Here is a 72089-nt window from a genome sequence, read left to right as displayed (position 1 = left end):
ATCCCAATGGAAACAAACCCAATTAGTTATCTTGTAAGTAGGCTGTTCAGGTTTTTTTCTTGGTAACGCCGCCGCCACGTAGCGCTCTGTATGAAAATCACTGGCTGTGCTGTGTGCAGTCTGTGGCTGGTTTGCATTGTTGTCTGCCATTGTAGTGTTGGGGAGCGGCAGCTGGATGCTAACAGCGCGTAGCGTTGCGCAGTTGGAGGCGAGCCGCCAGCAGTGGTGAACGTGGGGAGAGAGATGGCTGAGTTTCCATATGAAACGTCCCCTTAGAAAAATTATACAAGACTGTGCTTAAACTGACACACAATATTTTTAGCGCAACGCAATCTGACTTTCAAAAATCCCTACAAAAGAATGGCCCAGACTAACATTAACCTATACGTTTCATATATCACTTACCTCACAAAAATCTTGGTTATTCGAACTACTGCAATACAGCGAGCACAACTACTGCCAGCTAAATAAAAGATTCAAACTACTGAAGTCACTAACTACTGATAGGCATAGTTAGCAAATGAAAGATTTTAATAGAGAACAAACAATGTATTTACCATAATAGTCATTATATATATATATATATATATATATATATATATATATATATATATATATGTTCATGACACCAATTCTTACAAACGCTACGCGCTGTTAGCATCCAGCTGCCGCTGCCCAACACTACAATGGCAGACAACAATGCAAACCAGCCACAGACTGCACACTGCACAGCCAGTGATTTTCATACAGAGCGCTACGTGGCGGCAGCGTTACCAATAAAAAAACCTAAACAGCCTACTTAGAACCTATAACTATAATATTAGTTAAATCTTCTATAAGAACCTGGAACAGAATTTAGTCATAAGAAAGAGAACTAAAGGTCACACAACCAATCAAAGTGTAGACTTAGGACAGCATGGGCGGAGGAAAGGAACTATTTCCGGTATTCAGAAACTCAGCAGTGACATGAATATTACACCTGCCATTGATGAATACGATAATAAGATCTCCAATACAGCTCACACAAAGGACTTTTAACATACAGGAAGCACAAGGAAATATTGGTCGCAGTAAAGGTACGCACACTTATGAACAAGTTAATAACTTATCTCTTGATACATTAGAACGGGAGGACTCTTAGGGTGATTGGACTGTAGTGCCTGATTCCAAATTATTTCAAAACAATGCCGAAGTAACTAAATTTCTGTCCCGCTACTGCCGAACGATATGGCGTGGCATAGTCCGACGTTTTGCGACTCGACTGAACACAGGGCCATGAAAACTCTAGCGCGGGTACAACTCGTCATCGTTGTCGTTGAATTCCGTGCGGCCGGCCAGTAAATACCAAACAGGGAAGGAAGTGCATGGAGAAAGTTGATAATCCGATGCGAAACCACTAGTCTGGGCTATGACTAACACAATTGTGAGGCGGATACCTGGCATACAAACCACAGATCAGTACTTTGAAATAACTAGATTAAAGATAGCATACAGGGAACGTATGTAACAAACAAGAATTCACTAGACAAAAGCTGATCGTAGGATTCAGCACTTTCGCCCACCCTCACCCCTGACTTGTAACCTATCACAAATTCAAACTGAAACTTGAGAAGCAATATGTGCTTCAACGTGAACACACGACAACTATATTAGAGTTAATAGCAAGGCCTACATCGGCGCTAAGGCGAACGGAATAAAACATGAAATATAACGCGAGGTGAGACTACCCGACGTAGTATAGTGCAAATTACCAATCATTTAAAAATTTAAAACCAATTTTAAATGACGACATTTGATTATTATCTTGGGTTACTGCAGTGCCACACGAATGCCAGAATTTAAGAACTTCGGGTAATGGAATGCATACAGCACATGATCTGTTATATTACATGTTACTTCCGATAGTTGTCCAGAACTGGAGAGACCACAGTCAAATGTTGTAAGCTTCTGAGCAGCAGAAACAGATTACAAATACATCACCTGCTACCCGGTACGCAAAATAGCCTGCAACGTACTACATGAAGACTTTAGGAAAAACACTTCCACAAACAAATTCGTAAAATATAACACGTAAATGGCAGCACGTGACAAGTAGAAATTTTATAGCATGACAAGTCATTTGACGTCTCTGCTCAGGAAAACGGTAACGGACGAATCACTTCCAGTACCCGTCGCAACAACTAACAGTCTGCTGAAAATGTTGTCATTATGTTAGAGACCAAGTCCACTGCAATTGTAAGGAGGTGGAAACATATGACAGTAGAAACAGAAGCAATCACCATCACCTAAACGAGTGACCTCGGCTCCATATGTGGGAACCTTATTGAAATCAATTGCAGTCCTTCAGTGACCTAAGGTGCCAGCCTCAAAAGCTACCCTGCTGGACTCATGACGAACAGGCACCTCCCTTTCCTCTCTCTCTCTGTCTCTCCCTCGCTCTTTCTCTTTCAACTTCGGCGCGATCCGCTTCCTATTCGTGCCTATTGCCAATCCTCTTCTCATCGCGACGGAGTCTAACTCTGAGCTCAACCCTCCCCCTCCTCCCCCCCCCCCCCATCGCCTCCAGAGTGCCTAAAATCCGTTTACCACGCCCTCGTAGACAAACCACGCACTTAGATGAAGAATGTATAACCAGAGATACGTAGTAGCTCATTGGCGTTTACCGGTAACAGTAACGAACTGTTAGTGCAGATGGTTTTTGTCTTGCAATCGTCCCCATCTGTTGACTCAGGGACCGGGACGTGGCTGTACGATTCGTTACAGACATGCGGATAAGATGCCTGCCATCTCGACTGCTAGTGATACGAGGCCGTTGGGATCCAGCACGACGATCCATATTACTCTCTTGAACCTACCGATTCCATATTCTGCTAACAGTCATTGCATCTCGACTAACGCGAGCAGCAATGTCGCGACACGATAATCACAATTGAGTTAGGCTACAATCCGACCTGTATCAAAGTCGGGAATGTGATGGTAGGCATTTCTCCTCCTTACACGAGACATCATAACAACGTTTCACCAGGCAACGCCGGTCAACTGTTGTTTGTGCATCAGAAATCGGTTGGAATCTTTCCTCGTGTCAGCACGCTGTAGGTGTCGCCACCGGCGCCAGCCTTATGTGAATGCTCTGAAAAGCTGATCATTTGCATATTACAGTATATTCGTCCTGTCGGTGAAATTTCGCGTTAGTAACACGTCATCTTCGTGATGTAGCAATTTAAATGGCCAGTAGCGTATTTTAAAGATTTATCTTATTTTCTATTCTGCCCATTTTCTTTTAATTAAGTTCTGATTAGGGGCTTCAGTTTCTTTATGCTACATGTCTTAAAGTCTACTAAACTTTGAAAGTTTAAAATATTTTTCCAAAATTGTATTGTGTTAAAAGTTTTTGGAGTTTTCTTAACTGGCCCATTTGTGTGTATTGTGATGAGTTTTGATTTCAAATTAAAAAGAAGACTGTTTCAGAAGTTACTAAGTCTTGATGTATAAATTAATTTTACCGGGTATGCTTCCGCCACCAGAGTCAGTTGACAAAAATGTTTCTGCGTATCGTATAACATCATAATGTAAAAAACTATACTCGACATACCAACGATTCAGCCACTGTTACAATGGCGTTCTTCTCGATCTACTCAATTGTTTTTGCTAACTCATTGAAAATATTTACTGCCTGTCACGTGTACTTATTACCTTGGTGCACGGAGTGGATTGTGAGAAAATAAGAAAGACTGTTAACTGTTCTTGCATCTATGGGCTCAGTGATCATCACAGCCCTGCTATGACACCAAAGTTTACATGCCATTGTTTTCCATACTATTATATTATGCCGCAGTACGTTAAAGTTAGAGTAGGTGTTACTTAGTTTCCTTGTTTATAGCAAATAGCTTTAGAAGCAGATTGAAAGTAACTGTGTAAACGAATATTTTATTTGATAGCAGTATCATATAAATTAATTAAATTTCAATCTAGCGAATTGTAATGATACGCGATTTAAATAAATGTGGGTGGAAAGTTTAATGCGCATTCTATACATGCATAAACCGGGCTCCCTTAAAATTTCATCAACTGTTGATTTAGAGCGTTATTGGTCCGTGTTTTATATTTATCATTATTAATATTGCAAGAGTATATTTTATTGATTTTCCATGTACTGAATTCACACAATACACATTTCAAAATATATGCTTCGTCGACGTTTGTTACTGTTTATGACTTCCATAAAGGTAGGAGTTAGTGACATCTTCGAAGCTCAAAAATCGTATTCCTCAATTAATTACCAATTCACTATCTCTGTAAGCATGTTGGTTTACATTTTACCTTCCAAAATCTCGCTCTGCATGTCTTATCCTCTTCCACAATTTCAGACGCAATCAGCTAAAATGTGTGCCAGAATCGTTGGTCTGGTTATAAAACTGGATGGGGAAACAACACAAAAATATTCATTCCTGGAATTTTTCATTGACTTAGGAACATAAACAACGCCTTTGCCTTCAGTGGTTCATTTTATATCCGTGCAATTATTTCATATTCGGTTATTTCGTTAGCAAGGGATTGTCGGATTTTTCTATTAGTAAGCACAAGAGGGTATCAGAGCCTGTTAAGAAACGACCTATCAGAGCGTTTCTCGCAGTGTGACGTACCTTTTACGTCACTGAGACGTCACAGCAATCGCAGACGTTTCAGTGATCACTGTTCAGTTTTTACCTGAGACATCCTACGTATCAGTGAAGATGAAAGAGAATATGGTGCTCGTTTATTATGAGTAATTCTCAATCAGATAATTTAGAGGTTGATGAATGATTAAGTCAATTGAAGCTATAATAAGGCGTTGAAAAATTACTTCTCTTGTTTAGCATTTCATCTAAATCATTCTAGAGATATTCCTATTAAACATATAAAATAAAATAATAAAAAATGAAGTAGCTATTGAAGGTGATGACACGCAGATGCCTTTGGAGAAGCCCAGGATGGAAAGTTGGGTGCATTCCATGAAATCGTTGGTAAATAAGAAATATCTGAGCATTTAATTTCTGTTTACTGCTATTCCAAACACAAAGATACCAAAATCATAATCGCAAGTGAATACGCACTACGCAATAAATTTCGCACTTCATGAATTTTACAGCAACGTATGGGAAGTATATCGGATAAGAAAAAGGAAGGACTTACCATAGCTCAAGCACACGAACATTCACACTAAAAATCCACACGAAATAAAAATAGAATGTAAAAGAATTTTTTCATTCACCAAAGGTACACGCATTGGGCGAGACAGTAATTAGTTCTACCGGTCAGTCTCGTGGTCAGTGATTACATAGAAATGACCAGCTGCAAGGACACGATAAATGCAGAAACATTTGGAACAAAAGTAATTTGACTCGTGCTGTAGAATTTAGATTGAACCATGAACATTATACACCAACAATGAAACGATTCAGTATTGAAAAAAGTCCCACTTCAGTAAACGTGTGTAAGAGACACTGATCTCTCGATAAATACTACCCGAGAAGATGAATTAAGTATTCACAGCTAGCTGGTAATTATGATTTTAAAAGCTGATATTGATCTCGTGAAAGATATTCATATTAAAGGAAATCACACAAAAATGGAAGAGTATTACAGAGAGCTGGAGGAAGAGAAGCTGAATGACCAGAACCGATGATTCGGTACACCACATGACTGTGTGTGCGATCACAATCTCGCGCGTTACAAGCAACACGAAATTCCTGAAAACTAAATGAAACCGAACAACAACAAAAGTAGCTAGCAGGAACATATATAAAGCACACAACCTATTTAGACATAAGAGACATAAACTAACTGAATTTAGATATAGGTTGGCTAAAATTCCCATCGCTAAATTGCGGTAGGGCAAAGAAAAGAAACGGAATACTCGTGATCATAAACATCATATCATTCCCAGGCTGAAATGAATTAAACTGTACGATACGCAATGGTTACATACGAGAGAAACACAGTAGAGACTCAAGCTACACATATTTCAAATTCCTAACTAACATTACAAGAGATGACCTGAAGGAACATCTTCACTTAACGAAGCCCCAGGGTACAGTGCTGTTCCTACATTACTGGACTGGGGTTCACGTGTAGCACCGCAAACCGACAGAGAAACGATGCGTCAGCTGGCTGTACCACCCTGTCCAATTGCTGCTGACGAGGGGTCACTATTGTCTCTTTGACCCAGCATTGCTCCACCCAAACTATAGACAAAGTTAGGTAAACTGCTACTAACCATTCAAAGAACCCTTGCCCGTAAACCAAACCAGTTTGAAGCATCACACAGAGACACTCATGCACTCTCTCTAGCACACGAGAAAGGAATAGGAAAAGAAACACAGAAGTACAGCTAGGATACATAATAAACACTGTTGCATTAGTAAATTCAGTTAATGAGCATCTAGATGCATCAAACGTAAACCATGAATTGAAAAGTCACAAGTCCTGAACACTGAAGTGACGCTGTGGCTAACCAATGGGGTACTCTGCTGTTCATCTTTCTCCCCAATTCAGAGCACAGATACGCCGGCGATCTGAGGTGCCAAGAAAAATTGGGAAACGAAAGTCAGCTCACCAGACTCAATTGGGACGAATCACAGGGAGACGTGTCCTACCCACCATCACATTGGTAAAAATCACACTACTGGCCATTAAAATTGCTACACCACGAAGAAGACGTGCTGCAGACGCCAAGTTTAACCGACAGGAAGAAGATGCTGTGATATGCCAGTAATTAGCTTTTCAGAGCGTTCACACAAAGTTGTCACCGGTGGCGACACCTACAACGTGCTGACATGAGGAAAGCTTCCAACAGATTTCTCATACACAAGCACCAGTTGATCAACGTTGCCTGGTGAAACGTTGTTGTCATGCCTCGTGTAAGGAGGAGAAATGCGTACCATCACGTTTCCGTCTTTGATACAGGTAGGATTTTAGCCTACCACGACTGCGGTTTATCGTATCTCAACAATGCTACTCGTGTTGGTAGAGATCCAATGACTGTTGGCAGAATGTGGAATCGGTGGTTCAGGAGGGTAATACAAGAACGCCGTGCTTGATCCAGCAGTCGAGATGGATGGCATCTTATCTGCATGGCTGTAACGAATCGTGCAGCCACGTCTCGACCCATGAGTCGACAGATTGGGACGTTTGCAAGACAACAAACATCTGCACGAACAGTTCGACGACGTTTGTAGCAGCATGGACTATCAGCTCGGAGACCATGGCTGCGGTTACCGTTGACGCTGCATCACAGACAGCAGCACCAGCGATGGTGTACTCAACGACGAACCTGGATGCACGAATTGCAAAATGTTATTTCCTCGAATGAATCCAGATTCTGTTTACAGCATCATGATGGTCGCATCCTTCTTGGGTGACATCGCGGTGAACGCACATTGGAAGCGTGTATTCGTCATCGCTCTACTGGCGTATCACCCGGTTTGATGGTATAGGGTGCCATTGGTTACACGTCTCGCTCACCTCTTGTTGGCACTGACTGTACTTTGAACGGTGGACGTTACATTTCAGATGTGGTACGACCCGTCGCTCTACCTTTCATTCGATCCATGCGAAACCCTACATTTCAGCAGGATAATGCACGAGCGCATGTTGCAGGTCCTGTACGGGCCTTACTGGATACAGAAAATGTGCGATTGCTGCCCTGGCCAGCACATTCTCCAGATCTCTCACCAACTGAAAACGTCTATTCAATGATTGCTGAGCAACTGGCTCATCACAATACGCCAGTCACTACTCTTGACGAACTGTGGTTCCGTGTTGAAGCTGCATGGGCAGCTGTACCTGTACACGCCATCCAAGCTCTGTTTGACTCAATGCCCAGGCCTATCAAGGCCGTTATTACGGCCAGAGGTGGTTGTTTTGGGTACTGAATTCTCACGGTCTATGCACCCAAATAACGTGAAACTGTAATCACATGTCACTTCTAGTATAATATATTGGTACAATGAATACCCGTTTACCATCTGAATTTCTTCTTGGTGTAGCAATTTTAATGGCCAGTAGTGTAAAAATTATTAATTGTAAAGTACTATTTTAAAATTAAAATCATCCAGGAAAATGTTTGTGCCCTATGAATAACACGATCTCACTTCCATTTCTCTCTCGTCTCGAAAACACTCAGAAAATCGTCAAGTAAATATTAACATTTTTAAATTAATAACTTATTCCGTGAATAAAATATAAAACGCTTCAATCCAACTAGAAAATTCTGAATTGTAGCGATAAAATATTATTATTGTCTTTACCTCGTGGGTGGCACCTTTCAGCAAGTGCCACGTGTCGTCAAAGACGAGGTAACCCAAATCGTAAAGCTCGTAGAGATCTGCTCTTTTGTTGCTTGTTTCTGAAATTGTCGTTGTCTATTCTTCCGAAAGTGAGACACGAGCAGTTTTGCGATGGAACACGAAGCTAGTTCATGAAACTTGTGGATGGCGGCTGATAATGGTGTAATGCGACCGGGGTCTTTTCATACACCTGGTTCTGTAATGGCACGTGACTGCTCGCAGTCACCCTTTCTGCCCTTGTTGCTCGTTACGCCCTAAACGACGCCGGTGATCAGTGGAGGCGTCAGGGCGCACAGCGGTTGCCACGGGAACGGCTTAGTCGACCAGCACGCGCGCTACACGTCCCCTAATGAACAGCCACACTATGCTGTGGTATCAGCTACACGCAGAGGAGGCGCGTCCGTCCTGTAGTACCGTGCAGAAGATAACAGGCGCCGGCAGAGGGCCAGGCTGTGTGGTCCTACAGCATACTGTCCTAATAGAGGTAAACGCGACAATGTAAAATGAGTTGCCCTTTGACAAACGGCGACGTTTCCATAAAAAACCTTCGTACAGTTTAGATGCAGGGTGCACTATTATTGAACTATATGATATAAAATCGTCGTAACTTCAGGACGGTTTGCGTTAGGACGTTCAAACTGCTCGGTTGGCCGCGGGGTATGATGGGGATTAATATGAGCTGTATTGTTTGCTTTAGTGACGAAACCGATTTTCATTTCGATGAGTTCGTCAGTAAGCAAAATTGGCGCATTTGGAGGACAGAGAATCCGCATTTCGCGATCGAGAAGTCTCTTCACTCTGAAGAGATGACTTTGTGGTATGCAGTGTCGAGTCACGAAATAATCGGTGCGATATTCCTTGATAGCACGGGGACTCCCGAACGGTACGTGAAGCTTTTGGAAGATGATTTCATATCCATTATCCAAAGTGACTCTGATTTCGGCAAGACACATGACGAAGCTCGACCCCATCGCAGCAGGAGAGTGTTTTATGTCCTGGAGGAGCAATTTTGGGACCGCATTGTGTCTCTGCGGTACCACCGAACGAGGTGGCGCAGTGGTTAGCACACTGGACTCCCATTCGGGAAGACGACTGTTCAATCCTGTATCCGGCCATCCTGATTTAGGTTTTCCGTGATTTCCCTAAACCGCTTCAGGCAAATGCCGGCATGGTTCGTTTGTAAGGGCACGGCCGATTTCCTTCCCAATCCTTCCCTAACCCGAGCTTGCTCTCCGTCTCTAATGACCTCGTTGTTGACGGGACGTTAAACACTAACCACCACCACCACCACCATCAGCGGTACCCAGAGGCCACTGGCACGGGCCTCGGTTGGCCGCCATATTCTCTGAATCTGAACACATGCGACTCCTTTTTGTGGGGCTATATGAAAGACAAGGTGTACAGCAATAACGCCGAAGCCATTTCTGAGCTGAAATCAACCATTCAGGAGGCCATCGACAGCATCGATGTTCTGACACTTCAGCGGAACATGCAGAATTTCATCGATCTTCTGCGCCAAATCACCGCCAATGGTGGCAGGCTTGTCGAACACGTCATAACCTAAGTACGAATCACTACAGTGACAATTACATGTTGAATAAAGTGCGTGCTAGCCGTAGTTTGTAACTAATTTACGTTCTTTTCATATAGTTCATTAATTATGACCTTGTATATCCACATATAAAAACGTCTAAAAGTTACTTAAAAGTTAGTCGTTTTTGTCAACACCTTACATTCCTAACTCTGATGAACAATGAGGATGGAACCGTTAGAAGTTGGTCAAAACCAATGACCTTACCAAGCTTCAAAAATGTACACAGAAAAGACTTACATTGTTGTAGAGAATTTGTTTATTCAGTACTAGCAACAAAAGTTTTAGTAACATCATGAAGATCAAATTTCACTGCCGTTATAAGAACATGTTGACAGGAAGAATGATAGAGTTCCTGGTTTCGGAAACGAATACTGAATGAGAAATGGCAATTATAGAAAACGTCGTAGGATTATGTGTATGAACTCTCTAGCATATGTGAATAAAGAATGCCATGTGAAAGAAATAATGAAAAAAAATCTGTTACGTTATTCGAAAAGGTATAGCTAAAATTGAAACAGATTTTCTGTCCCATCACCCTTCTTTTCAGTGCTAAGCATTATTTAGTATTTATGTACCTAGGATGCGTTTTCTAGAGTTTAAATAATTCATTTCCCACTTCATCGAGGCTATTTCCTTAACATGAATATTATTGTAAATGTGAAGAACACACTCAGAAATGAAATATGAATAAATGTACACTGATGAGAAAAAACAAAGGCCTTAACCAACATAAAGAGAATAGTAGAAACAGATCAGCAATGTTCATTGGCTTTAGCGATCTTCAGTTTCCACAAAATTCACCTTCATGTTGCAAACGAACGAACATTCCTACTACATCATATAAGCTGATGATGCACATTTTCAGTTGCAGTCAAAGCAGTGGTTTCCACAGTCGTACCTATGCAATCTATACAGTTAATACCATCTAATGTAAATATCCTAAAAGTCTTGTGAAGACGCAATTAATTTTACTTTACTTTTAAGGGTGTTTAGTGGTCAGTTTTTTTGTTTCTTATCTCATTCGTAACGTTCGTCTAGATGTATGTGGTGCATTTTTAACCACAGCACTTTCACCGACACTAAATATATTCACATTTTTATTTCGTGTAGTTTAATTGCCATTTCTTTGTGCTTAAAATTAAAGTGAAGCTCTTTTAGTCTTAATAAGAGTTTTGCTACAGTTGCAGAGGATGTTATTGATCTACATAACATGTATAAAACTGTCTGTTTCCTTTCAGATTTTGTACTGTAACATCTCTTGTTTCTGATACTTCTGTGGAAGAGTACATACTTCCTATATCAGTAGAGAGGTTTTGCTGTGTCTGGAATGTTTATTTACTTTATTTGATTGACTGTTTGGTACATCGTATGCGTCTGCCTCCTACTTTGTAGTATTCAGACAGTAATAACAATGATGTAGTGAGTATCTTCCTGAAGGTTACCATTGGTCTAACTGAGATGTTTGGCATTAGGGTATTTTGTTTGTTATTAGAGGGCATGTCACTACTTGCCATTAATTGTCTTCTTTCTATATCATCCAGCAAACTGTGTGTCATCTTCTCATACACTTTTTCACCTTTTCCTGAAATTTACTTTTTAGTAAAATGAAGTCTTCTGTTCAAAAATTACACCGTGTTTTTTCTGTCTTAAGAAACAGTGTCACTATTGCTCTGAGGTTCTATGTGAGCATACTGAATGTTGCATATTCTGTGCTGCTTTTGCCTCTGTACATTCGTTTCTTTTTGCTGTATCTTCATCTTCCACCAACTTCAGCTAACTGTGGACCATATAAAACTAATGCTTTGTGTTATTGTTCTTTTGAAAAAGGTTATTCATCTTATCTTCCCATTACTTTCCTATTCTTTCACTCTGGTGCTGTTCTTGTTCCTGGGTAAAAGTTCCACAGTATTTTCTTGAAACTCATTAATATTTTTCTTTTTTTTTTTTACTTTGGCTCTGAATCTTTCTGTCTTTTCAATATCTTCTTGATGTATGTTCATGCGCCCCACATATTTTTTAAAGCTTCTCATCCACTGTTCTTGGTTCTTTTTGTTATTTCAGGTCTGTTGTATTATGAATTTAGCTTCTATTAGTTTTCTAATTAGCCTTAGCCCATTTTTCAAACTACTCTTTACACTACCTGAACACACTCTGCTTCGATAGTAAAATTTTGCATGTAAGCTTCAGTTCTTCTTCCAACAGCTCTCTTTCTTTATTGTTTATTTATGTGCCTGCAAGGCCTACACATTTTTTAGTAAAACTTGTGCTTACGCTTTTTTGAAGTATTTGATTTTGTCTGGAATGTTGCAATGAGTGTACTTGAATAATACTTTCTATGCAATTTTTCTATTCGTTTTATGGTAATTGTATGACCGGATGTGGGAAAAAGTGTGCTGGAGTAAATAGCTTTGATTTCATATTTTAGCAACATATTTTGAACAGTACTTATAGCTTTTTTTTCATTGTGTGAACTTGTGATATTGTGTTCATTTGTGACTGTATCTCAAACAATGTTGTATTGATCTCAGAATGACGTTGTAGACTTTATATTGATGGTTCACCTGTTAAGCTGAGGATATCTTCCATGTATCCAACCCAATATAATGTGCATTTGTAGTGCACACCAGGTGAGGGCATACCAACTATGGGCATCTTTACAGAGCATTTAGAGAGATTATTAAGTTCTCCAGTGTAGTGATATATTTTTTTAAATTTTTTACAATGTGGAAGCTCTTTGGATGATCTGTACGATCACCAGCTAGTACTGGCTGAGTGCACAAGTAATCACCTTGCAGAAATATACAAATGACCATTTAGGGCCTATGTCGTTACAGTAATCGGGAAGGAAGATTAACCCAGTTAGCCAGTATCACTGTAATGAGAGCTCCTAACACTAGTGGACGCGAATGGTGGAAGCCAGTATCCAGCATGTGGTTCTTCCGCAACCTTTACTGTTGGTTATAAACATCGAGTCTCACTGTCAGGATGTTTGGAGAACAAATAGCCTTCACTGAGGAGGAGACCTGGCTTGGTGTGTGAGCAGCATGAGTATGCATTAAATTCTCCTACTATGCCTACCATTCCTGGGATTATGGGAAGAGTCATGCTCGAAACGTTACCTAACATTTTTAATGAATATAGAATGTTTGTTAATGCTCAAAATGACTTCAAGAGATACAACTCTACTGTAACATGTCTCATTTGTTCCTTGAAGCAAGCTTTGAACGCTGAAGACTTAGATGAATTACACTATAGGCTGTTTGTAAACATATCTAAAGCCACTGATGTGTTCAAACACGATTTTCTGCTGAGGAAGTTATTCAAATACGTCGTCGGCGAAGTTTCGTACAACTGGTTTAGATCACATCTTTCTAGCAACTAACAGATCTCAGAAAAATATAATGAAAAAAGAGCTATTTTTGCTGATACAGGAAAGTTATGAGTACTTTATTGCTCTCTGTTATTCTTGAATTTTGTGAGTGATATACTATTACACTAGTTAGTAGGACAGCCAGTGTTGTTTTCAAATAATACTTGCAATTTTATTACTGGACACAACAACACTGATTTTCAGCACATGATCTCAGTGACAACAGAAGAACAGAAAGGTGATATTGAGATTCCATAGTGGTAAATGAGAATAGTGGATGTACTTAACAGATAATGAATATATATATAATATAGAACTTTTCGTAGAGAAATTTGTAGCAAGACACCGCATCAGAAACGTGTGCTGTAGAAAGTGAACGTGGTTTGAATGAATTACCTTGAGGAATAAGGAATACAATACTGTTATATACAATTTTTAACGAAACAGTTGCAGAATTCGCTGGATAGTAATAGGTTTTATAGTAATGGGGAAGGCCGGCCGCGATGGCCGTGCTGTTCTAGGCGCTGCAGTCCGGAAACAGTCGCAGGTTCGAATCCTACGTCGGGCATGGATGTGTGTGACGTCCTTAGGTTAGTTAGGTTTAAGTAGTTCTAAGTTCTAAGGGACTGATGACCTCAGCAATCAAGTCCCATAGTGCTCAGAGCCATTTGAACCATTTTTGAATAGAGAAATTATTCGCACTTCCAGGCACATTGTTCAAAGGTAAATGTGGTATGTTTCTCTACGCATTTCAATAAAGAATGTTTCTGCTTCTGCTTCCCTGTTATGATTGTTTCTGGTAGTTAGCCACCAAGAAACTAAACCTATTGTAGTGAGATTGGTAAAGAAGAGCAATAAAAATGACTGAATTACTGAATGAAATTACTTCCATGATTGTGTGTGTGTGAGTGTGTGTGTGTGTGTGTGTGAGAGAGAGAGAGAGAGAGAGAGAGAGAGAGAGAGAGAGAGACAGACAGACAGACAGAGAGAGTGTGTGTGTGTGAGAGAGAGAGAGAGAGAGAGAGAGAGAGAGAGAGAGAGAAAGAGAAAGAGAGAGAGAGAGAGAGAGAGAGAGAAGAGTGGGAGGAGAGAGAGAGAGAGGGGGGGAGGGGAAGGGACAGAGAGACTTTAGAAGTAACATGATCGAGAAGATAATATTATCATTGTATCTGTACATGACTGCCAGCGGCCTAGACATGGTGGTAACACCGGTTCCCATCTGATCACCCAAGTTAAGCGCTGTCGGATTGGGCAAGCAAGTTATCAGAGCTTGAATAAATATTATTATTACTACTACAATCATTATTATTAATACACAACATTCAGGAACTGTAATTAGACGGGTTGGGCGACCTGCGCCACAATATTAAGATAGATAGACAGTTATTCAGCGACCACAGGCCCTGCAGACCTCGCGCTGATTCCACAAAGCACCTCCACTCCTTCCTGTTTTGTGTCCGGTTCCACCAGGTGTCTTCAGTTCCCAGGGCTGCTAGGTCCTACGCCACGTCGTCCATCGATCGCTGTCTTGGTCGTCCAAAGGGGCGTTTGTGTTTGATTTCCCAGCTAGTGCCATCTCCGCCTGTCTTCCATCTGGCATACAGGCTACATGGCCCAATAGTTGGTTGTCGCAACAGAAGGTAGATTTCCTCGATTTCCTCCTCCTCCATTCTCCGTTATCTAAAACTGATCAGAAGGTAGACTTCCTCGTTTTTCCTTCTCCTCCACTCTCCGTTATCTAAAACTGGTCCCCATACCTTCCTCATTATTGATATTTGAAACATTAATAGTTTTTCCTTTCTCGCTTACTCATGTCCATGTTTCTGAACCGTACATTACTGCTGGGCATATCACTGTGTTGTAGATTTTCATCTTAGTGTTCACTGAGATCCATTTAGAACCAAGCGTCTCTCTGTGGGAATGCATTTTGTTCCCACTGCTATTCTTTCCTTGATGTCCATTTCTATGTTCTTGTCCGGGTAAACCAAGATCAAAAGTATTTGAACTGGTCTACTTTCTTGAACCTTATGCCATCTATCTCAACAAATTCTACCTGCTCTTGTCTTCTTCCTAATTGCACAATATTAAAATAACACAAAATAAACAGAATATCGAAAAAGGAAGTTTTTTTCTCACATGAGACAATACACGGAAATAATCAGGTCTGGCAAAAGATTCCTGAAAACATTGCGACGCAGTTGTTTTAAATTTAGGATTAAAATGTATGTAAAGAAAAACTGTACGTTATTCCAGAACAATCACTGATGATGACTTACAAACCAAACGGAAAACGTGCAGTGGAGGTTAAGTACTGATATTTCAGCAGGAAAAGGTGTTTTGTTTATTATTATTATTATTAGTCGTAAAGCTCCCATGTGGAAGACGCTAAGTAAAGCTGGTTCACTTTCCGTTCTTCTTGGTCTTCTGGTTCTTTTTATTTGCCCACCAGTTTTTCATTGTTTGCGAAAATTTAGTTCTTCTTTCTTCGCTCCATTTTGTTCCGGTTCTCGGTGCTTTTGTCTATGGTTTAACCTCCCACTTTTCAACTTTTATTCTAAAATTGTTCCTTGCAGCTATTTCTTCTTTCGTAATTTTTGCTAATTCCAAATCTTTTTTAACTTTTTGGATCCATTCTCCTCCATTAACAAGAGAATCTACGTATTTTACAATTCTTTTTGTTAATCTGTGTTCAGCAAGTATCATCATGTGGCCATAGAATTTAAGGCGTCTTTTCCTCATGTCAATCTCTATGTTCGAATATTCTTCAATTTTTGATGTTTTCTGTAATCTATATCCATTCTCGGTCCATCTTGGTCCCAAAATTTTTCTAATTATTATTCTTTCTTTAGATTTTCTAGATCAGTTTTCCTGTTTAGTGCCAAGGTTTCGCTGGCATATATCATTGATGGTTTAATGACTGTATTGTAATGCCTAATTTTTGCATTTAAGATAAACATTTTTTATTATAGAGGTTTTGCACTAATCCTAAACCTTTACGAGCTTTTTGTATTCTTTCTTGTTGTGCAAATTTTTCCGAGATAATTTCTCCAAGATATTTGAAGTATGGTACTCTGTTGATTTCTCCGTATTTTGTTTGTAATTTGGAAATTTCTAAATTAGTTGTTGTAAACACTGTCTTTTCAAATGATATCTGTAGGCCGACTTTTTCTGCACATTCCTTTAGAATTTCTACCTGTTTTATAGCCATCTCACTAGAATCTGCCATTATTGCGAGATCGTCTGCAAAGGCTAATTAGGGGATTCTTAGGTTATGTTTCTTGGTTCCTAATGAAATTGGTTTCCAGCACTTTTCTTCTTCAAGTTTCTTCTCTCATTCTTCCATGACTATCCAGAACTACATTGAACAACAAAGGCGACAACCCATCACCCTGTCTAACCCCAGTTTTTATTTCAAATGGTCTTGAAAGTTTTCCCATAAATTTCACTTTGTATTTTGTATTTGTTAAAGTCTGTTGAAAGATTTTCTGTATTTTCCGATCCAACCCTTTTTCCTCAAGAATCCTAAATAGTGTGGGTCTGTGGATTGAGTCATATACCTTCTTGAAGTCGACAAAGACATACACTGTAGGCTTGACTCGCATCTTCCTTATCATTGTGATTAATTTTAGGTTTAAAATTTGCTCTGGGCATGATCTGTTTGGCCTGAACCCAGCTTGGAAATCTGAGATTTTGGATTCTAGCATTTCTTGTGCTCTTTCAAGAATACAAGCCGATAAAATCTTATATGTGACAGGAAGTAGATAAATTCCTCTGTAATTATTTACATCATGTTTATCCCCTTTTTTGTGTAATGGATGTATTAAGGCACACTTCCAATCTTCTGGGATTTCTTCGGTGACCCATATATTTTGAATAATTCCTACTAGCTCCTTTCTTGAATTAGGCCCTAGATTTTTGAGAAATTCAGCTACAATTCCATCCTCCACGGAGGATTTGTACTTTTTTATTTTCTTTATGTGTTTGATAATTTCTTCTTCTGTTGGCGGTGAGGAATCTTTTTGCTGCGGGGCTTTGGTGTTGGATATTGGGAGGGTTTCTGTTGGTTCTGGACAGTTTAGCAGTTTTTCAAAATATTCGGCTAATACTTCACAGTTTTCTTCATCGCTTAGTGCTAAATTCCCATCTGGTTTTCGGAAGCAAACATTTTGAGGGTTATAACCTTTAATTTGGTTTGCGAAAGTTTTGTAGAATCCATGTGTATTATAGTTTTTAAAATCTGTGTCTATTGATTCTAATTGTTGGATTACATATTTTCTCTTCTCTTGTCTGATAATTTTATTCGAAACCTTTCGTGTTTCTAGAAAGTTCTGGTGATTCCCCTCATTCTTATTTGAGCTATATTTCTCTAAGGCTTTTTTGCGTAATTCAACGGCATTTTCACATTTTATATTCCACCACGGATGTTTGGGTTTCTTCTGTAACGGTATTTTTTCTTTGGCTATTTCTGTAATTTTTGTCTTGAATTTTTCCCAGTTGTTTGCAGGAGAATTTTCCCATGTTTCTATTGTTTCTGATTCTGTTAGCTTCTGTAGATTAAATTTTGGTACTACCGGTGGTGTTTGCGGTGTTTTTCGTCTTGGGGTGAATTGTACTCGAACCCTGGTGAGGTAGTGATCAGAGTCGATATTTGTGCCTTTCTTAACTTGGATATCTCTGATCTCTTTTTGGAAGTCATAAGAGATGGCTACATGGTCGATCTGAAATTCTCCAAGTTGGTTTATAGGGGATCTCCAGGTTTTTTGTTTGCTAGGTTTCTTGTTGAAGGAGGTTGAGCTGATTTTCATGTTGAACTGTTGGCAGAGTTGGATTAGTCTCATACCGTTTTTATTGGTCCATCTGTGTGCTGGATGTAAGCCAACTGTCTTCCTAAATTTTTTTTCTTTGCCAATCTGTGCATTGAAATCTCCAAGAAGTACTTTGACGTCGTTTCTTGGTATTTTAGAGAGTTCAAGTTCTAATCGTTCCCAGAATTTGTCTACAGCTTCTCGGTTCTTCTTATTTTCAATGTTGCACGGTACATGGACATTAATTAGGGTGCAGTTTTTATTCTTATTTTTAAACCTAAGAAGCATTAGTCTGTTGTTAATGGTTCTTACAGACTTCATAGATTTAACGGCGGATTTTTCAACAATAAAGGCCATACCAAGCATGTTCGCCCCTCTACCAATTTTCCTATTAGTTCCACTTTTGAAGATTCTGAAGCCATTGTAATCAGTGGTTTGATCATCGGGGAACCTTGTCTCTTGTACTGCTAGGATTTGGATTTTCAGTTTCTTTAATCCTTCTGTTACAATATGTAATTTTCCTGGTTGTATCAGTGTCTGTATGTTTATTGTTCCAATGTAATTTTTCTTCTTGTTTTTGTTTTTGGGAAGTTTTCCAGAGTGCTCCGACTCACTCATAAATCGTGTAGGCCCGGTCTCTCCAGAATCCGAATGACTGGTTGCCACCTTTTTACTAGGTGGGTGGATTTTACAACCTGGGGTAATTTTGTTATTACATGCAAGAACCATGATTTTACTTGTAATTCATAGTTGGTCTGGCATGTGCCAGTTGATAGGATCAAGGTTGTGGAGCCTTGAAACATGAGTCAGCCGCCACTAACATGTGGAACAGACGTGCCCTTTGGTACTAGTTTTGGTCCACCCCGGGTATTTTATTTCCCCGGTACCCACCATATCTAGTGAGCATCCCCCTATCCGCCACCTGGGGAGGCGCCCGGTAGGAGACTAGTAACTCCCGCGGGAAAGGTGTTTTGTATATATATGATTACATAGTTGCTGCATGAGGCGGCCGCTCCAGCAAAGTTAGCTTTAATACATTGCTGTGACAGTAAACGTGTTACCACTATATCCTTCCAGCATGCGCTCTTTGTTATTGAACATAGAGTCACCGGGCACGACTCCCACATCCCAAGGACTCACACGGGTATCCACAACATATATCGGCAGTCGCGGTGTGCTCTTTGCATTCCTTAATGGCCACTCTCCTTGAGTGGTACTCCAGCTCCACAGCGACTTTAAATGTAGGCAGTCGCATATCTTCAGCCAGAGATGCAAAGCTTGTGAGTGCTTCTACAACCCCAGTCTGTTTCGTGTTATTTGCTTTCAGTTACTTGTAATTGTAGACGCTCGTTTTCGATCGAAACTAATATGTTTGTGAACACATCATATCAGGAGTCATTTCCCATCATTATATATTCTAAATGACAAAGCAGAGACTCGTTCTTTATCCTTTCCCACACTGCATAGTTAGAACACAGTTTATGATCACGCAAGGGCAATAACGCAGAGAGCGGTGAAACAAGCAGGCAGTACCTACCGTTCACGATGGGAGCGTTCATGAAGCGAACGCTAGCCAAAACAAAGTCTAGAGCGTAGCAAAAATCGTGGTTAGCGTACACATAAAGCTTAGGGAGCAATAAAAGAAAAACCGTAATACAGGGAAAGTGAAACACTCTACTTCAACGAACTAGCGACGCTGATTGGCAAATGCTGGTTCGCGGTATCTACAGGCACGTATGTGTCAGTGGTCGGGCTCAAGTGACGTGTCTGCCGCTGCGGCGATGTCCCTCCTAGGAACAAGCCATAGCCAATGTATGAGGCACGAGTGTTTCCGACGTGTACTCCATGTCGACGATGGGTGAGGAATCCGAATCACTGTAGATACTACATTCTTCATGCTCTGTAACAATTTTTATTTATTCACTAAACGATTTTCGACTTCTTGAACAACCATCAGTTAACATGTGACTGTTTCCACCATACATAAAATAAATGGGGGGCTGGCAGACAGATTTACGACACCGAAGACATGCCGATATTATGAGTGAGATGCTGATCTTATATACAAGAAACGGTTACATTTAAAAATATGAAATTTTATAATTCTTTGGCTTTCTATAACATGCTAAATTGGTGCGCAATTTAGCTACAGAGAAAATTAGGAATGACTGGTGCAGTTATAGTTAAGCTGATAATCTCTATATTTGTCTCATCTTTTTTTCGTTTTCCGTCGTTCTTGATTGGCTTCAAAATTCGTGGAATTCTTAGTCCTTGTGTCCAACTGAATATCGAGTTTGAAATTATGTGGCACCGTTTTTCTCCTCTACCACCTATTATTTACAAATCTGCACACTGAGATTCTTCTTTCGCTTTTTTTTCTCATACTGCAGCTTGCCAAAAGGACTCTTTCAAATGTGTGTCATTTTTTTGTTATGAGTTTCGAACTTAGAATAATAGATTATGAGATGAATTGTGCATGTAGTTAAGGCGAAATGCACATCGTTGAGGATGAAATGATGATGAATATGACATTAGTACCAGTCCACAAGTGGAGAAAATCTCCGACCTGGCAGAGATTCGAACCCAGACCCGTCGCCTGGTATTCTGCCATGATGTCTACTCAGCTAAGGAGAAGGACTGATAACGGAGGAAATAAATGAACAGTGTCATTAAAAGAGACTATCACAGAGGTAAAAATAAAGGTAAAATAAAGGTTACGGGATACATCGAATTATATGAAGCGATATACAGGGAATTAGATTGTGAAACTAAAAACTAAAAGTAGCAGACTGTCAAGTGGACTCTGCGGACTCCATGTCGACGATGGGTGAGGAATCCGAATCACTGTAGATACTAAATTCTTCATGCTCTGTAACAATTTTTATTTATTCACTAAACGATTTTCGACTTCTTGAACAACCATCAGTTAACATGTGACTGTTTCCACCATACATAAAATAAATGGGGGGTTGGCAGACAGATTTACGACACCGAAGACATGCCGGTATTATGAGTGAGATGCTGATCTTATATACAAGAAACGGTTACATTTAAAAATATGAAATTTTATAATTCTTTTGCTTTCTATAACATGCTAAATTGGTGCGCAATTTAGCTACAGAGAAAATGAGGAATGACTGGTGCAGTTATAGTTAAGCTCATAATCTCTATATTTGTCTCATCTTTTTTTCGTTTTCAGTCGTTCTTGATTGGCTTCAAAATTCGTGGAATTCTTAGTCCGTGTGTCCAACTGAATATCGAGTTTGAAATTATGTGGCACCGTTTTTCTCCTCTACCACCTATTATTTACAAATCTGCACACTGAGATTCTTCTTTCGCTTTTTTTCTCATACTGCAGCTTGCCAAAAGGACTCTTTCAAATGTGTGTCATTTTTTTGTTATGAGTTTCGAACTTAGAAGAATAATAGATTATGAGATGAATTGTGCATGTAGTTAAGGTGAAATGCACATCGTTGAGGATGAAATGATGATGAATATGACATTAGTGCCAGTCCACAAGTGGAGAAAATCTCCGACCTGGCAGAGATTCGAACCCAGACCCGTCGCCTGGTATTCTGCCATGATGTCTACTGAGCTAAGGAGAAGGACTGATAACGGAGGAAATAAATGAATAGTGTCATTAAAAGAGACTATCATAGAGGTAAAAATAAAGGTAAAATAAAGGTTACGGGATACATCGAATTATATGAAGCGATATACAGGGAATTAGATTGTGAAACTAAAAACTAATAGTAGCAGACTGTCAAGTGGACTCTGCGGACAGTTAACATCTCTCCCTTGACTACCGCAACCAGTTTTCCCCTCAGCTCTCTAGTACTGTAGCAGGACAGCAGTTCGGTCTAGTCCTAGCTGCCGAGCGGTCTAGGGCGCTGCAGTCATGGACAGCGCGGCTGGTCCCGGCGGAGGTTCGAGTCCTCCCTCGGGCATGGGTGTTTGTGGGTTTGTCCTTAGGGTAATTTAGGTTAAGTAGTGTGTAAGCTTAGGGATTGATGACCTTTCCAGTTAAGTCCCATACGATTTCACACACATTTGAAAATTTTTGAACAGTCCCAGTTTACCATTTCTGAAGTAGCTGGTAACATTTCAGAAGAAGTTACTCGCCCTCCCATAATACTTGAGGGATTAGAGCGGGCCGGCGTGACACGAGGTTGTTTGTTTTGGTTTGAGACTGCATGCCCTTGTCTGTGCACCACTCTGAAGTTTGAAGGAAGGTTGATGGGTGTGCCTGTGGACGGCTGTACTGACACGATTATTACGTCCGCTTTATTTATTGGGACCTATGTCATTTCTCATACTGATTAACACATATCTGATGGTGATCTAAAAGGTAATAAGAGTGATTTCCAAGATGAGACCACCTACAGCAGGCTCAAATTTGCCTATCTTGGTACTTATTTGCATGTTACGTATTTCTATTCTTGGTCATGGTGAGATGCGGAAAGGACGAGGTGAAAATTGGTGGCCTCCACAAGCCTCTGGCACCTTATGAAGCGGTATTCCACTTCAGAAAGATGGGCCGCGAATAGCTGGGGCCGGGCACCATGTCCTCTCCCTACAGACAGGCAGTTTACAACTTACGTATTGTCGTAATGGGGTTGCAGCCAGGTGGCCACTCCAAGTTTTACACACCCTGTGGCCGACATGACGTGTAGCTAAAAGCCCGAATAATCAACTGTGACGAGAGGGCGGCCAGTACAGAATAGATTCCAATTTGACAAGCTAAGGTGTTCACCCAAAGCACCTTCCGAGAAGACAAGAGAGACAGCTTTACCCGTAGGAAGTTACGATGCTCTATTCTGTTAGAAACTGTTAACAGTGTTGGAACTGAGTCAGCCAGAGACAACTCCACGTGGAGTCAGGGCAGAAGTAGAGAGAAGTAATTCATTGGCCAATCTTAAAAATAAATGTGACAGAGTAGGAGATAGACCCAGAAGTTCCTCAGAACTGTACACCCGAGGAGACAGTAGACTCGAGAATTAAATATTTCCTGGGTGGTGAAGTTGAAAGGTAACTATAGTGGGGACTGTTTAAATAATTGATAATGTAGGCAAAAGTTACGGTAGTAACACTATTTATTTTCCCAAGACAAAAAAAACACACATAAAATATGCTAAACAAGCTATTGATGGAATACCGTAAACAACTAACAGGTGGTTTAAGACTACAATGGACAAGGATCCTGGGTGGCAGAAGTGAGTGAAGTACCATGGCTCTTAAAATGTGGATATTGCAATCTGATTTTACCTGACGCTGCGCAGACTTTCATTGATCAAATGTACTGTGGTTTCTCTACATAGGTCTGCTGAGAGCAAGTGGTGATTTGAGCTCTCTACGCCCTGACACTGTACGGTACCCTGTTACTTCGTGCGGCTGCTGGCGAGATGTGTGTGGCGGAGGTGAAACTTGCAGGCCGCACCTGGGAATCGATCGCGGCCACGAAAGAAATACCAAAATACCACGGTCTACAGGTGAGGCAGACGGATTGCTAAACAGGTGAGAGAGTAACTTGTCCTCTCTAAAAGTTAACAGTTTTGCCGGCTTCTGATTTTCGAACTATGTATTGTGCAGATGTTGCAGGGAGCTGATAGCAAATTTTAGAGCATATCTCTTTGGTCTTCTCTTCAGAGTTGTCTACTCTGTCTTGCCGACTTAGGAGTGGGATGACAAACACTATTGGGACAGCTTCATCTTCTGGGATGGATGCGCAGTGGAAGATATGCTGATTTTCCATTTGGAGGTTGCAGGATTCAATGGCTCATGTGTAACTTTGACCAGCTCACCATTCCACACGCAGCGTTTGATTCTCCAACTCATGAAGGACAGTGAGAACCTGCAGAACTGGCGATCTGGGAATCCGAGTTGTTAATTGTTTGTAGGAATGTGGTTTTAACTTGATACATTTTGATAGAGAGCTGAGGGCTCATCAATGGTCGATCAGTTCATACTACCTGCTTACAGCTTTTGTGCTCCTTTCTGGCACGATGCGAGAAATCACTGTACATACACTTCTTGTTGTGGATACTTTCGAATAACATGAGAGATGACAGTCATTTCCTTCTTACCTAATCCTTGAATAATTTGCCAGGTATGAATCTGCCTTTAGTTTAGAATTGTTGTGTACTTATAAATCGCATTTTTTCTTCTCATTGTTTCATAAATCAAGATAATGTATTGCTTTTGGTACATATTCATGTATGTGCTCACAGAGAATGTTGTTATAAACTGGAATCAGTTTGGAACGAAAATTCATTTTAATAATTAGACGAACCCCTCACTTGTTGACATAAAGGTTTTCTGGGTATGGTAGCGCGTCATAATGTAAAAAACTACTGCTGCTGTAGATAAACCAACGTTTCGGCCACGGTTGCAGCGGCCTTCTTCTGGGTGTAATGGTGCGTTCTAGCTATGCAGTGTCCTTTATATTTTCTTGTTACTGTTCCCTGTTATTGAAATTTTTTATGCTTTTTCAAACAACCAACATAAAGGATTTATTTACTAGGGTAACCCTATTCATAATATTATTCCATTGCGCAACAGGTTCATCACAGTACCTGAGCTGAGGGGGATGGATCTGCATCAGTCTGTCCGTCTGATCAGCCCAAATGCTCCTGGCAAATTCGCCAATGTCCAGATATGGCGTCACGAATGTCGTTACCAGTTCGCACAAAGATATTCATCGTAATATACTTTCACGCAAGTTGAGCGTAAATCATAAACATATAGCAGAGCTCGATATACCGTATAAAGAGCTCATAAAATGTTCAAATGTGTGTGAATTCCTAAGAGTCCAAACTGCTGACGTCATCGGGCCCTAGAGAGATCTCATGCCAATAACAACACACACACCCATGCCCGAGGAAGGACTCGAACATCTGGTGGGAGGGGCTGTGCAACACGTGACATGGCGCCTCTATCCACGCGGCAACTCCGTGTGGGTGAGGCCTGAACAAAGTGCTCGACGAGAGGATTATTTTAGTGTATAAAGATAGACTCAAAGTGAAGTATGTAATTAGTTCATGAGTGGAGAAGGAATGAGTGATGGCTTCTTGCCGTAACTTTAATAGTGTCTACGCTACTTAAGCCACAATGAAGACAGACCTACAAAATGAAAGCACTGTTCCAGGCGGAAAAACTACTCACATTTTATTTATTCATTTATTAAGATGATGAGCACTGTTCAAACTAAGTAAATAAAGTTAGAATAACTAACTTTACAACACAGATTCACAAGTAACATTGCAGAATGTATTGGTAAATGTAACCACACATCATAAAAAAACACATTGTTAGCTCTCAGTTTGCAATTGCCGCTTTTCATTAATTAACTACAATTTTGTATAGTTTTGCGCATAATTTTAATTCTATGATAGCTACATGCATTTGGATGCCATCAGCAGAAAGCGCAGTCCATTTTCAGTAAGAGTGATGTGTATGTTGGTAATCTTAAAGCCACAGTTGACTAAGACTAACTACGATTCGCATTATGTGAAAATTATTGTCGCTTTGATTACAACTGCGGGAGAAGTACTCTTTTAGAAATTTATTGTGAGATATCATTTTATCTTTTGGCTTATTTCATTTAAATGTAACACGTAAGTGTAAAAGAGGTTTAGGTTAGTGTTGTTTAACGTCCCGTCGACAACGAGATCATTAGAGACGGATCGCAAGCTCGGGTTAGGGAAGGATGGAGAAGGAAATCGGCCGTGCCCTTTCAAAGGAACCATCCTGGCATTTGCCTGAAACGATTTAGGGAAATCACGGAAAACCGTCGTCCTCGCGAATGCGAGTCCAGTGTGCTAACCACTGCGCCACCTCACTCGGTTGTAAAAGAGAATTATTCTATTAAGTTTCGGACTAAGATTTTTTCACATCTGTGAACACTCGCGTTTGCCATGATCACTGTGATCGGGACTTGAATATGTGACGTGTGACGCCAGATTTAATTCTCTTTTTTCTGTCTGCCTGCGTGTGTGTGTGTGTGTGTGTGTGTGTGTGTGTGTGTGTGTGTGTGTGTAGGTGGCATGAGTGTGTGTAGGTGGCATGAACATTGAATTGTTTTGCAGTTCATTCCAGTGTTACTCTGGCTCTGTACGTACAATTTCGAACGTCGCCAAGCTAATATTTTCCACAGTTTTAGCTCTCTGGACATGTGCCTGAAACTTTTAATTTTAGAAGCTGACGTAAATAATTTATAGCGATTTTCTAATCAATATGTGGTAGATGAAATCGAATCACGAAAGCTGTTTGGTCAGTCTTCACGAGTTCAATACTGTATGTGCGAAACTGGTAAATAAATAATGGTACTTTTACCTACTAATCACATTGTTGGGCGGCATTCTTTGTGCACCACACCTGAGTACATCCAGTATGACAAACTTACTTTGCTGATTATAGGTATCCCTGGAATATAGTTTAAATAATTATTGAGAAGAACATATAGCGACCATTGTTGCCATGATCCGTACGACATACACGGGTCAAGACCTTATTCAGTTCTTGCACTGATTCACATTGCAGTGTCGGGGCTGCCAGTTTCTCCATATACTGCTGTTCTCACTGAATAGGGGGAATGCTGTTGCCTGTTGACTTCCGCTGCAACATTATGGGCCCTGCTGATCTCTATGGCATTGGAATTAATCCCATCTCGAGAAGAGGCCAGGGAGCCTTCTACTTCACGAATCGGTATTACAATTATTTGTCTACGATCTCAGTCAAGCATCTTCTGGTATGACACAACTGTAACATACTTCCGTTCAAACGAGGGATCTAGGTGATGTGTTAAGATACTTTGTACAAGACGAATTTCCGCAGTGTTCCATAATCAGTGTAGTAATGAGACCCTGACATTAGTAGCGCTTGACAAGCTGTCGATGGCTATGGCCCCAGTACTGTGACAGAACTTTCTGGTGAAGCGTCGGAAAAGACTTGTAGTGTCTCGCCGTAGCATCCCACCACAGTTTTGTTTCTCCAGTAAGGTGTAGGCTAAAGAAACAAGTTTGCTGTCTACAGGATAATGTTACAGTCGTAAACCAATCTTCGACATTCTCAAAAAATTCTACAGGGTGTATTACCTACTCCTGCTTCCCTGAACTTACCTCATTCACTAACGGCACAAACAATCAATGAAGAGAATAACCGACAATTTCCTCATCACACTTGCTGCTTCAACGCACTCTTTCCTCCAAGTATATAGGCAGAAAAAGCTAAAATAGGCAGTTAACTACCAATGCGTGTCAAAGTTTATACAGAAACTGTAATGGTAAGTCATACTCGTGCAATTCAAACATTACAGATTTATTGAGATGATGAAGCAAATTTAGATCGACACTAAAATCATATGAATTATTCAAAAAACAAGAGAAAGGAAAGAAACTGCCCAGGATTGAAATTCATGTCACAGCAAGTGGCAAAATCCTAAGTTGGAAAAATTTCCAGATATCAATGTATGGAACCTGCTTCCTACCAAATAAAACCAGGAATTACACATTAGAAGAATTGCAACTTTTAGAAGTACATATACACCCTAGGATACTACTGACATTTTGGAAACATTCTTAAAATACAGAAAAATTAAAAAAGGGTATTAGAATGGACAACACAGTTAGGATATATATGAGTAAATTTGGTAAATGCATTTAAAAATATAAAAAAGTTAAATATAAATATTTTGGGTGTGTTAAGCTGTTGGACTCCTCGTGGTTCACCCTGGGTAACGATAAATGAACTGGTATTCTCAACATGCATTTTCTTCAATAGTGTTTGTTTTTAACAACATGTGAGATAACGGGCGAGCTGTGGCGCACTGGAAATATTCTAAGTTTGGAGTTGGCGTGGCAGCACGGGGAGGGGGAGGGGGGCCTGTCAGTGGGCCGCGGCCGGCAAAAAGCACGTGGTGCCGAACTTAAGCTGAGCATGAGGCGGTAGCCCCAGAGCGTGGTCCAGCCACATTTCTGAGAATTGCATGATGACGTTGTGTCGATGAAGGAGACATGATGGGAGTGCCGAAGTTGACGGACTGTGTGAAACTGTAATGGCTGACATTTCAAAGTTCATATAGAAATTAATAGTCGCCAGATGACACAAGATATCTCAAAAAGAAACATGTACATTACCATTTTATGCGCGATGATTCTGATGTTGTAATCAGATTTTCAGTATCTTTCTTAGATGAATCATGATACCTCAAAAAGCAACATTTACATTACCATAATATGCACCATGATTCTGAAGGTGTAATCAGATTTTCAATATCTTTATTAGATGAATCATAATACATCAAAAATAAACATATACATTACCATTATATGCATGATGATTCTGATGGTGTAATCAGATTTTCAGTATCTTTATTAGATGAATCATGATACCTCAAAAATAAACACATACATTACCATTATATGCACGACGATTCTGATGGTGTAATCAGATTTTCAGTATCTGTATTAGATGAATCATGATACCTCAAAAAAGAACATATACATTACCATAATATGCACATTGATTCTGATGGTGTAATCAGATTTTCAGTATCTTTATTAGATGAATCATGTTACCTCAAAAAGGAAAATTTACGTTACCATAATATGCACCATGATTCTGATGGTGTAATCAGATTTTCAGTATCTTTATTAGATGAATCACGATACCTCAAAAAGAAACACATACATTACCATTACATGCATAACGATTCTGATGGTGTAATCAGATTTTCAGTATCTTTATTAGATGAATCATGATACCTCAAAAAAGAACATATACATTACCATAATATGCACATTGATTCTGATGGTGTAATCAGATTTTCAGTATCTTAATTAGATGAATCGTGATACCTCAAAAATAAACATGTACGTTACCATTATATGCACGATGATTCTGATGGTGTAATCAGATTTTCAGTATATTTATTAGATGAATTATGATACCTCAAAACGCAACATATATATTACCATTATATGGACGATGATTCTGATGGTGTAATGAGATTTTCAGTATCTTTATTAGTTGAATCATGATACCTCAAAAATATACATATACATTACCATTATATGCACGATGATCCTGATGGTGTAATCAGATTTTCAGTATCTTTATTAGATGAATCATGATACATCCAAAAGAAACATTTACAATACCATTATATGCACGATGATTCTCATGGTGTAATCAGATTTTCAGTATCTTTATAAGTTTAAAGCTTCGTATCTGACTGGAAATTATACAAGTAACACCCAGCAACGAGTTTCCACAATTTAAATGGTTAATCCGATTGCGTTGACCGACTTGTCTTTAGAAAGCTATTACTTTAAACCTACAATCGTAGAAATTACAGACTTGTGACTTGAATAGTACATTAGTTATCGGAGGTCAAATTGGTAGATTACTATCGATCATGTCAGGCCATAACTACTTCACAGTTACACGAAAACACGGTAGCAGCATGCTTATAAATATATTTATATATATCCAATACATACTATTCATGAAGTGATTGGCTGATTATTTACTGTGTTTTAGAAAGCACAGAGACATTAGGCTACTGACTTAATTCTGTTCTATTCTTTTGATACATGTTTATTTAATTGTTTATGTATTTTATAATGTGTGTTAGCGCGTGTTTATGGTTCAGCCATAGGAATAATTAGTTTATTTCAAGTTATTTAAATCTAAATCCAGTATTTTGAATGTGTTTCTGAGTGTGCATTGACTTGGACACATGATGGAAGCGCAATCACAGCACTCGTTACTAACGGAGGCGACTACCGCAGTGAATGGAGGAGCGGTTCAGGACAGTGCAGCGTGAGGCACAGTTGCACAGGACAAGAGTGCTGGATGTGATGGGGAGAGGGTCGCACAGTCGCGAGAGAGACTTAGAGTGTCGATAAATTTGCGCGTGGTCCTGAGAGATAGAAATACTTCGGAGTGAGAACATGTGACCTTGTGAGATTACCGTGGTTTCTGCAGTGAAGACGTAGTACGTGTTTGGAAGTGAATATCTCACAAGCTATGTTGTTTTTCACAACTAATTACGTAAAGAAGGAATCTAATGTTTCCTTGTTATTCAACTTATATTTTGCTTACCTGCATGACCAGTGACACCAATAAGCGTTTTTCAGAAGTATACCGCATTCTTAAAGTACTTATACTATTGTACTCTTCATTTATAGTCGTTTGGATAGTACCTGCAGATTTTATTTATTGCAATCGTTTATTTATAAATTTCTATATTACATTCGCTATTGCCAAGTGATGGGAAACTTTGACTGTTCGATTCATGTGTACATTCATATTGTATATTGTTGACTCAGCAGTATTTGGGTTGTAATGCCGAAACTACGTATCCCCGACCCCTAGATAACGAAACCATCCAAAACTTTTAATAGTTCAACTTTGAGTCTGAGGGTAAATAGTTGAGGGCCACCCATCACCTGATCATTTTATTTTGAAAGCCTGCTAACATAAGTTTATTGCCAAGAATTAGCAGCTTTCATTCAATTCACACTATACAGACATTCAATCTGGATCTGAATCGCATCTCCTACACTTTTGTGCAGAAAGGCATATAGTATTCTCCTGCATCCCTTTTCAGTAAACTACCACGAGATGTCAGATATCTTAGATGTAATACGCGCAGATTCAATCTAAATTGAAGAATATCCTAATGGAACATTCCTTTTATTATGTCTTGTAGTTTCTAAGGGAAATTTCAGGCAATCGTTGTGTTTTTACTATTGCACTAGTTTATATTCAGCAGTTTTTAGTACATCTTGTAGTTCCTAGGGGAAATTTCAGGCCGTTACTGCGTTTTTGCTATTATGCTAGTTTATACCCAGCCATTTTCAGACATCTTACCGTCTAACGGAACTTGATGAGTAAAAAATAAAGTGCTCATCTCACATTTAACCGTCCTCACGAAGAATGAGAAAAAGTTTTACAATTCCTTCTACAAATACATTGGCTAGAAAGCTTTGATAGACTGGTGAACGTATGATGTTCAGACTGAAGAATGGGCTGGAACGAGCGCCGTTTTCGGGCAGAAAAAGCTTGCAAAAGAACGCTAACGGTTCCGCGGGCGGTCCATCCACTCCGGCATCAACGCTCGATGCGCTGAAGTGAGGTCACCAACTTGCAAACGTTTACCTGTTTTCAACGTGAGGAACGAGTTCCATCCTTTTCTGGACCCTTGCGGGCTGTGGAAGAACGGGTCCTAATTTTCTGACTACGGCAGGAATGAGTCTTGTGTTCTCAACAGGACGGCATTTCGCCGATTTGCGTGTGCCTAACCTAATCTATCTAAATAAAATTATAAAATTACTGGTGAATACGTGCATACATTTTTAGTCGTTATCTGAAACACGTGTGATTCCGAGCAAATCGAGAGAGATGAATACGAGATTAAAGGCAGACACACTATGATTCGATTTTTTTTTCTTTATTGATTTTCAGATACCCCCGAAGAGGGCGGACTGGCAGCAGTTTAGTACCCTGCTCTACAGCCTACAGAGTTTGTTTCAAAACGGAAGAAGAAAGAAACAAGAAAAACAGGCGATGAAACGGTGACTTAAAGTGTAAAATGGCGGAAAAATGCGGAAGTTAAAACAGAAAGCAAAAGGGGTTGGCAATGTTAATAAATCACACAGGAATCAGACAAGTAACATAGTAGACACACAATTAAAAAAAACATGACAACAATCTGGTTTCGGTTCGCAAGAGACAAAAAATCACACCCAGCGACAGTATGATGGCTGTTCGCAACACTTCCCAAAAGAAACAACACGGAACACTCACTGTAAAAACACTCACTGGAAAACACTGCACGAAAATGGCGGCACAAAGATGACACTCCCGAGCCAAAGGCAGTTGGGGGAGGGGACCTGGAGGAGGGGGAAAAACAAGGATGGAGGAGAGGACAAAACGAAAAGGGGGGGAGGGGGTTTGAATCGATCACGTGACATCAGGTTTAAGATACGTGTTTTCACGCTAGACAACGAGCCCGGCCTAGTTGATACAGCATACAGATATTGTTCCTGAGATTTTCTGTCTTACGTTGATGTATACAGGGTGGTCCATTGAAAGTGACCGGGCCAAACATCTCACGAAACAAGCATCAAACGAAAAAACTACAAAGAACGAAACTCATATAGCTTGAAGGGGGAAACCAGATGGCGCTGTGGTTGGCCCGCTAGATGGCGCTGCCATCGGTCAAACGGTTATCAACTGCGTTTTTTAAATAGGAACCCCCATTTTTATTACATATTCGTGTAGTACGTAAAGAAATATGAATGTTTTAGTTGGACCATTTTTTTCGCTTTGTAATAAATGGCGCTGTAATAGTCACAAACGTGTAAGTGAGTGGTATCACTTAACACTCTGCCAGTGCGGACAGTATTTGCTTCTTGATACATTACCCGTGTTAAAAGGACCGTTTACCATTCGGGGAAAAGGTCGATACCGTGTTTATGTGTGGCTATTGTGATCAAAATGCCCAAGGGGCGTGTGCTATGTGTGCTGCTAGGTATCCTGGAAGACATCATCCAAATGTCCTGACCGTTCGCGGGGTAGTTACTTTATTTAAGGAAACAGGAACTGTTTAGCCACATGTGAAACGTCAACCACGACCTCCAACAAATGATAACCCCCAAGTGGGTGTTTTAGCTGCTGACGCGGCTAATCCGCACATCAGCAGCAGACAAATTGCGCGAGAATCAGGAATCTCAAAAACGTCGGTTTTGAGAATGCTACATCAACATCGATTGCACCCGCACCATATTTCTACGCACCAGAAATTGCATGGCGACGACTTCGAACTTCGTGTACAGTTCTACCACTGGGCATAAGATAAATTAGGGGACGATGACAGATTTTGTGCACGCGTTCTATTTAGCTACGAAGCGTCATTCACCAATAGTGGTAACGTAAACCGGCATAATATGCACTATTGGGCAACGGAAAATCCACAATGGCTGCGACAAGTGGAATATTAGCGACGTTGGCGGGTTAATGTATGGTGCGGCATTATGGGAGGAAGGATAATTGCCCCCCTTTTATCGATGGCAATCTAAATGGCGCAATGTATGCTGATTTCCTATGTAATGTTCGACCGATGTTACTACAAGATGTTTGACTGCATCACAGAATGGCGATGTACTTCCAACATGATGGATGTCCGGCACATAGCTGTCGTGTGTTTGAAGAGGTATTAAATATCATATTTCATGACAGATGGATTGGTTGTCGAAGCACCATACATGGACCGCACATTCTCCGGATCTGACGTTCCCGGATTTCTTTCTGCGGGGATAGTTAAAGGACAATTGCTATCGTGATCCACTGATAGCGCCCTACAAAATGCGTTTAGCGCATTATCAATGCATGTGCGAACATTACGGAAGGCGAACTACTCGCTGTTGAGAGAAATGTCATTACACGTATTGCCAAATGCATTGAGGTTGACCGACATCATTTTGAGCATTTATTGCATTAATGTGGTATTTACAGGTAATCACGCTGAAACAGCATGCGTTCTCAGAAATGATAAGTTCACAAAGGTACATGTATTACATTGGAACAACCGAAATAAAATGTTCAAACGTACATACGCTCTGTATTTTAATTTGAAAAACCTACCTGTTACCAGAAGTTCGTCTAAATTGTGAGCCATATGTTTGTGACTATTACAGCGCCATCTATCACAAAGCGAAAAAAGTGGTCCAACTGAAACATGTCCAAAAAGTGTACAAAGAGATAATGGATGAGAATTTTATGATTAAGGCTTTCAAGAACTTATGAAAAATATATGGAAATGAAAGCATCTTTTGTTAAGCGATATGAAACAATATTTTAAAAAAATATATGTAAAAATTTTATTTAAAAGAAAATTATAAATCGATTATACTAGCTGGAAAAATGTTGACGAATACAGCAATTCATAACATTCAGTAATAGAAATGATGCTGAAAGATTTAAATAAAGAAATGAAAAAAATTATTGCAAACATAATACTTAATAAATTTTGATGATAGTAAACCTAAATACAAAATAGGTGATAAAGCATGAACAGGTAAACTAAAAACAATTTTTGAAAAGAGCTACAAAGCTAATTGCTCAACAGGAATTTTCTACAGTGGAAGTGTTATCTGCTCTAATCCAATCACATATAAATTGAAGATACTGGTTGGAGAAGAAGTGAACAAAAAATTTTCTTAACAAGTACTACAAAAAACTAACTATACAGATTTATACCTTGTTGAAGAAGTTACAAAAAGGATGAACAGTAAAGTGTTTATTAATTGGCTTGGTTTGATATTTCACATAGTAGTTTGGTATAAAATAACTGTTATAATATAAATTAAGAAGATTATCTTTGTTTTCCTTATAATTGTTTCTTAATCAATACAAGCTGTTCAATCAAAGGTTCTTAAAATTGTAACATTTAAAAACCAATTTATAGTCTTACTTCACAGAAATGTACAAAATTTGGTTATAGAACAATGTGTCAGCCTAGTTTGAATGAGTATCATAAGAAAATATGTATTAAAATAAAAACCTTTTTGTATGTAGAATATAGATTTCTAAATATTATTGCAAAGATCATTTAAAACGAATTCTGAGTGACGAACATTTGAATATATTATTGTCATTTCAAAATGATGAAAATATAAAATATGATGAAAACTATGTGAAAACTACATAACTGAAAAAAATGTATAAATTGTCAATATTTGTAGCTTAAATAGTTTTGTAAAAATCCAGCAACTAAAGACAGTTATTCAAATAAATACAAAAAAATTGTTATAGAATATATCAAAAACAAAACTATTAATTTCATATAATGGGTCTTTTGAAAGATTTACATGATACTAGAAGACTTATTTTACAGGAATGTCGTCTCTGGTAGTGTTACTCTGCTGTTTGTTTCCTCATTGCTTTAAACACCATATGCAACTTCTCTTCGAAGATAGGAGAATTTTCAGCTTCGTCTACATCATGGTCTCCAATTCTGACGTTAAGTTTCTTGCTGTTTCCATTTCTGATACTTCTCAGCACTTTTGCGTTTCTTTGATTTGTTCTCAATCCATATTCTGTACACATTAGAATGTTCATCCTATTCAACAGATACTACGATTTTTCAATTCCTCTAAGGATAGCAATACCACCACAGAATCTTATTACAGATAACCTTTCACCTTGCATTTTTATTCTGGTACTGAACGTTTATTTTATTACTTTTTTCAGTTAGTGACATACGAGGATGAAACAGGAAGTCTTTGTCCACATATTTTAAGCACATTCTGGCTATAAATTAATTTCCATCAGTGGACCTTTCTTGGACCGGTGCGATATTACCTGCCAGTAATTCCACGGCACAGTGCTGTTGTTAGGTGTTGAAGATGGCAGTTGTGCTTCACATGTCTATGGTGTAAGAGCAACACAGTGTGTTTTATTTTGCGTGGAGCAAGGTACGAACGCTTATGGAAACCCACAGGGACATTCAGCCCACATATGGAGTAAAGTGTTTCATAAGTGTGAGGTGGCTGTGTGAGGTCACAGAATGTCATGGATATTTGCATGACAATGACCATTCGGGGATGCCGCGTTGGTCACTGACGGATGAAAACACTTCACGCCTCTGGTTGCAATCATCAATGCCGACAGATATCGTTCCATACTGTCACGCCTATGGGATGCCAACAGGAAGAAGCTCTAGAGATTCTCTATGTGGTCAATGTGTTTGTTTTCTGCGACATTACGAGGCCACATGTGGCAATCAGAACGTCCGACAAGCTACCGTCATGTCAATGAAAGAGTCTGCTTCGTCCACCATAGAGTCCGAACCTCGGCTATAGTTATTTACACGTTTTTTGGTCCGATGAAGAAATTCCTAGCGTCACAGTGATTCACTTTCAATGATGAAGCCAAGACAGCAGTCTGACGGTGTTTCTAGAGCCAGCCGGGCGAATTCTACCGCAAGGGTATGTTAAATTTAGTGCTTCGATGTGACAAATGTCTGAAACGGTTTGAGTACTGTTGTGACCAAATGAATCTCCTTTCGTCTAGTCATAACCGTGGGTTCTTTGATTGCTGTGAGAGAAGGCTCATCAAAGTAGTAACAACAAAATGTTATGACATAAAAGAATACAAGACATACATTGACACAGTTCTTTGCAACAGGATTGCTTCATAATTGGCAACTGCCATTGACGGTGGAAAAATCATTGGATGCACAGATTAACAAAACATTCTCTTGCAGCATAATATTCGACACTTATAACAGAGTAGTTTATCAGGAACTTTAACTACTCTTCGATCTACACCATGAGTTTGACTGATGTAGATGACATCATGAACTGGGGTAAGCTCTTCCATGCTCGACACTATATTCTTGACCTCAGCGTAAGGGCGCTGCCGTGCTGAGAGGGGACGCGTGGACTTGAGGAGCGCCTCCACTTCGTCATAGCGATTTGCAGCCGAACTTCACTAACTACTCTGGTATCACTGTGCATTGCCGACTTTGGTGTGGCACCTCTATCTCTGGAAGAGACCACAAGGACCATGTGTAAAAATATTCTATGGCATGCAGAATATCATGTATATTTGTAATTACCTGTATGTTTCTGATTCTCCCTCACAAATAATGATAGTTCTTGCGTCTCTCAGTGCTTGTTTCAAAACATTTGCAAAATTCATCTATAACATGTCTCTTGGAACAGTTCTCTAAGTGCTATTAAACGTACATTCACCCAAAGTAATTTACCTACCACTCACCATGTGAATCCGACTTGTCGTCCCAATTATTGAACTACTACAGCTTTCTTGCGAATTATCAGCAATGGCGGCCGAAGACTTCCGGCATAGGTCACCCTCATTCAGCCAACAGCCTTGCCAAAGAGAGCAGAGGAGCGGATAAAGGTTCAAGGCACTGTCCTGCCCTTGGGGTGGAAAACTGCCCCTACAGGTGGAGGAATCAGCAATGATCAACGGAATGAGAATGTAGAAGACAGTGGAAACCACTGCATTAAAGACAAATACTCGGTATCCACAAGACACGTGGCCTAATAAAAATATGTCATTGTGAATCTCTCCTTTGGCAAAAGACTACGGACTAGTCCCCCATTCGGATCTCTGGGAGGCGACTGCCAAGGGAGAGGTGACTATGAGAAAAAGATTGAGTACCAGACGAAAGGATAACGATCTACGAGCTGGGACGTAGAATGTCAGAAGTTTGAGGATGGTAGGCAAGCTACAAAATCTGAAAAGGGAAATGATAGGGCTGAATCTAGGTACAGTGGAGGGTGAGTGAAGAGAAATCGATTTCTGGTCAGACGAGTAGAGGGTAATATTAACAGCAACAGAAAATAGTATAACTGGAGCAGAATTCGTTATGAATAGGAAGATAGGACAGAATGAATTACTATGAACCATTCAGTGATATGGTTGTTCTTATCAGAATCGACAGTAAACCAACACCAACACCAGCAACAATAGTTCAGGTATACATGCCGACATCGCAAGCTGAGGGCGAAGAGCTAAAGTATATGAGGATACTGAAAAGGTAATTCAGCACTTAAAGGGAGATGAAAATATAATAGTCATGTGGGATAGGAATGATGTTATAGGGGAGAGGGAGGAGGAGGAGTTACAGAAGAGTAAAGACTTGGTTATAGATACGAAAGAGAGGAGAAAGACTAATAGAGGTCTGCAACGAACATCAGTAATAGAGAATACTCTATTCAATACTCACAAGACGAGGAGGTGTAGTTGGAAACGGTCAGGAGTTTGGGGAAGATTTCAGTTAGAGTCCATTATGGTCAAGCAGATATTCCGAAGTCACATGATGGATTGTAAGACGTACCCAGGAGAAGATATAGACTCAGATCGCTATGTGGTAATGATGAAGAGTAGACTGAGGTTTAAGAGGAGCAGATATAGACTCAGATCGCTATGTGGTAATGATGAAGAGTAGACTGAGGTTTAAGAGACGAGATAGGAACAGTCAGTGTGCAAAGATGTGGAATATCGAGGTACTAAGGAATGTAGAGATATGCTTGAAGCTCTCTGAGGCTATAGACACTGTGATAATGTGTAGCTCAATGGGCAGTACAGCTGTAGAGGAATTGACACCCCTACAGAGGGCAATCATAGAAGTTGCAATGAAAACCGTATGTACAAGGAAGGAAATTGTGAACGAAACCATGGATAACAGATAATGTACTTCAGCTGAACGACGAAAGAAAGCAGTACAAAAATGATCAGTGAAATTCAAGAATCCGGAAATACAAGTCAATCAGAAATAATATAAAGTCCAGGAAGGCTAAATGACTGCATGAAAAATGTGGAGGAATCGAGAAATAAGTGATTGTCGGAAGCATGTATTCAGTGTATATGAAGGTCAAAACAGCATTCGCTGAAATTAAAATCAAGGGCGGTGAGAATAGAGTTTGATGGAAATTCCACTGTTAAATGCACAGGAGAGAGCGGATGGGTGGAAAGAGTACAATGAAGGCCTCTTCAAGGGTGAAGGCATGCCTAACGACATGACAGAAGAAGAAACAAGAGTCGACGGGGAAGAGATTGCGGACTAGCATTAGAATCAGAATTTAAAGGAGCTTTCGAAGATGTAAGAATAAATAAGCCAGAAAAGATAGGTAACACTGCATCGGAATTTCTGAAATCATTGGAACTTTCAAGAAAACGTCAACCACACAATTCCAGAAATAGCAAGAACCGACAAGTGTGAAAATTATTGCCCAATCAGCATAACGGCTCATGCATCCAAGTTCCTGACAAGAATAACGGAAAAGAGAATCGGGGATCTGTTAGATGATGATCAGTTTGCGTTAGGAAAGGTAAAGTCACCAGAGAGGCAGTTATGATGTTGCCGTTGATGAAAAAAGACTGAAGAAAAATCGAAATATGATCTTAGGATTTGTTGACCTGGAGAAATCGCTTGACAATGTGAAGGGTGCATGATATTCGAAATTCTGGGGAAATTAGGGGTAAGCTATAGGGAAAGGAGGGTAATATATACAAGTGACGTAAGGGAACAATTAGACTGTAGGACCAAGAACTAATTGCTTGGCTTAAAAATGGTGTCAGAGAGGGATGTAGTCTTTTGTACCTACAGTTGAATCTGTACAGAGAAGGAGTAAAATATCAGCGATACGATTTGCTTATGATATTGCTATGCTGAGCGAAAGTGAAGAAGAATTTCAGGATGTGTTGAATAGAATGAACAGTGTAATGAGTACCGAATATGGATAGAGAGTAAATGGATGAAAGGCTTAAGTAATGAGAAGCAGCAGGAACGAGAACGGCATGGAACTTTACATTACAGTTGGTGACCACAAAGTATACAAAGTCAACGAATTGTGCTGCCTAATCAGTAGAATAACGTATGACGGACAGAGAAAACTATCAAGTGCGAGAAAGGCGTGCCTGCACAACAGAAATCTGATAGTATCTAACGTAGGTCTTAACTTGAAGAAGAAATTTCTGAGAAAATATGTTTGGAGGACAGCGTTGTATGTTAGTGAGACATGGACTGTGGGAAAACCTGAACAGAAGAGATTCGAACCTTTTGAGATGTAGTGCTACAGAATAATGTTCAAATTAGGTGAACGGATAAAGTAAGGGGTGGGTAGATTCTCCGCAGAATCGGGGAGGAAAGGATCACATAGAATACACTGACAAGAGAGAGGGACAGAAGATACGGCATCTGCTGAGGCGTCAGAGGATAACTTCCATAGTATTAGTGAGCGCTGTAGGAGGTAAAAGAACTGTAGAGGAAGACAGGGATTTGAATAAGTCTTGCCAGTAATTGAGGATGTAGGGTGCAATTCCTGCACTGAGATGAAAAGGTTAGCACAGTAAAGGAATTCGAGGCGAGTCGTATCAAACCGGCCAGAAGAGTGATAAAGACCGAAGGCAAAAAAAAAATAAAAATAGAAACAGCTGGCTTACGTGACACTGTGCCGCACGACATGCGTGTGCGCATTGATCGGACTAACAACAGTCATGTTTCTGCTGCAGTTATAGAGTTTAGCACTCCATGGGAACTGTATGCGCTGAGGAGGGCCAAGAGGGAGTGTCGGTGGTTTTGAGAGGAGCGAGGATGGAAGGCGGAGGCAGGCGTACCAAACCCCACTGCTACTTCAGAGCTAATTAGGAACTTGGCGAGGGAAACAGCGCTGCACGTACATTCATGGGCACAAAATTGCAGGCCAGTTCTCACGCACGAAACATTTTCCACTGCAGAGGGGCGCAGTCGAAGCCATTGACTCTACCATTTGCCTGCAATTTCGAAAACTCTTTGTAGAAATTGCATAATCAATAGAGAATCATGAACTGAGTACTTTGAAATGTGGAACAATTGTCACAGACAGAAATTCAGTTTTTTGCTCGCACGAGGAACACCTTCATACTTGTTTGATTGTCTGATCAATGATCAGGTGTTGGCAAACACTATTGATGAAGTATAGGTTCAGATAGAACAACTAGAACAATTAGTGGCAAAGGTTGGATTGCAAATTTTGTTTGAGAAAACAGAAGTGATGCCCAGCTTTCCAGTTGACACATCCCATATCATACCCCATAGTGAACTAAAAATTAAAGTAGTAAGAAATGTAAATATCTTTATGAGATTATTAACCTGGAATAATAATGAAAGAGCATCAATACAACATTAAAACTACAGCAAGCGCAGAGAACCACATGGCCAACTTACAAAATACGATCTTTGTCAATAAATGCTAAATTGTGACATTACTCCATTGTCGTTAAACCGGAAGCAACATATGCAAGTGAAACACAATTCAACTAAGTACTCAAGCAAAAATTGACAAACTGCAGAAAGTTGATAGAAAAGTACTCCGAACAATTATCAGTGAAAAACATCAAGTTAATTGGCAGTGGAAACTTTTGCCCAATTCAGTAGTGTATAAAGAAAGTAAATCTATTATTCATACAATGAGGGTTGCAAAAAGAAGAACATTAAAGTAAATTGCATTGCTTTTGCAGATGATATGGCCCTGTTTGCTGAAACAATGGAAGAAGCATGGGAGCAAATGCTTGAACTAAATAAACAAGAAGCTAAAATTGGTCTTCACATCTCCTTTGAAAAAACTAAGATATTGACAAACATCAACTACTCATGTAAATACCTCAAAGTTCGAGAACAGAAGATTGAAATAGTAAAAGAATTCAAATATCTCTGAGAATGGATTAGTTGGAATGCTGGGGAAAGCAAAGCAATGGAATCCAGAAAAAAATAATTTGAATTGGCCTTCCAGGTAACAATAAATACATACAACAAGAAATCCCTTTCATGGGGATCCAAAATTACACATTACAGGACAGTGATTAAGCCAGAAGCACTGTATGCAGCAGAATCACTTAACATGAATTTCAAAGGCCAAATGGAGAAACTAGAGCTAAAGGAAAGAAAGATTTTAAGAAAAGTCATTGGGCCAAAATTTCAAGACAATAAGATTATATACATCAAAAATGAAACTTTCTACAAGATAACTGAAAACTTTCAGATTCTAAGCGAAAAAGGAGAATAAATTTTTATGGTCATCTTCTCAGAATGAATTCCAACATATTAACTAAACAGATCTTTGGCTTCTTCCGTAAGCGAAAAACGAAGCCCAACTGGTTTAAAGAAACTGAGAAAGACCTAGTCGAATTAAAGATTTCAGAAAATTCACTGATTGGTCGAACTGCTAAATTAATTACTAAAGATGAAAACATAAGGTTCCAAGACAAATCCACACAAAAGTACAAACCCTTCATCTCGGAAGAAGAGAGAAAGAAGAAGATCAGAAAGAATGAAGAAATACTGGGCCCTAACAAAGGAACAACGCACAAAGAAATGATTGATCCAGCGTACCCCAAAGAGGGTGAAACGAAAGACGAAGAAGACAATGAGGAAAAGGAGGATTGCAGTTTTCGGCCACATATCTCGCCTGCAAAATACTTGAATACTGAGGCAACTTCTTGACTACTTCTGAAACAGTAAAACCAAAGAGAAGAGAAACTCCTTCTGAAGAACAAATACACAAGGCCGACATTTAAAGCATCAGAACGGAAGAAGTCTGTCGTATCTGCACAAGAACGAGCAGCCAGATCACAGCGAGTGAAGAAATTTTAGGAAACGAAGGAAGTGCTGACTGCTAAGATCTAAACTTAATCATAGTACACTCTCTTCTATTATGTTCGATTTTAGTGCTCCTTTATGGGAGTAAACTATGAAAAAAATAAATAAAATTAATAACACCCATTATATTGTTGCTGATTTTCTTGTGATCTTCAGGGCGAAGACTGCTATTATGCATCTCTCCACGCTAGTCTACTGTCTGCGTATCTCTACGTCTCTGCATTCTTTACTGTCATGGACAATACACAATGTTTTGTGGCCGCAGATGCTTCTTTTTTGTGGTCTTGAGTCCGGAGACTGGTATTGTGAATCTCTCTACGTTAGTTCACTCGCTGCAATTCTCTACACCTCTGCACAACTACTACAACCTAGATATATTTCACTATGCTTGCTGTGTTCTAGCTTTCATCTCCCTCTACAGTTTTTACTCCCCACACTTCCCTCCATTACAGAACTGACGATTATTTCGTTCCTTAGTTTGTGTCCTATCAAATGGCAAGTTTCGGCACAAATTTCTTTTCACCCCAATTCGATTTAATACCTCCACAATGGTTATTCGAGCTACTGCTCTAATATTCAGAATTCTTCTGTTGCACCACATATCAGAAATCCCTGTTTTCTTTCTGTCTCAACTCCTAAACGTGTACATTTCCCTTCCATTCAAGAGTACACAATTCTTGCTATTACCTGTCTTTCCTTTAAATTGTCCATTGTTCAGCAACCCTCTTACTTCTGTATCCAAACAGAAACATTCGACTGCTACTCTGAACTACTTATCCAAGTCCTTTGACGTCTCTCAGAGAATCAAAATTTTCATCTAGTTTTTATTTCTTCTCCTTGAACATTAATGCCTTTTCCAAATCTCTCCTTCATTGCCCTTACTGCTTACTCAATATACAGGGTGGTCCATTGAAAGTGACCGGACCAAATATCTCACGAAATAAGCGTCAAACGAAAAAACTACAAAGAACGAAACTGTCTACCTTGAAAGGGGTAACTAGATGGTGCTATGATTGGCCCCCTAGATGGCGCTGACGTAGGTCAAACGGATAACAACTGCGTTTTTTTAACTAGGAACACCCATTTTTATTAAATATTCGTGTAGTACGTAAAGAAATATGAATGTTTTAGTTGGACCACTTTTTTCGCTTTGTGACAGATGGCGCTGTAATAGTCACAAACGTATAAGTACGTGCTATCACTCAAAATGCCGCCAGTGCGGACGGTATTTGCTTCGTGATACATTACCCGTGTTAAAATGGACCGTTTACCAACCGCGGAAAAGGTCGATATCGTGTTGATGTGTGGCCATTGTGACAAAATGCCCAAGGGGCGTGTGCTATGTGTGCTGCTAGGTATCCTGGAAGACATCATCCAAGTGTCCGGACCGTTCGAGGGGTAGTTACTTATTTAAGGAAACAGGAAGTGTTCAGCCACATTTGAAATATCTACCACCACCTGCAACAAATGATGATGCCCAAGTAGGTGATTTAGCTGCTGTCGCGGCTAATCCGCACATCAGTAGCAGAAAAATTGCGCGAGAATCGGGAATCTCACAAACGTCGGTGTTGAGAATGCTACATCAACATCGATCGCATCCGTACCATAATTCTATACACCAGGAATTGCATGGCGACGACTTTGAACGTCGTGTACAATTCTGCCACTGGGCACAAGAGAATTTACGGGACGATGATAGATTTTGTGCACGCGTTCTATTTAGCGACGAAGCGTCATTCACCAACAGCGGTAACGTAAACCGGCATAATATGCACTATTGGGCAACGGAAAATCCACAATGGCTGCGACAAGTGGAATATCAGCGACGTTGGCGGGTATTATCGGAGGAAGGATAATTGGCCCCCCATTTTATCGATGGCAGTCTAAATGGCGCTGATTTCGTACGTAATGTTCTACCGATGTTACTACAAGATGTTTGACTGCAGGACAGAATGGCGATGTACTTCCGACATGATGGATGTCCGGCACATAACTCACGTGCTGTTGAAGCGGTATTGAATAGGATATTTCATGACAGGTGGATTGGCCCGCACGTTCACCGGATCTTACGTCCCCGGATTTCTTTCTGTGGGGCAAGTTGAAGGATATATGCTATCGTGATCCACCGACAACGCCTGGAAGCATGCGTCAGCAGTGAATGTGCGAACATTACCGAAGGCGAACTACTCGCTGTTGAGAGGAATGTCGTTAGACATATTGCCAAATGCATTGATGTTGACGGACATCATTTTGAGCATTTGTTGCGTTAATGTAGTATTTACAGGTAATCACGCTGTAACAGCTTGCGTTCTCAGAAATGATACGTGAACAATGGTACTTGTATAATATTGGAACAACCGAAATAAAATGTTCAAACGTACCTACGTTCTGTATTTTAATTTAAAAAACCTACCTGTTACCAATTGTTCGTCTCAAATTGTGAGCCGTATTTGTCTGAGTATAACAGCGCCATCTACCACAAAGCGAAATAAATGGTCCAAGTAAAACATTCATATTTCTTTACGTACTACAATGAGAACAATGTTGTTACTGTAGCCACCAACTTTGACAGAGTGTAACCACTACGCTCTGTAGCAAGATTGTCCAGGTAACAAAAGAAATAGATTAGCGTCCCTTAACCTAACTTATTACACTCTTACAATACTCATATAGGAGGCATAGATCGAGCTGACCAAAATGTATCCTTATATAGATGTTCTATAAGAGGGAAATGTGGTATTTCCCGATAATTGCACATTTTATAGACATTGAAGAGCAAAATGCCTGCGATCTTTACAAGCGCAACGAAGAACCCATAGATCATCTGACATTTCGTCCTCGAATTGTTACTGCAATTCTTGAAAGTAACAGAAGAGTCACTACCAGCAGAGGATGTCCTAGTAAGAGGGCAAAAGTAGATTCTAGATTTGATGGAGGAGAACATTATGTTGCTCAATTACCAACGGACGAGACAACAGAAAAGAAGAAGCAGCTGAAATGTCGTAGTTGCCACAAAAATACTACTACTATGTGCGTAAAATGTGACGAAACACTATATGTTTGTTGCTTTTTGTCTTCTCATGCTAGGGCATAAAATATGTGTAGAGGTTATTTTCTTCGTTTTTTGTATTTATTAGCTGTTTTAGCCCATAATTCAAATTCATTAATATTTATTTGAAAGTATAAAAACCAAAACAAGTTAATTGTGCAATGTCATATACTTTAAAAACGTGTTCCCTTATTGTCCTGATGTCCTTCTGGAAGGACGCCCATTTTTGGAAATACAAAATAAAAATAAATACTCAAAATTGTTTTTACTTTCTTCCTTACAACCTTGTGAATGAATGTACATAACATATCAATCAATTTTGATAAACAAATAATTCAGGACTATCTGTGTTAAACTTTGACAAAACACAGTATATACAGTTCCACACAGTAACTGGAATGACACCATTAATAAATATAGACTTCGATCATAAATCGGTATCTAAGGTAGAATATTCAAAATTTCTACGTGTATGCATTGATGAGGGGTTGAACTGGAAAAAACACACTGAGGATCTGCTGAAACGTTTGAGTTGAGCTACGTATGCTATTAGGGTCATTGCAAATTTTGGCGATATACATTTGAGTAAATTAGATTACCACGCCTATTTTCATTCTCTGCTTCCGTATGGCATCATATTCTGGGGTAACTCATCATGGAGTAAAAGAGTGCTCATTGCACAAAAGCGTGTAATCAGAATAATTGCTGGAGCTCGTCCAAGATCATCCTGCCGACACTTATTTAAAGAGCTAGAAATCTTCACTGTAGCCTCACAATATATATATTCACTTATGAAATTTCTTATTAACAATATGAACGAATTATAAAAGTAATAGCAATGTACAACACTAGGAGAAAGGATGATCTTCACTACTCAAGGTTAAATCTAACTTTGGCTCAGAAAGGGGTAAACTACCTGTATGTTGCCACAAAAGTCTATGATCACTTACCTAATAGCATCAAAAGTCTGACAGATAGCTACATAGCATTTAAAAGGGAATTAAAAGAGTTTCTTAATTGCAACTCCTTCTACTCATTAGATGAATTTTTGGGTGTAGTAAGTGGGTAATTTCCCAACCCAACAAAAAAAAATTGAAAATATTGAGTGTCATGTAATATTTTGTCTGATGTAATATCTTGTATAGACACCTTTTATTAACCAGACACATTCCGCACCATTACGAAGTGTCGTATTCATGATCTATGGAACAAGTACTAATCTAATTTAATCTAATCTCTTCACTATTTTTCTATTTCAGGTAACTTTCTGAGGTTAATGATTTCACCTTATTCAGTCAGGTTGTTTTGGGGGAGACGTTTATTGCTCAATCACTTTAGTGTTTTATCTTATTAAGCAGTGTTTGTGCGGTGCAATTTTGAATAACTCTACTGTTTGATTATTACAGCAGATTTCAAGGTTTTGTGGCATTAAGTTACTAAGGCGAGCAAATAACTTTTTCTTGTATCTTTTAGAACACGTTTCATCTGAATAGCTTTTGTTAACAACTTTTATTTTCACGAGTTGCAGGTCTGTTGCCCTCAGCTCTGGGGACCTGTGGCTGTAATGCACCGGCGTGGTGTTTTACAGCGGTGTTTGTGTCTGCCTGACATTTCCTTAGTGGAGCCATTCGCTCTAGCAGCGTATTTCTTAAGTTTGCTTAGCCTACTCTCTTTTTTACAAGCACTTACTGCCAAATATTTTATGTATTTCCTGAAATGGGTATATCCGATTTGAGATTAACCATCATATTTTCTAAATCAAACTATTTCAGTCTGTACTTATTGTGCTAATAGTAGGAAGCTTTGAGCTTACTTCCATTAGTGGTGAATGTTTGAGATATTTTTCTAATTATTTCGCCATCACATCCATATTGTATTCATTGTTTGTGTGTCAAAGAAAATCTTGGTAGATCATAACTTCTGGCACATAACTTTCATGGTCGGTCTGGCTTGAAGACTGGATATTTTGATTCACTAATTGCAGCTCCAGATGTGCCTTTCAAAGGCTAGTCCAATTTAGGTTGAAATTAATTTAAATATCTTTTCTCAAAAACGCTTTTATGAGCCACAAATGTCGATTTGTCCTTGAGGCTTGGGGCCTTTGATCAGTGGCTGAAACCAATTATTAGCAAAAAAAGGTCCTTTTGCTCATTCTTTGACCGACTGTTAATTGCGTTTACAAGTGTAATGTTTTGTGTAAATAAATGTGAACTGTTAAAGGAAAAATGATGCGATTATCGTGGGTCCATCTTCCATGTGTACTTTTCCTTTTCCACGTTGTGTAAAGCGATTTCATCCTTCTTTACCATTACTACCTCTTCATGCTCTTTGAGTATTATAACAGCAGTCCGATTTGTGTGTAAGCTCTTGATACACTTTTTCCATCCTTCTTTACCATTACTACCTCTTCATGCTCTTTGAGTATTATAACTGCAGTCCGATTTGTGTGTAAGCTCTTGATACACTTTTGCTCACTGCATTTTGTCCATGCACGCTTCAAAATTTTAGTTTATTCCAGTCGACACTGTCAAAAACTTTTTCTTACACATAACAACAGCAGCTTAAACTCATAGCAAATAATAGTATTCATCCTCTTCATTCTCAAAACATCTCATTGACAGAACAGAATTCTTGGTTCAGAACTACTATTCATACTTGCTGCACATGTTGTTTATGATAGGGATATAAGTGCTGCTCCACCATAGCTCTCCATGTACCGTATTTCTCCGAAGTGCTCATTTCATAAACACGTCCATGGATACTGATTTATGAAGCTAAAAACCTACTTTCGGTAATGTCTGCAATAGAAATAAAGTGTGAATGCTGGGAAATAATATCTTGATCGTGTTATGAGATAAATCTAGTCTGAATGCAGTTTGTCACACACTGTTCAGAACATGGTCGTAGATTTTCTCATTGCTCTGGATGATGTTCAAAACAGCTTGTTCCAGTCTACAGGGGAGAAAAAATTAACAAGCAACTACGATTTAAAAGCAACTTACAGTTCAGCACAGACCTTGGGAATGTGCGGCCGGTCCCGGCGGAAGTTCGAGTCCTCCGTAGGGCATAGTTGTGTGTGTTTGTCCTTAGGATAATTTAGGTTAAGTAGTGTGTAGGCTTAGGGACTGATGACCTTAGCAGCTAAGTCCTATAGGATTTCACACACATTTGAACTTTTTTTCTTTTTTTTAGACCTTGGGAAATGTTGCCCTCGAATCTACTTGCTGGGGGGGACCTTATTTGATTAGGAGACTGAGGAATAAAAACAAACTAGAATTAAAAATAGCAGGTTAAAAGTTAACAAACCGATACTGAGAAACTCAGGTATATTTATAGACACATCAACCAAAAAGGCATAAATGCAATTGGATGATAAATTTCTTAAAGGAAACTAATACTGGTGATGTGATCAGAGGTGGCAGTATGGATGGATGCCCTCACGCCATGGAGAGAAAAAGAGTCTAGGGCAGGGTTTCTTAAATTACTGACTTATGTCAGAGTAATTGCAACCACAACCCGATTTCAAAAATATTTTCTTCAGTACCTCTTGTGTCTGTTTAGAATGCTCTTTATCTTGGAATTGTTATTAAGTGGTTAAATTAAAACCGAAATTTGGTTCACCTCGAAATAAAATATACAGCTCAAAATTAAATCGACTTGTGGGTTTGTCATTACAAAAAGGGTCCACAACCTATTATTATACAGTGACAATATATGGCTTAACGTTGTTGCTCAAAATCTCGGAAAGTTCGTGACCAAATTACGTTACATTTGTACACGATACTCTACTATACATTTGGATATACACAGGCAACATATCTTTAAATGTTTGAAGTATATAAGCTTATGTATAACATATAGTAGGTAAATATTGTTAGCAAATATCTCGAAAGTTATTTTTAAAAATGTGAAAACATGTGGTTTCGTTTCCCTCCTCAAGTATGTTTTATGAGGGCATTGAAACAATTAGAGAAATTTATTTTCCTACACATATTCCTTCTTCTTACATATAACTGCAAACAAATATTGCATACACAATAATTTTCAGTTTTTTTCCTTCCTCGCAGTCGATTTTAACAGAAAACAGAGAAGTTATATTTGTGGCATATTGGCTTAAGATTAAAATACAACCACAGTATCTGAATCTTCAGAAACTTTGTAATCACACACATATCCAGATTTAAATAGTATCAAATACTGTCACTGAAGCTACTATCCTCACATATTCACCAGCTGTAGAGGTCTCTCTCATACTCCATATACCAATGAACCTAACGAACCTCATTTAAAACTACTTCAGTTTTCAATCAACGTTCAGTTTTGAATACTAATAAAGAAAGCTAAAGGTTAGAGAGTGGTGGCAAGTAAAGGAGAACAGACAAGTGGTGAGGAAACGATTGTAGAGTATGGGTAAGGCGGAAATGGACAGAGACAACTGGAAGAGGAGATGAACATGGAAAATGGGGAGCAGGTAACAGAGAGAGAGGGAGGAGGGATTGGATAAAGAGAGGAGAAGGAGGAGGAGCTGAAGGTTAGAGAGTAGTGGCAAGTAAAGGAGAACAGACAAGTGGTGAGGAAATGATCGTAGAGTGTGGGGAAGGCGGAAATGGACAGAGACAAGTGGAAGAGGAGATGGACATAGAAAATGGGGAGCATGTAACAGAGAGAGAGGGAGGAGGGAATGAAAAAGAGAGGAGGAGGTGGAGGAGATGGATAAAAAAAGAGGGGAAAGGAGATGGACAGAGAGACAGAGAGAAGGAAATTTGAATGTATATCCATTGCGGAAACTACAGCCCATTTAAACTTGTGTACTGCGATAAAATAATCTATAACCTAAATAGGAACTTCGAATTTTTACATGGAAAAAAGAAATTTCGGTTTCGTGATGAAGTTGACTAGAAGCTTTAGCGAAATATGCACTACTACACTGAATTCTAAGATACATGTAAGCTTAATTTATCCGTGATTTTGAGTAAATATTCACGTTTTAAACAATACTGTAGAGACAATCCCATTAGGTTTCTAATCAAAACCATATACAAATGTACACAGTATGCTGCCTGCTTAATAGTAATGCAATGTTAGCATTTTGTATTATGTTATCTATTTTAACATAAAATTCTCGGCCAAAATAGCTTTCTATGTGCAGTAAAAAATGTAATGGGAAATAGAAAATGAAGACATTTAAATAGCGGCTCTGCCTGACAAATCATTAATTATCTCAAAATGTACTTCTGTCCCAGTTTACTCTACCAGAACTCCAAAAACTGTAATGATGTCTTTAAACCAAACTAGCTGGTATTAAAATGACAATAACTGCAATATTGATACATATACCATTTAATGACATATATTGTTGTGATTTGCCACAATCCTATTTCAGTAATAACTCGCAAAATTCATTAATAGTTGCCACAAGAATCACAAATTATTCGGTGTTCTGTTTTCAACAACAGCAACACATCAATAAATTCTTTTAAGTTTGTCAGTGAAGTTACACTTATGTCAGAATCGGTAAATGGATAGTGTCTTGAAAAGTGGTAATAGGATGAATGTCAGCCAAAGTGAAACTAGGTTAAAGGAGTATAGTTTACATAAATTAGGAGATGTGAGAGAATAGGATTAGGTAATGAGCTGCTCAAAATGTCTAGCAGTTTTGCCATTTGGGGAACAAATCAGCTGACGGGACAGACTTAATGACTATATACGGTGCAGACTCGAAAATATTATTGTGTTAACAATGAAAGTAAATGTAGAACTTCCTGAAAGAGTTTGTCTGCGCTATATGTCATATGTAAGAGAAACGTGGAAGATGAACATCATTACTAAGAAGAAGAAGAAAGATTCTGAAATGTGCTGTTACAGATGAGTGCTGAAGATTAGCTGGATAGATGCAGTAACAAATGAAACTAATGACGGGGGGGGGGGGGGGGGGGGGAGGTGAGCAGGCGGGTGGGGAGAAATGAATGTCGCTACTCGAATAACAAAAGGTAACCGATCCTTCGATAAGATACACAGAGAGACATGAAGAAATTTTCTAACAGAGGACAGTGTGTGTAAGTTTGTGTCGGCGATGGGAGGAGGGGGTGAAAATTGTAGACACAGATATGAGGGTTTCAAGGTTGTATTAAATAGTAAGGCAGACTCAAGAGGAAGTGTTGTGCAGCACATGTGAAGACACTTGCACAAAATAGACTAATGTGAGAAGCTGCGTTAAACTGGTGTTATCACAAAAGACTTCAAACGCCACAATATAAATTTCAAAATAAGTAAAATGTTGTAAATGATGAGTATGTTGTATTCATTAGAGTCTGTGGCATTCATAACAGAAAGCTTAACCATTGTACAAGTATTTGGATATATACAAAGAAATATCAAAAGTACCTTAGACAATTACTTAAAAAGAGAATCTTCTAACCCTAGCCATTATACTCAGACGTGTATGTAGAATAGAACTCCGTAAAAGAAGAAACTAGAAACGTAGGAAATTTGATGATATCAAAGAATGATCAAAACTGAGTGAACGTATCTACATCTACATCCATATTCCGCAAGCCACCTGAAGGTGTGTGGCGGATAGTAACTTGAGTACCTTTATCGCTTCTCCCTTCTATTCCAATCTTGTATTGTTCAAGGAAAGGAAGATCGTCGGTATGCCTCTGTGTGGGCTCTAATCTGTCTGATTTTGTCCTCATCGTCTCTTCGCGATATATACGTAGTTTTATTTCAGCGTTCGCGTGAGAATGTTCATACTGGACTCATGAGGATAATATACTTTCTTTTTTAAGCCGATAAATCTTTTAGAAGAACGTATACGAGCTTCACTCCTCGGTGAAGGTATGTTCTCGAAACTTCAACAAAAGCCCTCACCGACCTACTGAGCGTCTCTCTTGCAGAGTCTTCCACTGGAGTTTATCTACCATCTTCGTAACGCTTTCGTGATTACTAAATGATGCTGTAACGAAGCGCGCTGCAATCCGTTGGATCTTCTCTATCTCTTCTATCAACCCTATCTGGTACGGATCCCACACCAGTGGTCAAACAAGTGTATTGTAACCTACTTCCCTTGTTCTCGGAATGTATTTCCTTAGGATTCTTCCAATAAGTCTCAGTCTGGCATCTGCTTTACCGACGATTAGTTTTATATTGTCATTCCACTTTAAATTACTTCTAATGCCTACTCCTACATAATTTACGGAATTAACTGCTTCTAGTTGCTGACCTGCTATATTGTAGCTAAAAGGTAAAGGATCTTTCTTTTTTGTGTATTCGTAGCACATTACACTTGTCTAGATTGAGATTCAATAGCCATTCCCTGCACCATGCGTCAAATGCTTGCTGATCCTCCTGCATTTCAGTTGAATTTTCCATTGCTACAACCTCTCGATATACCACAGCATCATCCGCAAAAAGCCCCAGTTAACTTGCGATGTTATCCACAAGGTCTCATATATATAGTGAATAGCATCGGTCCTACGACACTCCCCTGCGGCACACCTGAAATCACTCATACTTCAGAAGACTTCTCTCCATTGAGAATGACACGTTGCGTTCTGTTATCCAGGAACTCTTCAACCCAATCACACAATTGGTCGGATAGTCCATATGCTCTTACTTTGTTCATTAAACGACTTTTGGGAACTGTATCAAACGCCTTGCGGAAGTCAAGAAACACGGCGTCTACCTGGGAACCCGTGTCTTTGGCCCTCTGAGTCTCGTGGACGTATATAGGGGGATGCGCAATTTGAAAAGAACAAATGAGGAAATAAGTCTTTCTGACATCCTTTCTCAGAGAAGTAACAGATCAGTGGGATATCTGCTACAGCATCAACAAATGGTGACTGGAAAGAGAAAAAGACAGAAAACATAGTTTTATTTCAGCTTTCGTATGAGAATGTTTTTACTAGGCTCATGGGGACAATATACTTTCTTTTTTTAAGCTGATAAATTTTTCAAAAGAACCCATACGAGCTAGTGTGGATCCATCATACCCGAAATTTATGTAGATTAGCCTCCATACACAGAAAATATGTTTCAAACACCAATTAATACACAAGATGCCAGGAAACTGAGAAATTGTTCATTAGTGTGCCTACCAAAGAATTCAAGTTACCCACCTGTACCTGTAAGGTGTTTTTCTGATTGATCTACTTAATTTCTTGTATATAATGTCAGTTATACATACGCATTTGCAAAATAAAAACGGTAGATTTTCGCACCCTAGCTCCCGTCAATATTCAGCGCCATACATCTGATAGTTTACAGATGCTTGTAATAACATTCCTACGACAGCCAGAGCAATCTAACTTTTCACCGCCATGACCGACAAGAGCTGATACATAATCAGTTAATAAATAGAGCCGGTTTTTTAATAAATTATAATTGCAGACCAACAAACCCCAATAATACCCAACGTATTAATCAAACCCAGCGCCGGTTTTGGTATGGTGGTGCGGCAGACAGGTCCGGCTGAATATTCATGACGACCAGATAACGGGCGGCCTGCGTGGTTTATGGCTGCGGGGAGGCTGGGTCACCTCGTAAACAACCCTGCGCCCCAAAGGTACAGGGAGCTTCTGCGTACGACCCACACGCACTACTTACTTCGCGCTGCCTTCTGCATTCTGTAATAATACTGAGAGGCAACGTAATGCTGAGGTCTTTTCGTTCTTCATATTGTTATCTCTCGGAGAGTGGTCTTCTGGGGACCAGTTAATACAGCACTTTGATATTCGTGTGTTCTCCACGTCTTCTCTTCTCTTTTTTCAGCCATCAGTCATTTCTCTTTTATTTCATTGTGTAGAAAACTACTTTTACTATGCTACGTGTGAGAATTTTTGCTGTCTCGTCATGTCCTTGGCGCCACTGATTGCCTTTATGAACTTGAAATATTCCCCGAAAAATTATTTTGGTATATTTAAATCCCTTTGTTATGTAGCTTTTGCAGTTCTTGCTTTTATGCGGTTCTCTCTCGGATCCCTGTGTTCCAAATTCAGATTCTGGTAATTTGCATTTCCTTCTCGCCTAAAATCAAAGTTTTCTCTCGAATTTCTCCTATCTCGGCCATTGCCGTACCAATGGGGTCCATATTTCTTTTCGTATTTTCGGTCACCCTGTGGCTGATAGGTAAACCGTCGGGGTGCGTTGGTGAACAAGGATGTCATTCATTCACACGCACACGATTATTATACACTACTGGCCATTAAAATTGCTACACAACGAAGATGACGTGCTACAGACGCGAAATCTAACCGACAGGAAGAAGATGCTGTGATGTGTAAATGATTAGCTTTTCAAAGCATTCGCACAAGGTTGGCGCGGTGGCGACACCTACAACGTGCTGACATGAGGAAAGTTTCCAACCGATTTGTCATACACAAACAGCAGTTGACCGACGTTGCCTAGAGAAACGTTGTTGTGATTCCTCATGTAAGGAGGATAAATGTGTACCATCCAGTTTCCGACTTTGATACAGGTCGGATTGTAGCCTTTCGTTTTTGCGGTTTATCGTAGCGTGACATTGCTGATCGCATTGGTCGAGATCAAAATGACTGTTAGCAGAGTATGGAATCGGTGGGTTCAGTAGGGTAATACGGAACGCCGTGCAGGATCCCAAAGGCCCCGTATCGCTAGCAGTCGAGATGACAGGCATCTTATCCGCATGGTTGTAACAGATCGTGCATCCACGTCTCGATCCCTGAGTCAACAAATGGGGACGTTTGCAAGACAACAACCATCTGCACGAACAGTTCGACGACGTTTGCAGCAGCATGGACTATCAGCTCGGAGACCATGGCTGCGGTTACCCTAGGCGCTGCGTCACAGACAGGAGCGCCTGCGATGGTGTACTCAACTACGAACCTGGGTGCACGAATGGCAGAACGTCATTTTTTGGATGAATCCAGGTTCTGTTTGAAACTGGCTCTGAGCGCTATGGGACTTAATTTCTGAGGTCTTCAGTCCCCTAGAACTTAGAACTACTTAACCCTAACCAACCTAAGGACATCACACACATACATTCCCGAATCAGGATTCGAACCTGCGACCGTAGCGGTCTCGCGGTTCCAGACTGTAGCGCCTAGAACTACTTGGCCACCATGGCCGACCCAGGTTCTGTTTACAGCATCATGATGGTCGCATCCGTGTTTGGCGACATCGTGGTGAACGTCCATTGGAAGCGTGTATTCGTCACCGCCATACTGGCGTATCACCTGGCGTGATGGTATGGGATGCAATTGGATACACGTCTCGGTCACCTCTTGTTCGCATTGGCAGCACTTTGAACAGTGGACGATGTGCTACGACCCGTGCCTGTTCCCTTCATTCGATCCCGGAGAAACCCTACATTTCAACAGGATAAGCACGACCGCATGTTGCAGGTCATGTAAGGGCCTTCCTGGGTACAGAAAATGTTCGACTGCTTCCCTGGCCAGCACATTCTCCAGATCACTCACCAATTGAAAACGTCTAGTCAATGGTGGCCGAGCAACTGGCTCGTAACAATACGCCAGTCACTACTCTTGATGAAGTGTGGTATCGTGTTGAAGCTGCATGGGCAGCTGTACCAGTACACGCCATCCAAGCTCTGTTTGACTCGCGGTAGGGGCGGCTGGGGGGGGGGGGGGGGGGGGGGAGGAGGAGGGAGTGATGTCGCCCTAACATTTACCCTTTCTTCTTCTCTCGTGTAACACGGTCCACCAGCTTCTCATTCCCTATGTACTGTGAAAGAATGTAACACATCCTCCTGATACGTTATTAAGTGGTGTGGAGAGAATCTCAATCATTTAGCTATACCAAGCGTGAGAGTTGCTGCTGTACCCATCGAGATCACGGCTTCAGGTAGACCAGCGTGACGTGCTAGATATCCACTTTCAGGCTTCCAAAATAAGAATGTAATGTGGTGATGATGAATGTGGTGTGACCCTCAACTACCTACCCTCAGACTCAGAGTTGAAATATTAAAATTTTTGGCTGGTTTCGTTGTCTAGGGGTTGAGATCACTAGTTGCCTCATTTCAAGCCAAATACTACTGAGTCTACAGTATACAATATGAATATAGCCATGAATAGAATGGTCGAAGTTTCCTACCACTCGGCAATTGCAAATTTTGAATGTTATATAGAAATTTATAAATGAAAGATTGCAATTAAATAAATTCAGCAGATACTGTTTTAATGACTTACAATGATGGGTATGATAGCAGAAGTATCTTTAAGATTGCCCTTTATTACCGTAAAACACTTATTGGTGTAAATGGTCCAGCGATTAAAATATAAGTTAAATAACAAGGATTCAATAGCTTCCTACTGAGTGCAATACACGGCAAAAGCTACGAAAATCACACAACAGCACAAGTGAGCACACCGAAATACTTCTATCTCCCGCCACCATGTGCAAACACTTCACTCTCTAGGTCCTTCCCGTGACTGTCCCTCACGCTGCACTGTTCAGAACTGCCCTGTCCTCTCTCGAAACGATCCTCCTCCCCCACTTCAATACAGCTTCTCCACGTGTCCTTTTTTTGGTGATCACTGTGTCTGGCTAGAGAGCTCCCGCCCTGTCCCAGAGCCAATGCACACTCACAAACATAATGAAACACATTCGAAATACTGGATTTACATTTAAATAACTTGAAGTTAAATAAATATTCCTATAGCTGGACCATAAGCACGCTCTAATGAATATTATTAAATACATAAACAAATTAAATAAACCTATATTAAAGGAATAGAAAAGAAGTAAACGATTAGCCTAAAGTCTCTGTGCTTTCTAAAACACGGTAAATACTTGACCAATTTCTTTATGAACAGTGTATATCGGATATAAACAAAGACACAGATGAATAAATATATTTATAAGCATGCTACTACCGTTTTTAGTGTAACTGAGGAGTACTTGTCGCCTGACGCGATCAATAGTAGTGAGCTAATTTGACCTCCAATAACTCATGTACTATTAAATTTACATGCATGTAATTTATACCAATTTACGTTTACACTAATAGCTTTCTAAAGACACATCGATCGACAAAATCGGATAAACCATCTAGATTTTCGAAATTCGATGCTGGGTGTTACTTGTATAATTTATTGCCAGATCCTAAACTTTAAACTAATAAAAATATTGAAAATCTGATTACCCCATCACATTCGTCATGCAAATAACGGTAATGTACATGTTTGTTTTGAGATATCATGATCCATCTGGCTACTATTAATTTCTATACAAACTGTGAAATGTCTGCCATTAAGGTTTCAGAAAGTCCACCATCTTTGGCACTCCCAGCATGTCTCCTTCATCGACACAGCGTCACCATGGAATTCCCTGCCACGTGGTCCCTGGACCCGGGCTAACATTCAGCACCATGCAGCTACTGAAGAGTCACAGCCCGCTGAGAGGCCCCAGCACAACCACGCCAACTCCGAACTTAGAATATTTTTAGGGGTCGACAGCTAGCCCAGTACCTCACACGTACAGCCTCCCTAACCAATAGTAGATGAAATGCCTACCGACGAATGTTTTAATACACAGTATGAAATATGTCTAGCAGCCAACAACTTATAACTGTCTTCACTGATATCGTTGTTTAGAAATTTTTGTGGTGGGGGGAGGAAGGGGGAGTGATGTCACCATAACATTTATCCTTTCTTCTTCTCTGGTGTAACATCGTCCACCCACTTCTCATTCCCTATGTCTTGTGATAGAATGTAACACCATCCTCCTGATACGTTATTAACTGGTGGAGAGACAATGTCATTTTTTTAGCTATTCCAAGCTGGAGAGTTGCCGCTGTATCCATCGAGAACACGGCTTCATGTAGACCAACGTGATGTGCTCGATTTCCACTATATTTCCAATTAAGATGATGAGTTCGTGTGCAATCCTTGGCACAGCAAACATTTCTGTCCAAGAGTTTCTCGTGTTTGTCCACTGAAAAATTTCGCCCGTGTCTTACATCTGCTACTCCTTTGCCGAGTTCTTGGCTCCAAAACCATATCTGTTTTCGTGACACTACACTCTTACTGTAACTTTCCACTAGCTATAATTGCACCTAGGAACTTCATCTGCCAACAAACAATCATTATTACGCTTCTTACTTGAATCCCTGATAACATATCGGTCAACTTCTGTACTTAGAAACTGTATCCCGAAACAAAACGACATAGCTACTTCCATCTACTGGTGAAGCTTGAAAGCGCTGAACGTTGCTTCTATCTGGTAAAGGAATGTAGTTGGCGCGGAATCTTTATGCACCTGTTAGAGCCATTGTTACCTTATATTTTCGATAACCCTGGTATAAAACACGACAGGGTACTTGGGACAATGTTGGAATATTTTATTTGCCGTTTTAATACATATATTGTAACTATCAGTTGTCATTATGAAAAGTTGGTGTAAGTGTAGACTTTTGCTAGAAAGTATAACTTGTTTTTGGCTTTGAAACAGTAAAGATACATTCTGAGCAGAACATCTTTATTTCATAAGTATACATCAGCACAGAAATTATGGCGCAATTTGTTGTCCAAATGTATGACTTATTTAATAAGACACGTTATGCTGCTATACGAGGGTTGTCCATACTTCTATAAACAGTCGCCACTCTAACTTCGAGTTTTGTCTAGTGTTGCATCAACTTTCCAATATCCTCATCATAGAAAACAGCCGCCTGTGCTTTCGGCCAGTCATCTGCAGTGGCCTGCAGCTCGTTGTTTGTGGAAAAAATTTGTCTCTCTAGCCATCGGTTCTTGTGGGCATAGATGAGACTCAGGCGGAGCCAATTACGGACTGTATTGTGGGTGATCAAACACTTCTCATCGGAAACGCTGCAGAAGCGACTTCATTGCCCCTGCAGTGTGATGCCGAGAACTGTCATGAAAAAGGAACTGCTTGACAGTTGTGTTACGTGTGCAGAATGACACAGGCGAAATCTCTAAGCAGGCCCTCATACTTGGCGGGAGACTCTATTCCCTACGCATCTTTACGTGCTCACTGTTCACTCAAAACTGAAAAGAGCGACGCGAAACGATTTGTGGGCGACACTGCCCAATACATCTGTGCAAAGCTGTAGCGGATTTTTCAGTGGTTACCACTTACCGACCGCTCGGAACTTACTTTCTGGACAACCCTCGTATAATCCGGTTAGCAACTTCTTGAAATTAAAATGCTATTACGCACAGTCCAAAGTTACGATCAAGCATCAAACATATACTTTCATGACAATGTATATTTGCTACTTGCTTATTATTTTTGACTGTGCCCAGTGATGTATAAATTCTAAGAACATAATTATAGGATAATATCGCCCCAAAACATTTTGTGTTAAATAAGTAACACATTTAGGCACCTGATGCGTTGTAACCTCCATACCGATAGCAGTATATAGTTGCACTATGGCTTCACTACAGGTAAACGAATTATATAGTCCAATATTCTCCAGTACCTGTTAAATTATTACGCCAAAGATCTGGGCCACCTAATACAGGGTAAAAGTATCCATCGAAGACATGTTCCCTATAAGGCCAAGCTTTGACTAATATTCTCTCGACCTCATAGACGGTCGCTAGGTTGCGCCTTCTGCAAGGCACGCAGCAAGTTTTCAGATAAACGCATTTGAAAAACAACACCAACAAATGTATGAGTCAAATTTCAATAAGTCCTGTTCATGAAGCCAGCCCAGGATTGGCTCCCATTCCTGGTTAATAAACTGGTGCTGTGCTCTTTGTGTTCTACCTACACGTTGACCAAACAAAATTTCAAAAAGAATTTTCATAACTGTTTCTTTTCACAAAATACCTATACTGTATGCGAATGCAGGAATCGTCTACTTATGTATTTTGTGGAGCTCTCAAATTTTCTTAGCTATCTGTTATGCTTCGTTTATCAAGTGCCAAAGGTCTGTAGCAATTTTCAATAAGTTACCATCTTTACATGCAAACTGTGTAGCTAAACGTGCTTGGATAATTTTTTTACTTACTGTTGCCTAATTTGGTAATTTAACAAATATCTCTGTGATCCTAATATAGCTTTGTGTGCTGCTTGAACATCCTACTCAGCCAAGTTGAATGAAAGTCTTCTGGTATGGCAAAAAGGGCGTTCCTGTTTAAGAGAGGTCTACGTGGCATCCAACATTCGCCTTAATTTCAGGAAGAAAGCCTTAGGAGCACAGTATTGTATGTCAGTGAAACATAGACCGGGAAAACAGGAACGGAAGAGAATCTAAGCACTTGAGATTTGGTGGAAAATTAGGTGGACTGATAAGGTAAGGAATGACGAGGTTCTGCGCAGAATCAGAGAGGAAAGGAATGTGTGGGAAACACCGAAAAACAAAAAGGGACAGGATGATAGGACATCTGTTAGGACATCAGGGAATGACCTCCATGATATTAGAGGGTGCTGTAGAGGGCTAAAACTTGTAGAGGAAAACAGAGACCATTCAAAAATTAATGCCTCGTTATGGACTCAGTTGGTTAGCTGGTTTGTGCATCAGCTGGCCGCTATTGATAGGCGGTGGATATAACTTGGGACCTCGTTCACATCGTAACTGTGTGATTTCTCGTGAAGTTTTGGATTAGGTAAGAAATCGTACAACAGTACGAGTATTAGCTACTGTGATGCCACAGTGCAAATGCTTCACGATGTTAGTACAGACATGATGACGTATCACTTCTCCAGATAAAAACACTTCACATTCCGGGAGACATGAACCTATTCTTAAGATATGTTAACAGTGAGAACATGAGTCATTATGTTGAATTATTTCACGTATTAACTTACAAAATACAGGGTGTATCGAAAAGAATCATCCGATTTAAAAGAATCGTAACTACTAAGTTGTGTATGTGCGTAAACAGCGTATTTTTGGAAAGGGCGAACTCTCGAGTTTTACATAGTTCCCGCTAAATAGCAGCAGGGTGCGCACACTTCATTTCTAGTAAAAATGGAGTCGGGGCAATATACAGCGTTTCGTGTTCTACGTTTTGCGCAGTGCGGATCAGTAATAACTATTCAGCGCGGCTATCGTACTAGGCACGTTGTGGATCCTCCCGCAGATCAGAGCATTAGGGGAGGGCATAAAAATTCCGAGAAACAGGTTCTTTGTGTAAAGACAAATCGCCGGTCCGTCCCCGAGTGTCTGACACAGGCGTCGAACGAATCTGCCATCACGAAATGCTTGAGGACATTCTTTTCCCACAGCTGGAGACTGATTGGAACGACTTCAGTTACTAACAGGATGGGCCACCGCCATACTGGAATCTGGAAGTGCACGAATGTTTTGTAAATCAAAGCATTATTGTATGAAGGATCAATCCCACTGGGCCAAACGTTCAGCCTTACATTACTGGCTTCCAAGGTCACCGGACCTGACTGTATGTGATAATTTATTGTTGGAGTATATAAATGTCTTTGTTTATGTGCCTCCGTTACCGACAACAATGAATGAACTGAGACATTGCAGGACAGCACCTATGGAAGCTGTAACTCAAGACATGGTCGCTGCAGTGTGGGAACAATTGGAATAACGCATTGACATATGCCGTACATCTGAAGGGGGACATATTCAACATCTGTGAAAAGGAAAGAAAAAACATTTTTGCGTTTCCTGTTCATCAAAAGAGAAAACTCATTCAATAAGTTTATTAGTTTCAGAAATATAGACGTACCAATTCGACGATAGTTTTTGATACAGCCTGTATATCTACCCACATTGTTTATGTAGTATTAGGTTCCTTAAAATTATTATTCCATTTAGCACAGTGAAAAGTATACACATACCAAAAATGAAGTATCATACACATATGATAATGTTATGAAAAATCAGGATTTCAGCCGCCTTCTGGCATTGAAATAAATCACTGGTGAAGGTTGAAAATCCATGCCTGACTGGTAGTCGAACCCTGATGCGATGGTCCACAGCTCTAGAGTAGTTGCCTTCACTGCAATATTTTTTTTTGTTTTGCTCTCATTTTGTTCGCTTTTGTTCATTGCATCTGCATGGTGCGGACGTCGTAAGACATCCCAGAGAACTGCTAAGGCTCTGACCAGACACGCTGAGCTATCGTGCCGGCTTTGCCTCGTCCATCTTAACACACTCGCCAGCCAACCCAAATTTTCAGCCTCTCACATAGAAGCAGCGTTACCCCCCCCCCCCAATTAGGCCCAATGCTTGTACTGTTCGCGAAGGCTTGCAGAGGTTCAGTGTGCTGGCGTAAGGAGTCGCCAGCACACCCATTGGCTAAGATGAAGCGCGAAGATTGATTGCTAGGCGCTGGATGAAGCGCACCTATCACAGGGAAGGCCAGAGACACACCCACAAGCAAGACGCTGCCATCGCTCCCTCAGCAGTCTGTATTTAGGCCGCCGCCACTGACCAGATGGCTCACTTGATCATCCAACTTTGCATCTGTTAGTTACTCGCAGAACGGGTCTAGTTCATTACCAGCTATGGCAGCACATAGCGACCCAGTTAGTGACAATAGCGGGACTAGTTTACACAACTGGAATTGTACATTATCAGCAGTGAGAAACTAAAGTTTGTAATAGCAAGATCACCGATACTGACATTACATCAGCAGGCAAGAAGACTATTACTGATCAGCTTGTACCACAATACATGGAATCTATTCAAGTTAAGTAAATGTTTCCAGTTCGTGTAAATAAATAACTGTATTATCCACGTGCGCATTTGTGCAACAGAAAGAGGATGCTGGCCACCCATAGGCGGCCGCTGTGGCCGAGCGCTTCTAAGCGCTTCAGACCAGAACCGAGCGACTGCTACGGTCGCAGGTTCGAACCCTGCCTCGGGCGTGGATGTATGTGATGTCCTTAGGCTAGTTATGTTTAAGTAGTTCTAAGTTCTAGGGGGACTGGTGACCTCAGATGTTAAGTCCGATAGGGCTCAGAGCCATTTCGGCCACCCACAACAACTTCGTCTCCCTTGCTTCCTTGCGCTACAACACTCTACATTCAGAACATACGGTGCATCCGCACTGAAACTACTGCACGTAGAGCCCTCCTCGCTCATATACATATATGCGTGATGTATGTTCTGACAGACACGTCACATACAGTATTTATGTACATACAAAACTCTTTAGTTTACAATTGACATGATATGAAGATAGTAATTAGTGGCACCACACTTTAACATAAAAGAATATTTTTCGTCAGTGTTTGAGCGGAGCGAAAGGAACTCTTCCTATTTAAGAAGAAGTTTTTTCTACGATTTTTCATAGTGAAACGACGAATGGGTTATGAACAAATTGGGGCATCAGATCGATCAATGTGACATGTAGTTTTGCATAAAATGGTTTGACTGCTTGAAACTAATCATTTTACTTAAGAAAAAGTAATCAGTAATTTTAGGGAAACTTTCGTCCGAGATTCCATATCAAAACGAAAAGTGAGAAATGGACAAAGGGGGTATCATATGATCAGCAGGACATCTAGTTTTCATTAAAAAAAAGTAGTTTAGTTGCTTGATGTCAGTCAGGGTAATTAGAAAAAAATTATTAGTTATTTAAGGGAAAAATTTTTGTCCGAATTATTAAATCCAAACGGAAATGAGGACCGGACAAATGGGGTATCAAATTTACTAGGAGCGTGAACTCTTGGTTATAAAAAAAAAAGAGTTTAACTTCTTAAAGATAATCAAGGTAATTAAGAAAACAAATTATTTGTTTGGAAGAAAACTACAATATTTAACGAGCACCCAGTGCTATATATGTAAATATAAAGGTTCATGTATTGGTTGGGTTGTTTTGCGGGAGGAAACCAGATAGCGAGGTCATCGGTTTCATCGGACTAGAAAAGGCAGTCGGCCGTGCCCTTTCCAAGGAACCATCCCGGCATTTGCCTGGAGCGATTTAGGGAAATCACGAAAAACCTATATCAGGGTAGCCGGACATGGGATTGAACAGTCGTCCTCCCGAATGCGAGTCCAGTGTGCTAGCCACTGTGCCACCTCGCTCGGTGTTCATGTATTTATCTATTCATCACGCCTACATAACCTATGTTATACATAATATATGCATTGGTGCAATGTTACCTGTCGTCGGATTGGCTTCTTTCGAACCAACTACCAAATTTAGGTCTCTTTGAGATCAAAGGAAGGAAAGAAAATTAGGATTTAATATCACATAAACGTTTCTAAGCCATTAGAGACTGGTTTCTAAAACAGAACACAATAAGAAAGGAAATGAGGTGTCAAAAAGATAATGCTTTCTGAGTTAAAGTGGACAAAAATGCAAAAAGATGTTGTAAGAGGTCAATGATTAAAGAGTTTGTTGCTAGCGCACTCGAGCTGATGTAATTTCGATGTATTGCTCATGCGCTGCCTGCGATATGTAAGCTAGAAGAGAATCTGAGACCAAAGAGCAGTATTGACTGCAGTAGGAACTGTGTAGCAGTAGGAGTAAGTTGTTGCTTGCGAGCAGTCGTGTCTGGTGTATCGTGTTGGCTGGGCCGGTCGTGTGCAGCGATGGCAGAGCCTGAGCGTTGTAGGATAAGGTAAAAGCAGCCTCGCGCATATATAGTATTGTTACATAAAATTCCATGTTAATGTTTTAAAAAAATCTGTTAATAATTATCCTTCTCATAAAAAGTAACTTTTGACATTTATCTCAATTTAAAGAATTCACTAATTTCTTCAATCCTTGGCAATCCCAATTATTGAAAAGAAAAGTCAGTTCTTTCCTTTCTTATAAGACAAATCTATTGGCCAGCATTGCACTGAGCAGCGCAAGGAAAATTTCTTATAGGAGCAGATATATACGCGTTATCCGGCGATCTAATTAAGGTAAGATTTTTCAGTTTATTCAGAATGATGTATCAGGGCCATGACGCAGCATTGCTGACGTCCAAAATTTGACAGGGTAAATTGACTGTCAATTATTGAAAGGTTATAGGTTTGTGACATTGTATTATATTTTCACTGTTGGGTAGTTATGCTAAATGAGAGTATTGTTCATATTATTTTATTTTGTGAGGAGGTTACACTTGGCGACCCTGCCAGGATCGTATTTTTATGAATTTCTGAGAAGTGGTCAGCTATATATCTGCTCTTATTTACTTAATATTGAAAGTAGTTTGCATCTGGCGCAACACATTTACTAATTTGTCACTTTTTCTTTCACAGATCATCGGCAATCTATTGTTCTTTGTTGTAACTGTATTTGTTTCATTTTTGCTTTGTCTTTGTTTGATTTTGTGCTTAACTTTGAGTTGTGAAAATGCCGAGAAAAACTGCTAACAGTACATCGTGAGTCATAATGAGTGTAAAAGCCGACTTTAAGAATTTGACTGATAATACTAGCAACACTCAGTGTCTTGATGATAATCCTCCAGTTACAGACAATCAGTGCGTACCAACCACCAGTAATGTTTATAATCCAAATGATGAGCAAACAAATTCAATTGTGTCCACTGTAAATTTAACAACAATTGACGATGCGGCACTTTCTGTTACAATGAACGCTGTCCAGTTTGACACGGCTGATTTGCAAAATTTACGTAGCGAGCAGATAATTGTTTCTAACGAAGGTGATCAATATACACAAAGCACGTCAGATTTATTTGATTCCGCTGTAGTGACCAACAGAGCACATCTGATTAGCAAACCTTTTTGTGAATCAGACAATGACCAAATGGTTATACAAAACGTGACACATGCAGATACACCATCACACAGCACAGAGAATACACCAGCTAATTTTCGCATGGATCGAGTTATGGCATTATTGCTACAACTTAATGAAAATCTCAAACAACAAATTAATGAATTCAACAAACAACTTAATGAAAATCTCAAACAACAAATTAATGAATCGAACAAATAACTTAATGAAAATCTCAAACAACAAATTAATGAATCGAAGAAACAACTTAATGAAAGTTTCAAACAGTCGAATGAAAAACAAGACGGCAATTACAAACAACTTAATGAAAAACTAGACAACAATTCCAAACAACTTAGTGAACAGATTACAGCCATTGCCATGCAATGTCATGATACTAAAGAACAATTACGTGAGGAAATTAAGGCTTGTGCTAGGAATAGTAGTGAAGAAATTAGATCCGTTGTACAAGAATTAAGTAATACACATGCAGCCACAACTAAATTACTAAGAGATGAAATTAGTGCAGTCGCTAAACAATGCTCTGAAAACGCAACACAGTTACGCGACGAGTTTAAATTAATGTCAGCAGAACTTTCACGCACACTGAATGCGAAAGTAGACACGAAATTCGGACAACATAACAGCCTAATTGACGAACGTTTTAATCACCACCTACAAAACAGTGAAACGCGTTACCGTAAATTCATACTGCAACAGAACAAAGTAAAGAAACAAGTCATGGAAACAATTACTGCACAGAGACAGGAAGATAAGCGTAAATTATTTACGAAAGCAAAAACATACGTAGACAATAACATTGCTACAGTATCAGACGAAATCAATACTATTAAACAGTTGAACACCGAATTGCATGATGAAATCTCCGATCTTAAAACAAAAACAGACATATACACAGTAGACTTTCAGACAGTGACCAACAGACTTGAACAATTAGAATTAATACAGGATCCCGAAGCCATTAAAACAGACGTTAAGAAATTGAACAAAACTACCCGTAAAATCCAAAAACAAATTAATGCTTGTGACACTAAAAATGATGATCAGGTTAAAGCATTGACTGAAAAATTTGATGAATTGGCCAGTCGTATTGACGTTATCGAAAATAACAATGACAGCAAATCAGACGATACGTCACCAGTTTCGTTTAATCAAACACCCGCATTCCAAAATTTACAGCAGACGATTAGTGAGATAGGTTCGTCCAATAATACATTACGCGGAAAAGTGTCGTCTTTCCAGCAAGAAGTGACGGAGATGAAAAATGTCTCAGCCTGTAACACGACACAGCATACGCCACACTCATACAGCCAGAATAATTTACGTAATTTACAGAGAGTACGTGACTTGGATTCCGGGAAAACACAGACAAACGGATTATCATACAATCCTGAACCAGTTCACACATTCAGAGACAATAACGTTGATTATAAGCAATTTTTATCCGTAAAAAAATCTAAAGTATTTAAAAATGGCAGAAAACAAGTGCATCCTTTGGACTGGATACTACAATTTGTTTTTGAATTGTCACCGGCATTGCCTGTAATGCAGGAACTAAAATTTATTTGCAGCGCGTAAGAGACCTCAGGGGATTCATTACACTTCGATGAATATGTGCCGTAGCGTGCACAGGGCCCCGAGCCGTAGTAGTGCTATTTCATCTTTAGTTTTCTGCACTGCTGGATTCTCTTTTACTATCCTTTATATCTATCAAAACAGCTCTTCAACTATCGACCTATCTACGATTAAGAATGAGTAGAGAAAATCTGATACGTCAAGTTTTACCGAAAGTGACAGTTTTTATTAGACACTTCCGACATGACAAGAACTACCAGAATAATTTTAATAACAGTCACAATTTTAATAATCAATATGTACAAAATTTTCAGCAAACGCAGACACATTTTGGCAACAATAGAGGGTTTTCACCGCAACAGCATCAAAAGCAGCCGGTTAGCATACCAAACCAACAATGTAGTCTGCAAGGTCAACCAAGCTTTAATGTTTCGCCGCCTACACGTATAGCGTCGGCTCCACCAAATAGTAACGCACAGCAACAAGGAAATCACTACGTACAGAGAACTCACCATTTCAACTCATATCGCAATGCGACGTATAGCAACGATTATTATGACAGACGTAAAAGTAATGAGCACAGTTTTCAGCGTAACAGTCGGTGTTACCAGCAGCAGAAATATCGGGAACAACAGATTATCATGAATGAACCAGACAGTAGATATCATCCCCAACGTAATACGCCAGGGAGAAATAACAGAACAGTACAAATAGTGGAAATGCCACAACATCCTCCCGCAAATAACAGCACGTCAGATAGAATTTGACTAGATACAGCACAGATTGAACCTTCCAGCGATGTAAGCAATGCTTTTGACACAGAGAATCTTATTCACGTGAATGTTATTACTTTTGACGACATCGGAGACACTCTTTTGCATGAAAAACCAGTTATTCAAAAAACCATTTCCCACCCTATCATTGAAGTAAAGATTGGATCATCCACATTTTCAGCAGTAATCGACTCTGTATCACCTATGTCAGTTATAAATGAGGAAATTTTCAACGCTTGTAACAAAGAGAATACTTATCCTACATTACCATTAGGCAAAACTAAAGTAAAAGGAGCAGTATCTGGTAAAGGAGTAGATGTAAAATTACAGACACACTTATCATTTTGTATTGCAGGTCATACGTTCCACTCAAATTTTTGGATTGTTCCCTTATTGACAACAGACGTTATTTTAGGTACGAATTTTTTGGCACAACACGACGCAATTATTGACTTTCAAAATTCCTATTTAATGTTAAAGGATGAAAATGCACAACTGGCATTAGTTTTTCAGCACTCTTTATCTGCAGAATAACAAACAATTAATCAGACAGAGGTCATTTCTGCATCACGTAACATAGACTGTCATTCCACATTGTTCACAGGTACGTTAGTACACAACTATAATATACCAGACGAAGCCGACTATGACGTTATGCAAATGATTTCTAATAAAGTTAAACAGAGCAGCGCAAATACAGACGACGAAAGTACGCAACTACGCAAGATTCTTTTACAGCAAGCTCCAGTTTTTGACTACATCCCTGGTACTACGTCCGGTTTCATGTATGAATTTCAAGTTAAACAGCACGACACATTTAAAGCCAAACATTATCCCATTCCGTATATTCACAGAGAACAGGTTAGGAAAGAATTGCAAGCTATGCTTGACCAAGGTATTATTGAACCAGCAGTTAGTCCGTACATAAACCCTCTCCATATTATTAAGAAAAAGGATGGCTCACTTCGCCTCGTCCTTGATTCGCGTCACATCAATGACATTATTATTAATGAAACAGATCGCCCACAAACACTAGAAGAACTTCTACAGAAATTTCATGGTACTGCTATTTATTCCACATTAGATTTAAAATCGGGATTTTGGCAAATTCATCTCCATACGAAGTGCAGAAAGTACACAGCATTTCTCTGTTTTGGTGACTGTTATCAATTTTGCAAATTACGGTTCGGTTTAACAATTTCTTCTGCAGCATTTATTCGCGGTTTGAATGCTATACTTCTGACAGAACTTAAAGACAGGATCGCAACGTATGTAGACGACATTCTTATTGAAGAAGCTAACTGGTCTGAACGCAATTTGATTCTGGAACAACTGTTGCAAACTTTTCGTGCACAGGGACTCACAGTTAATCTTAACAAATCGCACTTTGGCAGAACTTCCATAAAATTTCTTGGACATGTAATTTCAGCAGAAGGCATTGCGCCTGACCTGGAAAAACTTCAAGCTTTACGTGACATTACTGTTCCAACGACGAAGCAACAACTACGCAGCTTTCTGGGGTTAATTAACTTTTTCCGTAAATTTATTCATTACTCTGCTTTAGACACCCCTAGATTATGCCAACTGACAGGTAAAAACACTATCTGGTCCTGGGATAGCCAAGCGCAGTCTGAATTTGTCAATCTGAAACAAGCTTTGTTGAATGCACCACTTTTATCACACCCAGATCTCACTAGAAATTTTTCTATTGCCACCGACAGTTCTAACACAGCTTTAGGAGTATACATTTTTCAGGAAATTAAAGAAGACGGTAATACAGTAATTAAAAACATCGCTTTTGCAAGTCGCGTTCTGTCACCTGCTGAACGCAATTATTCTGTTACAGAACTTGAAAGATTATGTGTTGTATGTGCATTTACCCGATTTAGGCATTTTCTTTATAGAAGACATACTACCGTTTATACAGACCATACAGCTATCCAGTTTTTACTTTCCGCTAAATTTACACATGACATATTAAGCATATGCAAACTGTATTTACAGGAATTTAATTTTACAATTGTTCACATTTCCGGTACACAAAATATTGTAGCAGACGCTCTATCCCGTTCTCTCTGCAACAAACAGCAAGACATCGCAACCAACTTCTGCCAAGCAAATTCTAGCCTCATGTATTTTCAACAAGTCGCATTTGAAAACTTCATTTCATCCTCATTACGAGACATAGCACAAGAGCAGAGTAAAGACAACGTATGGAAAGAAATTAAACACCTTTGGCAAGATAAGACTAACGTTACTATTAGAAACCATTACACGGTACGCAATAACATTGTGTTCCGCCGCTCTCACTCTGACGGCAACAACTGGTTATTATGCATTCCTGACGAACTTGTTAACAAATTAATTTCGCATACTCATTTAAGTTACGCACATTATGGAGCCAGAAAATGTTTTCTTATACTGAGACAGAACTGTTATTTTGCCAACATGGAGAAACGTATTCGACGAGTTTTAGCGTCATGTAAAATCTGCCAGAAAGCTAAATCAGACACGACTTCACAAATTCCTCCGATACATCCCATTGTACCAGTTCAATTGAGACACATGGCCGCTGTAGACATTTTTGGACCGATTCCCAGAACTAATAGAGGTTTTTGCTACATCTTTGTCGCTGTTGAACTCACTTCGAAATTTGTTACCTTCACTCCGTTGCGCAAAGCTACTGCTAAATCCATTTCGAATGCATTTGTAAAACATTTTTTATTTCATGTAGGGCATGTATTGAAAGTAATTTCCGACAATGGACCACAATTTCGATCTGCGATATGGACACGTATGTTACGAGCTAGAAACATTTCTCCGATCTATATATCCAAGTATCACGCTTCTTCGAACCCCTGTGAACGACTGATGAAAGAAATTGGTAAACTGTGTAGAATGTACTGCCATAAAAGACATATTGATTGGGATACACACATACTCTCATTCCAGGATGTAATTAACTCCATACCAAATGAATCTACTATGCTATCTCCGACTGTTATATTGAAAAATGTTGAACCACCTAACAAAATTAAAGAATTAGTATTCTTTCCTACATCTCGTCAACTACGCCACCATGAAATAATTGAGATTGCGCTCAACAACATCAAACGTAAGTGCGCCGGAGAAGACAGCAAAAACAGGTTTGTACACGCCGTGACTTTCACATTGGACAGAAGATGTTAGTACCCTCACACCATTTATCCAACAGAGGAAAGAGTAAATGCAGTAAATTTGGACTTCTATACGCAGGTCCATACAGAATTCGCAGCATTCCTCATCGCAATGTGGTACATGTTGAAACTTTGAGAACCAGAAAAAGCAAAGGCAGTCACCATGTCTCCAATATTAAACCCTTTAATGAATGAACATACTTTATGATATATCACATTTTAATGCCTTTCAGGTTACTGATATGAACACTTACTGATGATTATCATATTTTTTCCTGGCAAGTGCCCGGCAAGGTAAGGTTAGCAGGTCGCTTTTCTTGTCGTTATGTATCAGACCGTGCACGTTTTCGATTTTGTGTATGTATGATTGTTTTCCTATCGAAAGTAGAATTTTTATCTGTATGCACTATGAAATATTTAAGATGTAACGAACACCAGTTGACATTGACACTTTGCATTATGATATCTCAATATTTTGACTATTCTACATTTTTTGCTACTACATTTTTGCACTTGGAAACTGACTATGTTTTTGACCTAATACGTTTTCTGTCATGCTAAGCTGTATCCTTAATTATATTACTAGAAACAAGTTTTTATTTAATGGGTATA

The sequence above is a fragment of the Schistocerca gregaria genome, chromosome 6 (assembly GCF_023897955.1).
Source record: "Schistocerca gregaria isolate iqSchGreg1 chromosome 6, iqSchGreg1.2, whole genome shotgun sequence".
Lineage (NCBI taxonomy): Eukaryota > Metazoa > Arthropoda > Insecta > Orthoptera > Acrididae > Schistocerca > Schistocerca gregaria.
The sequence above is the reverse complement of the archived record's forward strand: the minus strand, read 5'-3'. Positions refer to the sequence as shown.